The sequence below is a fragment of the Necator americanus genome, chromosome I (assembly GCF_031761385.1).
Source record: "Necator americanus strain Aroian chromosome I, whole genome shotgun sequence".
NCBI lineage: Eukaryota > Metazoa > Nematoda > Chromadorea > Rhabditida > Ancylostomatidae > Necator > Necator americanus.
This window is the reverse complement of record NC_087371.1, coordinates 12,081,588-12,134,340: the sequence shown is the minus strand read 5'-3', so window position 1 is coordinate 12,134,340 and position 52,753 is coordinate 12,081,588. Positions and strand designations below refer to the sequence as shown.

General features: G+C 38.9%; 5 protein-coding genes across 8 annotated transcripts; 1 reads left to right on the top strand and 4 right to left on the bottom strand.

Moving 5' to 3' along the window:
• Positions 1 to 1,604: 1,604 nt before the first annotated feature.
• On the bottom strand, positions 1,605 to 9,129 carry RB195_005237 (uncharacterized protein; the record flags this gene model as incomplete). Of its 2 annotated transcripts, none has more annotated exons than XM_064177603.1 (30): positions 1,605 to 1,763; positions 2,234 to 2,341; positions 2,556 to 2,657; positions 2,719 to 2,877; positions 2,949 to 3,056; positions 3,286 to 3,409; positions 3,671 to 3,851; positions 3,990 to 4,138; positions 4,196 to 4,328; positions 4,379 to 4,531; positions 4,788 to 4,896; positions 5,004 to 5,102; positions 5,195 to 5,368; positions 5,423 to 5,605; positions 5,880 to 6,017; positions 6,077 to 6,214; positions 6,284 to 6,364; positions 6,434 to 6,532; positions 6,604 to 6,727; positions 6,818 to 7,005; positions 7,068 to 7,133; positions 7,205 to 7,391; positions 7,588 to 7,719; positions 7,795 to 7,898; positions 7,956 to 8,047; positions 8,098 to 8,203; positions 8,284 to 8,411; positions 8,532 to 8,700; positions 8,822 to 8,879; positions 9,062 to 9,129. In XM_064177603.1, the coding sequence occupies 30 exons, from the start codon at positions 9,127 to 9,129 to the stop codon at positions 1,605 to 1,607; spliced, it is 3,819 nt and encodes a 1,272-aa protein (XP_064034728.1). The 2 variants fall into 2 exon arrangements, with proteins under 2 accessions (XP_064034728.1, XP_064034729.1); XM_064177604.1 differs by having other exon boundaries at positions 6,287 to 6,364.
• Positions 9,130 to 10,302: 1,173 nt separating this feature from the next.
• Positions 10,303 to 12,930, bottom strand: RB195_005236 (uncharacterized protein; the record flags this gene model as incomplete). The annotated part of the gene is made up of 9 exons (XM_064177602.1): positions 10,303 to 10,435; positions 10,491 to 10,634; positions 11,109 to 11,203; positions 11,287 to 11,342; positions 11,434 to 11,568; positions 11,773 to 11,842; positions 12,082 to 12,177; positions 12,572 to 12,733; positions 12,820 to 12,930. The coding sequence occupies 9 exons, from the start codon at positions 12,928 to 12,930 to the stop codon at positions 10,303 to 10,305; spliced, it is 1,002 nt and encodes a 333-aa protein (XP_064034727.1).
• Positions 12,931 to 14,849: 1,919 nt separating this feature from the next.
• Positions 14,850 to 23,060, bottom strand: RB195_005235 (uncharacterized protein; the record flags this gene model as incomplete). Its single annotated transcript, XM_064177601.1, has 32 exons — positions 14,850 to 15,022; positions 15,583 to 15,642; positions 15,772 to 15,889; positions 15,958 to 16,044; positions 16,368 to 16,446; positions 16,580 to 16,674; positions 16,732 to 16,840; positions 16,897 to 17,099; positions 17,422 to 17,560; positions 17,612 to 17,751; positions 17,826 to 17,967; positions 18,110 to 18,195; positions 18,252 to 18,383; positions 18,438 to 18,560; positions 18,886 to 18,954; positions 19,046 to 19,168; positions 19,245 to 19,346; positions 19,408 to 19,561; positions 19,612 to 19,739; positions 20,485 to 20,590; positions 20,735 to 20,835; positions 20,906 to 20,961; positions 21,037 to 21,154; positions 21,234 to 21,378; positions 21,508 to 21,592; positions 21,695 to 21,804; positions 21,946 to 22,035; positions 22,108 to 22,175; positions 22,288 to 22,383; positions 22,622 to 22,782; positions 22,854 to 22,935; positions 22,992 to 23,060. The coding sequence occupies 32 exons, from the start codon at positions 23,058 to 23,060 to the stop codon at positions 14,850 to 14,852; spliced, it is 3,549 nt and encodes a 1,182-aa protein (XP_064034726.1).
• Positions 23,061 to 23,654: 594 nt separating this feature from the next.
• On the bottom strand, positions 23,655 to 51,114 carry RB195_005233 (uncharacterized protein; the record flags this gene model as incomplete). Of its 3 annotated transcripts, XM_064177597.1 has the most annotated exons (7): positions 23,655 to 23,857; positions 24,196 to 24,283; positions 24,366 to 24,477; positions 28,102 to 28,203; positions 29,383 to 29,480; positions 50,892 to 51,026; positions 51,091 to 51,114. In XM_064177597.1, the coding sequence occupies 7 exons, from the start codon at positions 51,112 to 51,114 to the stop codon at positions 23,655 to 23,657; spliced, it is 762 nt and encodes a 253-aa protein (XP_064034722.1). The 3 variants fall into 3 exon arrangements, with proteins under 3 accessions (XP_064034722.1, XP_064034725.1, XP_064034723.1); XM_064177599.1 differs by lacking the exons at positions 50,892 to 51,026; positions 51,091 to 51,114 and having other exon boundaries at positions 29,383 to 29,486; XM_064177598.1 differs by lacking the exons at positions 23,655 to 23,857; positions 24,196 to 24,283; positions 24,366 to 24,477; positions 28,102 to 28,203; positions 29,383 to 29,480 and having other exon boundaries at positions 50,805 to 51,026.
• RB195_005234 (uncharacterized protein) lies at positions 41,665 to 41,901 on the top strand (the record flags this gene model as incomplete). Its single annotated transcript, XM_064177600.1, has 1 exon — positions 41,665 to 41,901. The coding sequence occupies one exon, from the start codon at positions 41,665 to 41,667 to the stop codon at positions 41,899 to 41,901; it is 237 nt and encodes a 78-aa protein (XP_064034724.1).
• Positions 51,115 to 52,753: the final 1,639 nt, after the last annotated feature.

Below are 52,753 nucleotides of genomic sequence, written 5' to 3'. Positions count from 1 at the left end.
TGTAGAATGCGGATTGTGAAAAAACCATTCCCCAGACCATTTCGGTTTTGTTGAAAGTGCTGGATGATATGACTTTGCTGTTCACTTTCAGTAGGCCTGTTTTGAGAATTTGACAAAGTCAAAGCATTAGTAGTTCCATCTTCTTATTTTCCTACATGTCGTGGGTCCCCGAAGTCCAAGGTTTAGGTTTTACGGCACCGACTGATTCAGCTATTCACTTTATGTGACCTGTCGATTGATGAACTATCACCTTCTCAAGTGATAAAGCCATTTGCACTTAAGAACGGTTTTCGTGCTCTTTGAGTCTTTTTTTGCACTCAAAAGAACAGTTCGATTTACGTAATTAAGCCTATGCACAAATTTTAATTATATGTTCACCAACTAGTTCGAACGTTAAGATCGTGGTTATCCACAATTTTGGCAAAAATAGAATATATACGACACTTCGATAGTGCCGAAACCCCTGGGGCTCCAAAATCGGCTTCGTCACTCAATCAGTATGAGACAGCTGACTTCTGCGACCTCATATGAGCCGTCCGCGAAAACAGAATTATGAGTGAAAGAGAAAGCACAAAAAATTTTTCTTATTTTTTAGAAAATAGTCGGGTCAGAACTATGCGAGTTATTGTTTTTTTTTTGAAATCAAATGGCCTATGACACACAAAATTTAGCAAGAAAAAAAAAACATTCGTCTTCCTTCATCGGTAATCAAGAAGTTATATTCTACTTAAGAAATATTCTTCTTAAAAACATCACCAGACGAATCTGAGGTGGTATGGATTTTAGGTGGAGTATTCGTATATCGTAGATTATGGAGGGAAGGGCGATCGTAGATTATGGAGGGAAGGGTGATACCGTCCATTTCTTCCGTAAAAAACGGCCCGGATGAAACGGCTTCGAGCGATCCGGCGCGCTATTTTCCACGACGAGTTCGATTGGAGTGCGCCAGCCTTGTGCACGCGCTGCATCTTTCGGACCGTTTTTTTACGGCAATAAGGAAGAAATGGAGGGAATCACCCCGCTCTCCATAATCTACTATCCCGTATAAGAATGCTTTACCTGAAATCCGTACCACCTCAGGTTCGTGGGGTGATGCCTTTAAGTAGATATTCTAAATAATTACAACGTGGAACTCAGGTAAAATTACATGTGGAACTCAGGTAACATCAGTGTTCGCACACATTCGCACGAAGATGAAATTGGACTAATTAATACTTTATATTATCACACCATCTTATTATGCACGTATAAATACAAGATAAAATACAAGGTAAACAAATTGCAAGGTAAATTCAATTTTCTTTGCACATTTGAGTATTAGCGATTAAGGATTAAAGGCGAGAATGGATCACAGTTGACAACAATCGATGGACCTATAAAATCTCCCGATTTAAAAATATGCATGTTGCACAACCTCGACTATTCTAGTGGAGAGACACAAGAAAGAATATACTTACTCATATTATAAAATACAATTTTTCATCTCGATAAAAGGAAATCTCTCAAGATCTCAGTTCTAAAGCAAGTGATAGTGATGTTGACTCTTTTTTTACTTACAAATTATCAATCCACGTATAACTTTTGATTTTCAGAGAGGCATGAGTCTACGCAGTCATCGTCGGCACATAGAGGGCATTTATAGCGTCACTAAGTCTGACTTTCTTCATATGCCTCATTGTGTCGTGAGCGAACACATGTTCTCGGTGTCGCAGCGGTCGTATGTGATCCTTGTGCGCTAGACGATACGCACGTGAGGCATTTATCTAAACGGAATATTTCTAACAGGTGGTTTCAGAAAATAAAGCCACAAAGATTTAAAATCAGAAAGTGACTCGGCTATATAACAGCGATGCAGTGACACATTATATGAAGAAAAAAGATTCACAAAGAAAGCTGAGGTTACAAATCCACAATGCTTGGTAATTCCAACAAATGCTTTCTCATTCAACTTTACATTTTTACACTACTACTTTTTACCATGAATTTCCTCATAATTCGATGAAAATGAAGGATTACACTTTATATTATAGGCTGCGATGCTACCAAACTGTTCAGTCATCAATTGAATTTTTTTTAGATGAGTAATTATCTCTTATATCAAATTTTTCAATAAACACTCAAAATTTCTCAAAGGAAGTTGAACGATTTATTTTCACCTCATAGACAAACCCAGAGCATTTTTAACACGCCGCAATCAAAAGAGTCCAGAAAAATGTGGACTGCAAACACATACCACAGTAAGCCGCACCAGCTCTGCTAATTCTTCTCCACCAACAAGTGCACCATCGTAGAGTGGTCCAAATTCAAGTGCACTTACAGTTTCCACTCTTACCCGATATGTCTGCAAAAGTCAATCTAATAACATTTAAAAAATGTCATAATAAAATAATATCAGAATATCAAATCTAGAAAGGGATGAAGAAGAATAACTGTACTATAGATTTGAAGTACACTGCAAGGTAATGTTCAATGATCCCCCTTTGGACCAAGTTTTACTTCTTTAGCACCATTAGTGAACTCTGAATATCATAAACAGGAGCAGCAGAAAACCATACCTTTTCATCAGCTTTTTCCAAAACGATCAATACATCACAGAATTTCGTCGCGATTGTTTCCCGTCGGTAAGGTTTAGAATTTTCCGACCATACTACATGAACCTAGAAAGTTTTTGTTTTGCTGAACCAAGAGACAAACATTTCCGACAAGTAAACAATTTACCTCGTCATTTCCTATATGTTTCCATTTCTGCGTAACATCTCCAGACAGATGGGTGCTAACATGGAAGATCAGTTCTGTATCGGGAGAAGCATAGTACGGTGCGTCTGTGTCACAAGGTAATCCACCTGGGTAGCCTTCATGGCCTCTTCCAATACAAACCTGAGCAGTGCATGTGCACGTTATAAAATTTTTGCATTTTTAAAACAATGATCAAAATGAAGTGCCGATACCTGCCAACCCAGCTCACTAACGAATCGATCGAAGCATGGAGAGGCTTTGGAGTTTGATAAAATGGACTGTTTATCCTCTTGGCCATCAGCCACGTAGATGACAGCCACCTAAATGTATAGGGAAATGTCCTGGAATAAGAACTTCTGACTAATACTTTTTGTATTCAGATGAATAACAAGTAAACGGAATTAAAACCAGAACAAAACTAACAAGTATCAGAAGACAGATGAAGCAAATGAAATGAATCATTCACAAGAAGTTCGAAAGATAAACAACCTGCCAAATGACAAATGGCTATAAAATGTCCCTACATAAAAAAAAAACAAATTGGCCGACCTTGTGCACTTCTCTAGCGCAGGTCTGATCGAGATGCTTGAGATCTCTGGAGAAATTTGACGGCACTTCTGCAACATTTGGCACGAAGCCAAGGCTGGCAGAAAACGATCGCCACTCGTGTAATCTAAACCGTAAACTATGTGATCGCGTGGTTACACGTGTAACAATATTTCGTACAAATCCTAAACAAAAGGGCACATTGGTGAAAATCCCTAAGATGATCTATGATCAAAAAGAGCAACTTAGTTGAGAAACAAGCAACCAAACAACAGCATCTGTAGACTTCCCATGCTGTTCAAATGCGAATGATGAAACAACAAGTTTATTTTTGGGAGGACTTTAAAAAAGGGGAAATGGAGGAGGCAGTGTAGAAAACATAACGTACCTAGATATAGTAGATTTGCCGTTCGAGGGAGGCACTGGTTTGAGAGGTTGTGGCTGCCGCCGGCTGCTTTCCAAAATGTTCATCCACTCAGGGGAGCATTTATTGGGAGTGGTGTTATTTGGACGGGGCAGTGAGTCAAAGGGATCGTCCATCGCTCCAAGGATACCCACCGATTCACGTCCTGGAAACAAACAGTAGGAATTACTCAAACATAAGAAGTCGCACAAGTAGGGTGATGTCAATTGGCCTTCCAAACAAGCTCAACACTGTTCCAGAATACGAGGAAAAGATACGAAAAAATGGAGCGAACAGTTCTTACCTAGTCGGCGACCTCGTTGCGCTTCCTTTTGCAGCCAGTTGTTCACATTACGGCATTCTTTGCGTTCCGATTTATGCGGCTCCAGGATCCAACAATGTCTTCCAACAACGGTTCGTGATGTGACTTCCAAGTGTTGATCTTTATTGACTCTAAAAGTGCTGCGATTTCTAGAAAGAGAAGAAACCAAAATAATTTTATTTTCTTACCCAATAATAGCGGTATTTCTTTGAATCAACACCTGTGTCTCATTGGGTTTAGAAGGCGTGGATTCTACTGAATTCCATTTGGAGACATTAAATCCAGGTAAAGGGAATTGCCCCTCCAAGGTGAGCAAAGCACCTAAATCGTGTTCCAAGGAATGAAGAGGAGTTATCAACGAAGAGGCACACCTTCAAGTAACTTCTGTTTGTCAGCCAAAAATGTTCTGGTGATTTGTGGTAGATCGCTTTTCAAAGAGTTAGCCAAAGCCATAGAAGCAATTGTCCACTGCACTTCTGTTCGAAGACGGTCATCCTTGAGAGTAGGAATAGTGCGAAGAATCACTACAAAATAAATTCAGTGTGAATACTTTATCAAACCCAGAATAATCTTAGCTACCTAAAGAATTTTTCTACAGGAGTATGAAACAACTAACTAACGAAATAACTATTTTAAAGCATTTAACATAAAAAAGAAGAAAAAGCACTCCAATAGTATAGATTCTAAAAGTGTGTTGTGGTGGCCATCAACAAATCAATGGGCGTCTGATTTTGAAACAAATACAAACCGAGTATCTCCAAATTTAAAGAAGAATTTAACCTTGTAGGGCCGCAGGATTTTTCGACACTTTAAAAAGTGACTCAAGGCACGAACACAGCATAGGCAGAAGACTTGGACCACAGCGATGAGCTTGCAAGACGTTGAACATCTGGAAGAAAAGAAGCTTGAACATAGAAAAGGGTGAGTGACGACGGTGACGTGAGTGCTAAACATCGAAGTAATGGATGTGCAGTCGAAAGATATGAAACTACCCACTTTGGTCAGCAAATCAGAGTCCCCACGTTGTATGATTAGCATACACAATGCGTTGACACAGAGTAAAGCATGCGTTAGAGAAATATCAGATGGAGCAAGCTGAAACACAACAACCTCATGAGACTCGTTGTTATGATGAATTTGAATCTACTTATCTAAAATTATGCTCATTTACGTGCAATGGAACCTGCCTGCTTCATTAGCAATTGCTCAGCCGGTGCATTTGACGTGCTCAGAAGCGCAAGAACCTTCAGCGAATGTGTATTTGGCGGATGCTGTGTGATCATGGTCGGCATTGCTTGGAGAAGATATTGCGACAGCACTGTTAGATGACGTGGTGACATTGAAGTAATATGTGGTAACACCTAAAACAGAATCCCTTATTCCATGAGATTGAGGCACCACTTGGCCGAGATTACCTGAGGATCACGAGCATTGATGAGACGGACGAAAGCGTGAAGAATATGCGCCTGTAGTATAGGCGACGGTTGCTTGCTGCAGTTCAGGATCGCACCGAGTGAGGCGATACAGTTTGGTAGGAGATTTACAGGAGTCTGGACTAGACGAGATGCAATCCAGTGCGCTAGTGGATCCAGATTAGCCTAAAGAGGTAACAGTGCATCGTACGGATGGAAAACATGAAAAAGAGATGTATTCTTATCAGCTATTCAGAATTCAGAGAGGTTCGAACATATCTTATCATTACCAATAAGAGGTAGCAGACCGAAAACAATGGATAAACATAAAAGAATGGAAAAAAAAGAACCAAGAAGAATAAATGACCATAAGCAAAAAAATTCGTGCACATTACGGTATTCGTTCAATAAACAGTTCAACAATTCCTATTCCGAACCATCAAAACTATTCTTCACTAACCGATATTAGATTTTGTACGGTGTTTGACAAGGTTTCCACAGCAATCAGTGCATTTGCTGAACTGATGCAGTGAGGACCCAAAATACACATGAAACGGCGCCAAACTTGCAACCATATTGAAGAATTTCCACTCCATGTCTTGAAAGCAGAGGATATCATGCAGAAACTAAAATCAATGCCGATCTCATTCCCACTACCTGAACGGCGCTGGTGATATCATCCCCATCCAGAAATGAACTATTGTCACCATTGGACTCAGTGTCAACCGAATTCTCTTCTCCACCCTCATTTTCAGAGGTAATCTCGTTTTTCTTAGCAGTTGTTGAGCTCTGGTTCTGAACTTTTTGAAATGTTTGAGCCATTAGGTCTTCCACACTCAAACAAGCAAAAAAAAACAGCCCCACAACTTTGTCCAAGTCCTCTTGGGAGAAAATATCAACGTGAGCTAGATGAAGAATTAAGGCACGTGTTACACTGTTGGAGATCTGAATAACATAAGTGTAAAAATTGCCACTTCATGTTTTCACTAAACCGAGGGAAAGTGGTAAACTTACCCGCGACCATTGTTGGGCCATTTGTATCCAAATTCCATGCAAAAACACGTTATGAACATCATCCCAGAGTTTGTCTTCAACATCAATTTGCCGAATAGCCTAGAAGGATTCAAATCGGTGCGTTACAAGAAAGAGAGAAAGGAGAAGAACTAGAAGAAACCGCAACAGACCTTTATCATGACAATATTAGAAAGTACTGTCATCGCAAAAGCTTGCGACATCTCTTGCGAATATTTATCTGAATGTGAGCAGACCCTAGCCGCTGACTGGCACAAGCGGTACATTAGTTCGGACCTTAAACATCAAAACTCTTGAAATAAGAGTGTGAAAAGCAAGCAACACGAGAAGAACATTTCAAGGTTTTGGTGAACCCATAGCACTCACCAGACCCTGATTGACAATGGTCTAGGGAGAGTAAGTCGATGTGATGCAAGGACACGACAAGCGCGTAGTATCGAATAGGATGTTGTGACCGCCGACTGGAGACGGTCGCCAGGTTGAAGCAAGTACGGGGATTGGAAAAACGACAGCAACATGTTGATCAGGAGCAACGATGACGTTTCCACTGGCACCTGCAATCACTTGAACTCTCTTGGTCAAGGAGTGGATCATCACAAATGAAATAAAATTTAACCTCATTGCTGGCCACAAACGGCGGAATTTCATACTGCAATAACCATGCCGATAATGTTGTCACCACCTACGTATAAAACATCTTACAAACATCATGCATGCACATATCTATGCCGGTTTCATGAAAATGTTACTCACTTTCTGTATGACATTACTGCACGGTAGCGGCAATGTCATGGCCTCCCTCATCAAACTTAAAGCTGTATTTGTTGCTTTATGTGAAGCGAAAAGTGCGTCACGGTACAGTAATACACCAGGATGCCATTGTGACGATGGCTGCTGTCGAACTGCTGCCAAATTGTTCACCCAACGAATCAGCCAATACCTAGATTGCTTGAATGATGGTAAGTCACGCACCTATGACTTCATCACATGGTAAAACTTATCGGATTTCGCAGTTGTTTCAAATTCTTCAATTCAACACGAAAATGCCCTTTTTAAAGTGAGGATTACAAGGTCACTGTTATCCTGTTTTTGTCGTTAAAAAAACGTTAAAGAGAGGAGGAAGAATGATTGAGCACCTGGCAATAACTATTGGATCAGCCGTGTCTAGCGCTTCTATAGTGTCATCTGCACCTTCCCAACCACCAAAAATGTCCACTCCGTTCGTGTCCAGGTCAGAGAAGCATTCTGCTATGTATAAATTGATAACTCTGAAATACAGTACATTTCCATATTTCGAATGGATTTCAAATCAGCAACGAGCACCAAAAAAAATTAAAACGTACCTGTCAATAATGAAACTAGCGCATTGAAATCGCTTCTTTTCGTCATTCCACTCGATTCTCGAAGTTTCCCGAGTGCAATATTCAAGGAACTTATCCAGATAAACCTAAAACATTATGTCAGAACTTAGCACCAAATTGTAGCCGTTGAGAGATAACCTCACCTGAAGCATTTGAGCTCTTTCTTTAGCATTTGACACAGGAGCCCCTGGTGTTGTAGGTGAACCCGAGCTTCGATCTGACCAATGGACAGTTCCTTGAAAAATAGAAGAAATTAAGGAAGCAGATGTATAGGTCTAAACTGACCAGCAGAATGGCAGTACTGTTGCAGCACAGCCTCTGTATTCTGGCCATCTCTCAATGGGAAATATGGCAAGAGGCATTGGAAGACACGATCAAGGTCTTCTGTAGCCTAAAGAGTTGGAATCTAATAAATTGATCGGTTAACAGGAAGAAATATCATTAAAAATAGGATAGAAATTTCGAACATACCTTCCCATAGACACTAAGGCTTTGGTAGAATATCAAAAATAATCTGATCGCGATTTTTCGAATGGCTAGCAAATTCCTCGGGTAGAGAGCCTTCTTCAAAAGAGCTTCGATTGCATGTCGCTGCCAACCTGCAGTTACAACACTATTCTTATGGAGACACAATGGTTGTTTACTATTCTATAAAGGAAGCAGATATCAGAAGGCTAGTCAACCACAAAACTGAATGAAGAGACCAAACCAAAACGAACCGTTTCCAACAAGTTCCGGAGCGTAGCATAGAATTTGTTCGAGAGTCCACAGACCGCTTTCTCCTTCTACTGCACCTTGAGGGTTGGCGACGATATCAGCCGACAAAAGTAACTCATCCACTAGGTGGAAGGTTTCAAAACTATGCTCTTCTATCAACTGACGCTTCTCCTAAAAAGTGCTTTTGAACTCACAAAACAGATTATTGGCGAACACCTAGAAAATGAAAGGATGTTATGAAGATAATATCACAATAACAATATGCACATACTTTTAATAGGAAACAACTTACATGAGTAGACAGTGAATCCAGGAGAATTTTAAGATGCTTCACTCTGCTGACACTATCTCTGAAATTATGTTGAATTAAATACAGTAACCTTTTCTAGAAATAAAGGAAACAAAATTAAAGTTTCGTTCCTACAAAAAAAAAACCGCCGCGCTAAGAACAGAACGAAACAGTAATGGACAGAAAGGCGAATTTCATGAACAAATCCAAAAATACGATCATAAAAGAGGAAGCAAGCATTACCTTGACATATCCGTGAACCGCTGCAAGCTCCCCATTAAATCTGACGCCTTCGCCTTCCTAGCGAACATATCCGGCTACTAATGGAGTTCCCACAAAGTGGAACTAATATGGAACTTAAATTAAGAATTGTTGTTTTTGCTCTTTAGAAATAAAGCATTCTTGGCCAAATATAAAAAAGAGAGACAATGTGAAACCGTAGAAGGAACTGCTGGCTAAGATAACCTTTTGAGAAAAGCGAAGGAAACACATAAAACATATTTATAGATATGAGAAATATACACAAATATCAGTAACACCAATGAGTGGATAAACGGATTACCTAGTTGTAATTTCGAAACAACAGTAATCTTTCCAACAGTTTACAGTACAAATGCTTACAGTTGGGCCAAAGCAACCTTAAAATTGGAACTATTGCGAAGGTGGTTGCGTTCGAAGTTCTGCATTGAGACCCTCACCCATCTCTGTAGTAAAGAGTCCCACCTCGAACACAACGTTTTACGCAACAGCATCGGGCTTCAGATCGTTTTGACCCGACTACAAATCACTCGAAAAAAGGAAAACCAGATCTGAATTAAAGGCATCACCCCAGGAATCTGAGGTGGTACGGATTTCAGGTGGAGTATTCGTATACGGGATAGTAGATTACAGAGAGGGGGGTGATTCCGTCCATTTCTTCCTAACTTCCGTAAAAAACGGCCCGGAAGATGCGGCGCGTGCACAAGGCTGGCGTGCTCCAATCGAACTTCTTCTAGAAAATAGCGCGCCGGAACGCCCGAAGCCGCATCTTCCGGGCCATTTTTTTACGGCAATTAGGAAGAAATGGACGGAGTCATTCCCCTCTTCATAATCTACTATCCCGTATTCGAATACTCCACCTGAAAATCCGCACCACCTCAGATTCGTGAGGTGATGCTTTAAACGAAAAAGCAATGAAACGCTGTAGATACTACTATCATTTTTCCCATTGCACATTTCCGTAAAATTCTGGTTCCACTTCTCCGTAGTAGCTAACCACTACTAAAGTATAACACAAAAATAACTGATCTTTAAAATCCACAGAATGAGGGAGTCAAAATGCCTCGTGAATTCTGTGGCGAGCCCACTGACAAAATATGGAGCAAAGAACAATTTTCAAAAGTTATCACAGCTTAGACAAAGAATACATGTTCAAGTAAAATGTCACTTATCAAACTAGAATTATAAAGCAATATCTTTCAAAAGTTCCTAATCTCAACCCTTTGCTACCTCATAGGAACATCAGACACACACAGTGCTGTTATAGGCTTTGTATGGCCATCGTATTTCATTACCATTTGGCTGGATTCCACATCCCAGAGTTTAACACGATTGTCGGATCCACCAGTGAAAAGCAATCTAAGAATGAAATGAAAAGAAATCAACAACACTAAGTCCTACAAATGTGTCGTACCGTGAATCGCACGTGAATGCTGAGTTCCAGTTCCAGTCACATCCAGCGTCTATGTTCGACTTCTGGGTACAGTCATGCGATTCCAGCACGTGGATGGTATTGTCAGCACCCGTCGTTACGAGGGTACGTCCATCGGGAGAATACCTGAACATATAAAAAAGGATAAAAAGTAATGTCTAAACACTGGCAGTTAGGAGTTCAAAATGTTGTTATAAAGATAGTATTATTTACAGTTAAGGTGCAACAACACCTACAAGAATCTGCAAAACAATCGATTTTTTTAATCATTGTCGGATAGTGATCGCGCAAGGAGGAGGAGGAGAGGGGGGTTCCAAGCAATACCAAGTGGTTGTGAGAAGTTTCTGATTTACTTGTAGTTCCACCTTAAAAACATCAGTAATGTCGTTGACTCCCATAATCCCAACGGGAGAAGACAACTCTATTGTTCCTGTGAGTCCCGAACACGTCCTCCATGTTCTTCTTCAATTTTAAGTAAGAAATTAAACGAATTACAGTCATAAATAACGTGAAAAATTGCTATTATCTAAGCATTAATACAATAGCGGATGTTTCAGACAAAGTTCGCTTCAAAGCCGTTGGAAAATAAAGGGCGCTCACTTGCAACTTAGTCCATAGGACTTATGAATAAGATGTTTTCCGCTGTCGTCAAGCCTCAACCTTGCAACGGTTTCGGTAGTTCTTTCTATGTAGTTCTGGAAAAGCTAAGAAACTGTCCAGGATATCGAAATTCCCCCTGGTGTCAGACCATGACTTGTATTTTAATATTGACACTCACCTGTTTCTGAGCCCATTCATCAGAACCGTTGCTGAGATCCCAGACTATCAGATATCCTATAATATATTTAAACTAGAACCATGGGAAAGGAAATGTAAGGAATCCACAAATGATGAATGTTCTTCTAGTAAAATGTAGAAAGCTTGCCTCTATTTGTTATACCCGCAAGCATGTTGGCTGATGGATGAATAGCGAGGTTCGTGACGAATTCCTGATAGGAAAGGGGTGGCATTGGGAGCTGTGTATGACCATCACGCCGTAAATCCCATACGTAGACCTGTCCTGAATAACTGAGGATTCACCACCCCACATCTCGATTTTCACAAAATTGGCAGACTTCCAATGGATCTTCCTTAACTTTTCCTTTAAAAAAGGAAACAGATAACCTAACTAACAACAACATAACATAACATGATAACATAAAATAATAGATAATTGTTTTCTGTTCCAAAGATGAAAAGTTTTCCAGCAACAAATATTATCAACCTGCTTGGTCAGCAATAAACAGCTCCACTTGATTTCCATGGATAACCACACTCGTCACTGGGTCGAGATTCTGAATAAAACCATCTTTCTAAGGAACCATTCTTGGAGAGGTGTTTGCAAGGAGTAATGAACACAAAGTTGCAAAAAAAGTAATAAATAAAAGGCATAGCAACGGAAGAGCAGGATGTAGTGTTCAGGTGAATATTGCAGGTGAGGGGTGAAAATAGAAGAGAATGAGACAGATAGCCAAAGCAATCATAAATAACAAAAAAGAAAACAAAGTAGCAAATACAAAGGCCGATGACATACATCAAATACTCTCTGACAGACTAGCTGATTTACTCTCATTTCGTACACTCGGCAGGAATGGTCTTCTCCTCCGGTGAACATCCACCTGCTTTGAGCCTGAATCAAGATTTGATAATATTTGTTATCTTCTGTGGAGATTGAAAACAAGCTAGGATTTTCCCCTCATATTTCAAGTCAAGTCTTCTTGCAATAACAAGAAAGAAGTTATCTAGCATTGCTCGGGGATTGTTTCATTGTTCCACGAGAAGATTAGTATTCTTGCTTAGTTCTTCATTAGTTCTGGGGAGACTCGAAGAAGATGAGAGTTTAGCAGTAAGCCAGGAGAAGAAAGTGTCTGTCCGTTGTAGGAGTATCCATCAATGAGAAAACCTCCCGCTGGGAACGAACAAGTTGGTGGTGCAATTTTTCATCGCTGGGAGCTACACAAGTGCGAACAGGTCCGTCTCAGTTCAGTTATGGAACAAGAAAACTGAATAGAAGTCAAATTCACTTCAAAACCAATAGCGGTGACATTTTTCATAATCTGCTCGAAGCACACAATAGGGTTGATATGATTTGGAGGTTTTAAGGTTGTCATATCATATATCCGAACTTTCTGGAAACCAGCAACGGCTAATTGATAACCGTTTGGAGTGAATGCCATAGCATTGACCTAAACAAAGAAGAGTAAAGAGCAATAAAACATCATTTGGTAGTTTTACAAAGACTAGTGGCGATGGTTCACTTTTCAAAAGTTACTTGCGAATCAGAATGAGGTATGGTTGTAACATGTCTTCCTGAGCCAACATCCCATATTCGCACTGTCATATCATAGGATGCAGAAGCCATTAGGCTGTGCACTTCCACCATTTCCGACTCCGAGGATTCCAGTTTCACTGATTTATCTTCTCGACGCGTGGTTCACTTCTAGAAGTTCACTTAACAATTCGGAATCTCAAAAGAACAATTCCTAATAAGAGTAAGAAATTGCATACAAATACAAATTCTATTCGAATAAGACACTATTTGACTCTCTCGTTAGTAATGATTTCCACAACTTCTGTACACCATCCTTTATGTCTATGTCGTTTTGTTTGCTGTTTTCCACCTATTTCAGCCATTCTTTCACAACGTGTTCTAGTTTTTTGAACTATATTTGTGAAAATATCTTTTTTTTTACCAAAGAAGGTTTTCAGACAGTACAAAGCAGGGCCAATCCGAATTAGAGAAACAGACCAATTGAAGCTAACAGTCATACGCAAAAAGTTTGATGGTAAATCAGGATACATAGTAGAGTCAAAACGAAATGAAACACGGTGCAGCTGTGTAAGCGGCTCCGTTCGAAGCGGCGGAACATAGGATCGAGTGAGGATCCTTGCTAGCACCATTCTTCGTTGCGGTTCGTGGTAGTCCCACCTCGACTCTAGCCACTTTCCTCACGCAAGTTCATCGTGCTTCACGTAGTTTATACCTTACCACATTTGCGCCGTTGAATCGCACTTCCCTCTTAGTTTGTAACTAGTTTTGTTCTAAAGGTTCACATGTGTAATTGTATCCTTGGAATCGCCTTGAAGCACATCGAAATCATCATCGAGTCTCAAATTGAAAAGCACTCGATAATAAAAATCAAATAATTATGAACTTGGCCTGCTCACTAACGAGTGCCCATAAGTACACAATGAATATCCCTGCCCTCTAAAAGAGGAGAGAGAGAGAGAGAGAGAGAGAGAGAGAGAGAGAGAGAGAGAGAGAGTCGAAAGCAGAGCACCAATGCCGGTATGTAGCAACTCTATTTACGGCGTCACTTCAGTGGTCAAGCGAGAAGGTGACAAGAAATACATTTCATATTAAAGACTAAACAAACTCTAGAAGTGCTGCTAAAAAAGTTCCTGACGGATAGAATATCTACTGCGCTTCGATAAAATCTAAATTAAATATCAAATCATCAGGTGGTTTCGATTTTTTTTTGTCGAATGGGAAAATATTGCGGCACTCTCATCAGCAACATTGAGCTTTGGATAGGAGAGTTTTTTGTATTTGAGAGTTCATAAAGTTCATCCTCAACACTGAAATCTGTATAAAAACGTGACGAAGACTTCTTTTTTTGAATAACATTGGATAAAAATATTCGGCGATTTAAACGACCTTCATCTGTGGTACTCGAAAACCTCAACATTTACTGCTGATGTATTTTGCATCGACGGTATTGTGTGATCACATTCGTTTAGACAGTAACCTATGATACGATCAGTTCAATGTACAAATAATCTTTCACGTAAAACATCTTAGAAGACAAAGTTGCGCGGATATGAGAAAACGAAAGCGAAGCACTCATGCCGATGTGTCGGGACCCTATTTACGGAATAATTTCAGTGGTCAAACGAGAAGGTGAAGTGGAATACATGTCATATTGTTACTATTGAATTAATCTTAACAAATGAATAAAGTAAACGAGATATCGCTGTTGTTAAGTGATTCCCCAATAGAAAGGGAAGTGAACCGGAAACCCATACGGCTTGTAAGAGCACAACATTGCACAGTGAATAAATAGAGTTAAGTGATGACGGGAACTGATGGGATAACGAGGTAAAAGAGAAATGAAGAAGAATTGTATGCACAACGTATCAATAAGAAATTCGGAAATAAACGCTTAAGTGCAAAACAATAAAGCGGCAGAAGCGTCAGAAAATATAACTAATTAATAATTAATCGCAACACAACAGCTCACAAACAATTACTTAGAATTTTATAAACAAGAAAAATTAGCTCATTTCACAACGAAATCAACTCTAGTTAATGCTGCCCGAATGGCTATTAGATGGCTGATGGCGGATTTTCGAAGACACACGAGAGATGGGATTCGATCCATGCGATGCCATCACTCGTTGTAGCAGACTAACCCACATGTTGCACTCTTCACGAGTTAAGGCCATCAACAACCATTCCCGAACAACACCGGTATCTGAAAAGGGAGTAAATTGCGTAAAAGAAAAAAAAACAATTGCTCACAAATAGCAAACAAAAAATGCATAAACATTTTCTTAGGCACGCAGAAATTTTGAGGAAATCGGATAGTTTAGTAGTCTAGTAGTAGAAGTATTAGGTCAACTTTGGCAGCGACATTTTGTTTGTGCATATAAATAACTTGGAAGATAGAATAAGCTGCAACTATGACAGTGCCCACACATAATGCGTATACTAGCATGACACTACTAAAAAGCTAAAGAGAAAATCGGAGTGTACCACAAGGTTCCGGCTAGAAATCTGTTAGATAAAAGCTAAGCGAACCATAGGACAACTGCATCAACAGATATTTCAAAGCCAGATGATTCTAAGATCTTCTAAAAATCAAATGAAAAAGCAAATTATACCTTCCTAGGAAAGGAGTAACATTCAAGTCATTTCTAGAAGTAAAGTAAAAGAAAGCTGAAGAGAATTAATCGGCTGAAAAGGGCTCCAAGAAATTTGACACATGCTTTGGAGCGATCTATTGAAATTAATCAAGAAGAAATGCCAACTTACATTTACAAGCGCTTAAATGCGGAGACGTTATGTGGTCTTTGTGGATCTTGAGCCGACAATCTATAAATAGGATGCGATAAAACTATGCTGCAAATATAAATGTAGAAGCAGAGCATGCATCATATTCTTGAAAAGAAAAATGATCCCATACAATGCTGAAATTAGTGTTATCAACGAAAAAAAACTCACTCTTGCATTCATAAGCAGGCGCTGGTCGCAATAATCCCGATAAATTTTTATGACAAATGTCACAGTAAGTGCTTACATGGAATGTCAATTCTTGGAAGTCATGATTTTTCCAAGATTCCTGTAAGAAGTAGTTTTTCAGAAGAATATTGTCATATAACGCCAATACAATGATGATCAAAATCTCACATCTTTCTGTGATACTGATGTCATGCTCAAGTCGTTCGTTGAGGCATTTCGACTTGTCGATCCGCTGTCACGGTCGTCAAACATTATCTAGAATGATGAAATATCGCAGTCTATCAAATTAAAAAATACAACTACACAGAAGAGGAGACAAAGAGAAAGAAGAAAGAAACACTCGAAAGTTGCGACCGCTCACAACGCAAGAGAAATTCGTAGGTGCACTATTGAAAAGACTGATTGAAAAGAAAAACTAGCTGCTTTGAAAGACACTTTCAGAGGAAAAAGTAGAGGTGGACTGGGTGCATTGTTCTGGTCATGCCTGTGTTCAACTCCAGGAAAACAAACGTCAGGAAACTACGTAGGTCATTTAAAAAGGAGAAAACTAAAATGAACTTGGAGAAAGGTAAAATCACATGGAATATCCTGCGAATCTGTTCAGCATCTGCTACACGAACATCAGCGGCTGTAACTAGACGAACGTGACACAACTGACTGAAAATTAAAATATTGAAAGGCCGCAAGAAAACAACTGTTAAGAATATGTAATAGAAGAAAGTACTTTACAACGGAAATTATAAAATTAGTTCTTAAATAAATAATCGAATGAACAAAGGAATGATCTTACCGAGTATCTATGGACATTACCGCTGCGGAATGAGGCTTTTCATCAGGGAAAAGTTGGAATGCAACGTGATTGAGAACTGCGTAGTATTGGACCCACTGAATAATGTGATTCTATAAACTGATGAAAAAAAAAACATTAGACATTAGACGCACCTTCAATTTCCTACTTCCCGCACTTCTTTTCTCCGGTTTCATGGATACCCAACCAGAGTGTGGTAGGTTGCGTATCGTATGTGGGATACTATCACGAGAGTCGACCGACCTACACGAAAGAACGTGATCTCAGATCAATTGCTAGCCAGTTGTCAGATCACTAACCTAGTGTCATCGATCGCACCATCACGTCGTCGTCTCACCTCATCCAACTCCTCTTTAAGTTCTCTCAATTCCATTCGCAGAGCATCGTTCTCACGTTGTTCATCTTCCAACTCTCTCGTCATATCCGTCATCATTCGTTCCCTATCGCTGTAAACTTCGTCTAGTCGGGCCAAAAGACGACGATTTTCCTGTTGTTGTTGAATCTAAAGTGAAGTCAGCAAGAGTTAACTGAACTAGTTTTTATACATTTAGCAACTTAGTTGAGGTTAGACCCCAAAAGTATACTCATATAGTGAATGATCAAAATGTAGAACGCAGTAGAAAAAGTTTCGGAAATAGAAGCTTCCAAGTAAGAATTAGCTACGAAAATCTATTCAGATCAGCAGCAAACAAGGCAAGGCCTTCAAAGTATAGAGCCCTTCGAAATATGTGTACATACACTTGCTGCAAAGTGCGCATTTTTCTAATCGAATTGATAAACAAGACAAAAAGGAAAGTTTGAAGAAGAAAGTATGAATAACTCACAATTTCTCTATCCTTCTTCAACAAATCTGATCTGGTTATGTGCTGTTTGCCACCTTTCTTGTCTACAACTCGTTTCGCCATCTCTTCCTCCAATTTCAGAATGACAGCTCTCTTGGACATCTTCTCGAGATCCAACTTTCTGAAGGTGCGAAGCATACTTCATGAATTTACACTCACAAATACGTCATACCTTCTGAGATCGGCAATCACAGTTTCTGCTTCCTCAATCTCAGCTGCTTTCTCGTTCAGGTGGTTCATTGATCGCGACAGCTCAAGTTCGGATTCGCGTTCGCTTAGAATAGCTATTTGCATGTCCTTAGCTTGTATCTCCTGAGAATACAAATTACTCTAAACTCAATGGTAGGACTTTGTTTCTTTCGATTATGACAGCCTTTAAGCCTTACTTTCTCATGTCTGGCTACCAGCTGCTTGACTTCCTCCTTGAGCATGGTCTTTTCTTTATCGAACTCACTTACGTTAGTTTCAGCAATCTGCCTAGCCAAGCGTTCATTTTCAGCAAGGTTCTTGTATTGATCGGCAACTTTCCTACAAGCCAAACATATGAAAATCATTCTGAATATTTTTAATAAAGTACACTAGAAAAAAACTAAAAAAAAACAAGAAGAAAATACAAAGGGAAAGTAATTACGTCAATGTTATAATGAGAAAAAAAACGAGATGAACATACTCCCACTCCAATACGGAATTTCTTAACATTTTCTCGCGGTCTTCAGCATGTTCTTGCGCCATTTTGATCTCACTTTGGTACAGCGTCTGGAAACAGCGTCACAATCGCAGAAATTCGTGCCAGGATCCAAAAGACAACTCACAATACACTGTTGATCTCTGCTCTGTTCCTCCTGACTGTTACTCAATCGATACTCAAGACTACAGTTTTCTTGTTTCAGCACTTCTAATCGTACCTCGTAGTCATGCAAATCCCTCTTCAGTTTGGTGTTTTCCTAAGCGAGCACATTTAATGAAAGGGTATCGACGAGGGTCGCAAAATGGGGTACCTCAATAAGATATCGTTCATTTGAGGAGCTTCCAGCAAGCTTTTTGGCAACGTTTGTGAGTTCTGTCTGAGTCTCGGCTTTTTTCTTCGTTTCTTGATACAGTTCACGTTTAAGCTGTTCCACCTAAATCACTATTTTCTAAGACAGTTAGGTAGCCGATTCTTAGAGATCACTACTGAGGGGAAACCAAAAAAGCAATATCAGTGAGTATCCACTAGGTAAAATAATTTGATCGAAAGCAGCAGTAGCGTTCTTACGTGTCTTAGGACCGTTACATACGCTGAAAATCTAATTAGGATTTTCTTCTTTCCAATGCTCTTTTATAACACTACTTATCATTTTATAACCTTATCACAAAGAAGTGATCAGGTTATAAAATGATAAGTGGTGTTCAAGCACTAAGCAAAGAGTAAGAGGGAAAACATATCCATAAGCCAACTCTTCATACCTGTTTCAACGTTTGTTCGAGTTTCTTTTCCATTTCCATCTCAGACTGCTTGGCAAGTGATAAAGACTCCTGAAAATACTTTCTTTCTAGGAAGAAGATATTGAAGACAGTTCTCCCTAGAAACACACCAATACTTGAGCCAAGTCAAAACAGATCTGACCTGAAAGATTCCATTTTCCTTTCTGTCCTCCAACGCCTTCTTAAGTTTCCTGGTAAGCTCATCTTCTTTCGAACTTTGATCGGTAATCTTTGACCTCAACGTCTCAATTTCTCGTTTCTGATCCTGCAATTGCGTTGTTAAGTTTTGTTAAAAAGTTAAATGGATAAAAAAATTTAGCCAAAATTGACTTCAAACAGACCCCAATAGTTAGAGATTGACGACGGGCTGCCTCCTTCTCCTCAGCAAGCTTATTCAGAACTTCTCGCGTTTCCACCTTAGCAGCTGCTTCATCTTCACGAGCCTGAACAAAAAACAGAGTTCTAAGGTGCATAGCAAGGATTATTATTGCCGCAAAAGCGAACCTTGGACAGCTTCTCCTCTAAACTTCTGACAACTTCCCTTTGAACCCTCAGCTCTTGTTCCATTCGACGATCATTTGCTGACTCGGTAAGTTGACGCACTCGCTCTTGCATTTGCATCATTTCAGATTCCGTAATGCGCATGCTTTCGGCACATCTAAATAGGCTATTAGTCTCTGCCAGAACTAAATCAAAGAAACTTCGTACCTTGCTACCTCTGCCTCTAATTTGCGGATCGTTTCTTCTTTCCTGCTCAACTCTTCAGCATGAGATCGCAATTTCTTCTCGGATTCTGAGGCCGCTGTTTTGGCTGCACTGAGTTTCCGTGTGACTTCCTGAAATGAGGAGAGTGTGAGGCAAAAATGATAAACGAGTGGCTGTATTAATCATTCAGTTTGTCATAGGCATCGACAGTAACGCTAACTGATCATTCATTTTACGCCCGAAAAAGTGGAAGTGGTTAACTCTACTGAGGTTACATACAATAGGTGCTTCTATACAAATTCTTTATACATACAATGACCCAACAGGTGCTTCTGAGGTGAACCAAGTATGCCTTAATTCCAAAATATGTGGAAATACAGGTCGATTTGAAACATCAACAGTTCACAAGTTCCTTCCGAAATTCTTTAAAAAAAGCCATAATTTTAGTTCTGCTTAAAAACTATCCAGACCTCAGTGCTAATCTGATTGACAACCTATACATTTGAAAAAGTAAATGCAGTGCATCTGTCGTAACGCGCACATTTCTTCTTCTTGAAACAGTCCCACTCCGTTCCCTACGCTGTCCTAACCAAATAACGTAGTGAATGACAAAGCAAGGATAGGCATGAAAATTATTCTGAATATTTTCAAGGACCCTAGAAACAAACAAAAGAAACAAGGAAATACAAAGGGAAAGTAATTACGTCAATGTTGTAATGGGTGCACTTGCTGTGCACTTGAGTGTAATCTCGTTATATATTATCTACTTGTGTTTTCTTTCTCGTATCATTCGTAACAACAACGATCTAAGTTTACTCAATCCGTAGAAGAAAAAATAACGAAAAAAGGATAAACCAGAAATACAATACGACGAACCTCATAATCACTTTCAGATACACCATTTGTCTTAGAAGACGTATTCGAAATAACACTGCTAGTGCTCGCAGAGGCAGCAGTAGCTTCTTGTATTTTCAAAATTGGACTGGAAATAAAGAACACATAAAGCTATTCAATCTTCGAGAAATTCAGGGAAAACGAAGTAAAGTTTAAAAAAAAAGGATGAAGGAAAATATTATTGAGACATTCACACTAACGTGAGTGTTGCAGAAACCTGAACACGGCTCACCTAAGCTCATTCGAATATGTAAAACCAATGAACGGCAACTGATTTCCTATGAAAGTTTTCGGCAACTGGAAAGACTCCTGCAGCGGTTTCGCCTCAATGTCCTACAAAAATCTTATTTTTTGTAGCCGAAAAGGAAAATTATGCAATTTAGCTATACATTCGAACTCTCACTTCAAAATGGGTTGTATCATCATCTCCCTTCAGTTCAGGAATAACAGGGGGAGTGGCTAGAAATACATACATAATAACATACACAGTTAGTAAGTACATTGAGAACTATTTTACTGCGGAATTATTTCTACCATTTCGTAGAGTTTCAAATGTCCACTCGTCGTTCTTGAAAAACGGATGTTCCCTTATTTGATCCACTGATTTTCCTAGCCGAACATCAGCCGAGGAGAGGAACTTTCGAATAAGATCCTAAAACAGCGCTTACAATGGCACAGCTACATATCGAATAATAAAAATAAGACGAAATAAATTATTTTAAAAAACATGCCTTCGCATGAGTCGAAATCGCTGGTTCATCGGGGAAGCGAAGGCTGTTTTTGTGGTCCATGATATTTGAGTACGTGGAAACAAGTGCCTCAGCAAAGAATGGCGTTTCGCCAATCAGCATTTCGTAAATGAAAACTCCAACAGCCCTAGAAATTAGAAAAATCTATAGAAGACGCATAACCAGATGTCGGTGAAATTAAGAATTAGCAATGCATCAACGTAAAGAGGAAAAAGTCAAAATTATCAACACAGAAGTTATTTCATAATAGACTTACCACCAATCTACCTCTGTGCCAAATTCAGCTTCCTTCCCTTGATTTTGCAGAATCTCAGGTGCGATGTAATCGGGAGTACCAACAGCTAAGAAACCACGTGATATCAAAATAAAAGGAAAAAGAGATAATGAACTGTAGACGCGTTAAAAAAAAATGTATAGAAATTTCTCTTCAAAAAATAACTTACCAGTCGAACACTTGATTACTCCGTTCTTATTCATTTTAACACACGTCCCAAAATCGGCAAGTTTAATATGACCACTTCGAGAGATCAACATGTTGTCTGGTTTAACATCTCTGAAAACAAGAATCAATACGAAAACTAAACTAACAAGAAGTGAAAAAGCTGAGCTATTCGCGGAGGAACCATATAATAATAGCACTACATATCGTAATAATACACTTTCTGCTGTGAGATTTGGAAAAAGTATTGAATACCTGTGTATATAGCCCATCGAATGTAGAGCAGCAAGCGCTTCTACAAGTTCGGCAGCATAGAAACGAGTCCATTTCTCTGGTACGTCGTATCTAAACAACTCAATTATTTATCTCAAATGAAACATCGAAGAACACCGAAAAGAAATACAGCGAAACCCTTACGTTGTCATGAGATTGACCAAGTCACCACCAGGCATGTACTCCATGACCATATAGAGATATCTTTGATCCTATAGAAAATGAATTAGAACATGAAATAAAATCAAGCGGAAGGATGGTGAAAGCTGCTTGTTAAGGAAAGAAAAATAATAAACAAACTGGAAAAAAGTGGAAATAACCCACTTGAAAGGCATAGTGAAGCCGAACAATCCAGTCGGAGTTCGCATGAGCCATTATGTCTCTCTCCTCCCAGAAAAAGGCAGAGTCTGAGCGCTTGATCTGAAAATCGAATGCGTTGTAACTAGAACAGATATGGTTATGTTTACCACTGATAGATTTCCTTTCAAAGTGAAGCTATGCAACAGCATAATGAGTCGAATACTCAAATAGTGATACTTTACATTTGGCTTCTGTATGCACAATGCATGCAGTAACCTTACATTCAAGATTGTGATTATAGAGTATTGTTTCCAAGCTGTTATGAGAAGAAAGCTGAATACAAAAAAAAAAACCACACCATGTCATCCTTGTTAAGTAACTTCATCGCGTAGACATTATTCGTTAACGTGTGCCGTACCAGCTGCACTTCTCCAAACGCGCCTCTACCAATCACCTTCAGTAACCGAAAATCTGAGCCTTTCAACCTTTGTTGCGATACTTGTTCTATAACTTGTTGATCTGGAAACAATCCTTCTTTCAAAACACATAACTTTGTTCAGCAAATAAACAAGCGAGGTATGGAAACATACATCTAGAAATAAAACTGTCTATGCTTTTAATACGCATTAAAGACGGAATTTTACAGTCAATAAGTAGAGCGGTGATGGCATCCTGGAATAGAAATTCCCATCATAACATAAAAGAACGAAATAGTGATAAACACTCACCAGTAAACTTTCAACGTTCAGTGGAGAGCGTGGGTCGAGCAGATGCCCGACCAATGCTGACTCCACCATACTCTATAACTAAAAATATATGCAGAAAACAACAGTTAGAAAGAATCTATTCAATAATTTAGTGATTCGTTCAAAATGTACGGTACTATCGGTTATTCGACCACAAAGATAAAAATACACTTTTGCACCTGAGATCACGTGTTCATTACATAATAATAGTAATAAAGAAAAAGTACGAAAAGCGCGGATTGAAAGCAATGAAATAAGCTTCTGAAGAACCGTGAACGATCACAACGGTGGTTGATAAAAGAAACGTAAAAATGAAAATGAAATAAGAAAAGTTATGACAAGGAAAATTTCTGAATAGTAACAAGAAGGGTGTTCTCCATTGTGGGTTTCTGCTCATATCTTACAATAAGTTCAGCAACAAACTAATATACGGGAATAAGAACCTAAGGGACGATTTATTGACTACTCCAAAACACAGGGGAACTTGTGACTACACATTTCTCTAAGAACATGAGATTCACCCAAATAAAAGCGAATGCCATTTCGAGACTGGATAGACAAGGAAACAATAGCGACGGACACTTACGACACTTACGAACTGGCATTTCAACAACGTAAATATATGTTATTCTAATGGATATGACATCATTCGGTTCGATTTTGCGTCAAATTCCGCAGGATCATCGATTGATGATCCGGGAATGGATCATCATTGCTGAGTAGTCCAGCGGAATAATATGTGAATTGGCTGTTTGATCGATCACTATGGTAGCGCTTCTGAAGTTTTCGTCGCATTTGATGCACCTTCACCGCGGCGCGGATGTCTCTCACTGTGAACAGCATTTCGCCTGGAATATTTAAGATGCAAAGTGTGTAGAGGTAAAATTATGAAAGTTCACTTTGCTTCGCAAGAAAAGACAACCCCACCAAGAAAAATATATTCGTTATAGTCGTACTAAAGAGAAGTGACTTAAGATTAAGTACCACATATTCGAATGCTTTTGTAATCGAAGAAATCGAGAACTGAATCTACTTCACTAACAAAAAGCGGTCATGAAAAGGTATTTAAGAATTCAATAAACACGTGGAAACTATAGAGAAAAGAGGTATAATAAACTGCACATAAATAAAACTTAAATACCACGGTTCAAAATAACAGTTCGCAAAACCGGTTAGCATCACATACCATCATCGTCTGAATCACTCTCCTCCAGCAAAATTTCCTGCAGCCATTCTCGCTCCTTCACGTTTTGGAAATTGAACAGCTTGGAAAGCTGTAACGTAAAAATTGGCAATAATGCTGTGGGACTGGGAACAATTCACAAATAGCTAACAATGTTCCTGACAAAATTTCACCTTATGTTTCCTTATTTCTTCAGTAGGGTAAATTCCTTTTGCTGAAAAAATACTTGGGCGCCTGTTGTTAGGACCACGTCCTTGGTGATGAACCAGAGTAGACCCTGGTATCCTAAAAACTAGAGCAATAATGCACGATCATCGGATCACCGCTTCTAGACCACGCCGTAGTAAATCACAGAATAGCAGCAAAATATTACATTACTTCTGCAAACTTGATAGAAACAGAGGTTCAGGTAGAGGTGAAAAATCGCAGTGAAACTGATAACAAAAGCCAAATTCTTTCATTGTTTCGCGGTTAGCTCAAGGCCACAGTACTCGCAACAGCTTGAGCGCTACAAGGCCACCAGTTGAACTGTGTGCGTTCAAATTCATAAACATGGAAATACTGTTGGAATCTGGTTTCTCTTTAGGAATTGAAAAAAACGATGGAAAAAGAAACGCAGATGGAAATTATTTACAGTGAAAACTGAATAAAGCCTATTTTGATTATGGAGAAAATAAACTATCGCTCCCAATGACTTCTGTAAATGTCCCAATGACATACCTTTAAACGACATGGTGATCAAAAAGTAGCGACATTTATAAGCAGGAACGTTAAGAAATAAATAATCAAAGCAGCAATTACACGACTATACAGTAACTGAATCCTAATAGACTTCTCTCCAATTCGGGCTTACTCATACGAACGGAGGTTGAATCCGTTCTGACGTAAAACGCAACTTTTTTTTTGGTTCAAAGAATGACAGTAAACAAGGCTAGCCGACGAGACGCGAACGACAGAAGAGGTAAAACTCGACGTGTAACGCGGTTAGAAAGACGCGCTGAAAAAAGAGAAATGGGTAAAAAAAGCACATCAATGCGAATTCAAAGCACTAAGCAGCCACAAGCCAGTGAACAGTGGGAAATGAACAGGAACGGTAGTGATAGAAGAGAAAGAAGAATGCTGAAGAGGAAGATTTTGACCAAAGTAAGACAGGACATCAAAATCAGATTGGACACTCAGATTAACACTATATAAACGATCTAAGTCTGAAAAGTTTTTTCTCATATTGATTAAGTGAATCCTATGTATCACATGTGTTCCATGCTGTCAAATTGGCCACAGTTGAGCAGTTATTTACTCCGCTTTCATTTATTAGCTAACATCAGTGATTCACCATCACTTTGGGGGGAAATGTAGGGTTGCTCTCTTAGTTGTCCGTCTAACCAACATTTGCTCTAAGAACCCCTAACAATGGTAATCTTTTAGCCTGAAAGTGTCTCATCCCTAGTGTAAATCACAAATGACCGCTGGTGCAGTTCCCGATTACGAATACAGCTTAAAATTTCTCCAATTTTCTGTTATTTCGGCGAGTATTTTTGCTTCTTACTGTTGCGTATCGACTGAATACTGCGTGAATGATTACTCGTATCCGCCATGGATAAGAAAAAAAATGATGAGAAATCTCCTTGAAATGTGAGAAAAAACTAAAAAAACTGACGTGAACAGTCATTCAGCGAACAGAGTCGTACAAGACCACATTAACAAGTTCACGTTACCAAGATTTTTGATTTCAACGAACCATAAAGCAGACGTCTCCCTCCAGAAAGGATCCCAATACTTTTTTTTCCCCTAATGACATCCGTACCTGTCTAATTTCTCTATAATGCAGCAGTGAGTGAACAATAAAGACAGGAATCCTTTACGGACGTGTTAATCAATATGACTGAGCATAGAGTGGCTCATAATTAATTGATTTGATAAGTGGGCTGCGAAGGATATTATTCTCAAAAGAACGCTCGGAAAAGTTGCGAGATAATAAGGAAGATGAGTCACCGTGAAGATGAAGTTCTACTTCAGCTTGCGAAAAATGACTCTCTGACCTCTCGCAAGCAGATTTATCCGGAAAGCGAGATTCACTGAAATACGATAGAAAATACGATAGAATGCATAACAATTTCAGAGTACAAGGAAGTAGACTACGTTTGGAAATTCAAAGATTTGCATGTACACATCCACGTGTGGACGAAACCGATCGGAATTTGCTGCGAAGCGAAAATCTACAGACCATCCATCATCCAGAGTGGCGCGATTATAAGACAGCTAAATTGACAAGCGACGTTCGCTCGCTCGGACGATCAGCTGTTTTCTATTTTCGGCTGCGCTTCAGACACATAAAGCCAAACTCAATTGGATATTGGTATCGAAATATACACTTAAAGGCAGCACCCCACGAATCTGAGGTGGTGCAGATTTCAGGTGGAGTATTCCTATAAGGGATAGTAGATTATGGAGAGGAGGGTGATTCCGTCCATTTCTTCCTAATTGCCGTAAAAAAACGGCCTGGAAGATGCGGCGCCGCACAAGGGTGGCACGCTCCAGTCGAACTCCTTGTAGAAAAAAGTGTGTCAGAACGCCCGAAACCGTATCTTCCGGGCGGTGTTTTTATGGCAATTAGGAAGAAATGGACGGAATCACTCTCCTCTCCATAATCTACTATGCCCTATATGAGTATTCCACCTGAAATCCGTACCACCTCAGATTCGTGGAGTGATGCCTTTAACAATTGCAGTATTGCTAGAAATTTATGCCTAATAGTCAGAATTGATAAATTTCATAATATTTCGACAAGTAGTTGATGACTTTGAGACAACTTAATGTGTGCTTTCTTCTCCAAAGTCTTTCTTCCAGAAAGTGTGAAAATCTGACCTACTGGAAAAGTAGATGTACCATTTTATAGTTAGAATTCGAGCATATGATGGAGAAAAGTTTCAAAGATTTTAGCCTAGTTTGGCACACATCTCTGCTCTGCCTCGACTATAAGAAAAGCGAATTCTGCATAATTAATAGTAAATTACCCTTTATTTCAGCACAGTTTAAACCATCCAGAAAACTGGGTGTTACAGACAAAGTGACGATGCCAACAACAGCAAAATCAATGACAATCACCAAATAGTTGCAGCAACGTGCATCTTTTACACTATGATCTCATCTATCTCAAGACTACTTTCCTTCTTGCGAAATGTGTAGAATTTCGCAAGAAATGTATTGAGAAACTAAATGAGCGAACTTGTTAACAGAGGACAATATTTTTCAAAAAGCAGTTGCTTCACTGATTGAACACAGTCGGCATAGGTTTGAAAAGGTTGGTTGCATTGCAATGAATTTCGAAAGAAAAAGATTAGAATATGCCTGTATGGCAAAGGGAAGAAACTGGAGATTTATTACGTGAAATGGAGTATTGGTCACCAAATAGGGAAAACTTAATTGCAGTATAAAAAAAAGGTAGTCATCTTCAGATATTTTTGTCACGGTGGCATAAAGATGAAATCTGAAGGAAAAAAAGGGATGAAAGTCTTGGTGGGCGGTGCTTTCATGCGATGGTGTTACAGTAATTGACAATTCTAATTTAACTGAGTTCTGAAATTCGCTCAAATCTTAAATACCGGGGAGAGTTCCTGTAATGTAAATTAGCAGATAGCAGATAAATCAACATTACGAAAGCAAAACAAAGAGAACGGAGAAAGGAACAAAATACTGGCACTGACCAAAAAATGAAAGTGTTCAATATGTGATACAAATTGAAAATAACACCAACATTCTAAGCTGACATTGTGGAAGGAAGGATGCCGATCAAGGAATCCCACATAATCATAGAGAAAAATTGACCTGTATTTTTTCTACTTCTAGACGTTTTCACAAAAGAAACTGATATTCCAAAGGTTGTAGCAAGCCGCAGAAGCTGTAACTTACTTGATAGGTTGAGCGAGTAACTTTTCAACTTGAGCTATGTACTTGGACAGATCTAATGCACGTTCCATTTTTTGTATACGGGCCGACAAAGCGGCTACATCTCTGAAAAGAGAAGGTCAGAAGTCGGAAAAATCCCAAATCTAGTAAAGGGTGGCCATTAAAACTTTAAGACGACAAAGAACATCAATAATTAATCAAAACAAAAGGAAAAACAGAAACTCCTGATCGTGATTTAGTCCGTCAAATATATATGAAGTAAAAATGAGAAGTAGCATGAAGCACAAGACAAAAAATACTATGCCAAAATAGTGCTAATAATTTGTAAAGCACTTTCCTATTGCAAACGGAAACGATTATTGGGAAGTTTTGAGTTAATGATATAGTTCTGGCTATGTTTTCCTAAAAGCAATATAACTACAAACCTAAATCTATGAGTGCAAGGTTCCCATCAAATAAATTGATGGTCTTGACGAATTTGGAGAATCATCATCGAGGAGGCAGATCCGTATTAGTCTTTGTGAAAGGTCACAGAGTTGTCGTATTTAACATAACATTCTTATGTGGTGCTAAAACCCACAGTGTATACGACGAAAAATATGTCTTATTTTTCTATACGTGTATGTATAAGCAGAGAAGTAGTTGATTATTAACCCGGAGACTTATATTTGTGGGGATAGCAATGCGAAGCCACCACTAAATCAAGAACTGACATATTTGACTTGCAACACTTTTCGTGAGACTGTTTTTGATATAAAGTAAATAAAGATAGTTAACAATTTCAGTGATTTCCGACTGATAATATTTCCACAGATGCAAGAGAGCAGAAAAATGCTTATTCGAACCCGTCGCCTCCTAAACAAGTGTAATTTGTAACTGGAGATGTAAATTTTCATAGTATTCAATCATCGTTTGGGATAAAATTTAAAAAAAAGATTAATTTAGACGAGAACATTGAGTTTTCTTTTGGGATGATTGAATGGGCATAGCAGGGCAAATGGCTGCAAAACTGCTAACGAAGTAGCGCAATGCAGTTGCAAGAGATTGAGAAACCAATAAAATAAAAAAAGATTAATTTAAACGGGAACAGCTGCACAAAATCACATTATATCTCTCAAATTTGCACTATTCACATAGAAAAATGATAGAAGCGCGGGAATTTTAAGAAAATACACTTTAATGATAACAAAAGCCATTACGAGCGTATAAAAATTGACTTCAAAGATTTCTAATTATGAAGAAGGAAGGCATCAATTCCCAGTTAAGTCAAATATTTACACATACCTTTTGTCGTACGTCCTAGCGACAATTCCCGAGCACGACGAAGATGACGATGGTAATGGATAGTCGTAAGGCCCTGGTTGTGACATAGCTTTCACCATCTGCATACGAAAAGTGTCACGTAGATCATTCAAAACAAAACTACGATCGACGCCATACAATATGTGCAAGCTACAAGACGAGACAAGATAACTAGACAAACATGGAATATCGGAAAGAAACACATCAGAATTCGTTCTCATTCAGCCAAAGCTTTCGAAAATAAGGATTACAAATCGACTATGGCACAATGTCAAGGAACGTGTTCCTCACGACGAAAAAAAGCAGGACTTATTCAAATGAAGAAAAAGAATATAACGGGAAAACTAGCAACCTAGAGATACCGATATCACGAAGACTTAGAAAATCCACAAAAATACAAGCAATAACGTACATAATAAACGTAAAGCGAAGCACAAAACGATACGACATCGGAGGACAACATCTTTAACGAAGAAATTGAGGAATGACTGATTTGGATGCGGTTCGCGACCAGCCGCGTGGTAAGCGGTTTTGGACGTGGTTGCAACTAACACATACAATTGGCGCTTAAATTTGAATTTATTACTGAAGATGTTTTCCTTTTTTGTGTTTTTGCTTCATTATGTTCTATGCAATCACCACATATGTGTGTTATACATGTTCGAAATTTGCGGACTATTTTGTGGACTATTTCACTCTTCTACACATGTGATTCTGATTTAATTTAGTATTTCCAAATTTTTCTCAGAGATAAGTTGCGAAATTCCTACTGGTACAGTTTCATGGAAACATTTTTCACTTTCAATAACAGTGGAAAGTGAAGCGCATTCAGTGACAAGGAAATATTGATTTTGAATCCCACGGAGAAGGGAACTGTTCTCGGTTCTCGGTTGTTCGTTCCCGCTAATTTCGAAGTGTAGTCTCTGAGGACTATCTATGTAACTCATAGAACTGGTTTGTTTTACTTTTTTTCAAAATTTACATCTTCTCGACTTTCTCCAGTTGAATCATCTCGTTTCTCTACTTGTTTGTGTTTTTTTTTCGCTCGTCTACTTATTTGTGTCCTCTAGTTACCGTGTTTGGTTTCTGAAGCTTTAATTGGGTTTCCGAAGGCTAGTGGCCAATGACGCTTCCCATGGCTTAGTATTGTTATTGTCGTGTAGTTCATGGCGGGTACAAAGTTAAAATCGATAGCAGTATTATGCCGCCAGAATCAGCTAATCTGTCAGATTGCATTTTTATCGCATTTCCTCTGAATGTGATTGGATTCACGGGTTTTATCATTATAATGATAATGATAACCTTCTACCTGATAGTACAGAGGCTTTTTTCCTATATGAACAAGAATCCTTTCATTTCAAAGCTACCAATTGAATTTTGATCAGATGAGACTCTTGAAATGAAATAAAAATAATCTTTTACTGTCTATCTTGCTGTAATGCATTGTCTATAAAAGCAAATTTAGTAAACGTTGTTGTCACGCGACCCGTATAGGCGCCGGAACCAGCGTCCACCCGGACGACCGCCGTGCGCGTTCGATTGGGGCGCAACATAGCTACTGGTGAATGGAGGGTTGCTTATGTTAGACAAAAAATAATTGTGAGTCGCTGAAGACTGATCGTGGTTGTTTCGGAAAGTTATTCTGCCTCCAGTTGTGACCTGCTGACGGGAATAGGCACGAAATTTGTGGACTATTCCTTTTTTCGGATAGTTTAACAACAAACTTTGCTTCACTCGCATTTGTTCTATGGCTAAAAACTTTGGGAGTATGTAACCACGGGTATTGTTAAAACGTTAACGCTAAAGCTCTGACAACAACTTTGTGTTTGAAACACACCCATTCGTGGTTTTTTTTCCTCTTCTTCACCGTTTTTTCCTATTAATCTTCTAATTTTGTTGAAGGCCTTTCTTTGTGTCTATTCCTTCACAATAGCGCTAGTAGCAGGAGTAAGACGCATTCTCGCTTTACTCCAAATACTGGGACCCTCTTCTTTTTGTGACTGAGTCCGATGATGCCTTTACTTTTGCTTGAAAGCCATTTAGTTAACTCTCAAGATGTATTTTTTTGTAAATCTCTTAACCTCGTGCATTTTAAGCGCATCTCGCTCTTAAACAAAGCATTGAAAAAACAGAAAAAGTTCTGAAGCAAGTTTAGGTTACTGGAACTGGGATAGGTGGTAATTTTTCAGCCAAAAAAGTTGTGCAAGGTAGAAAAAAGTAGATACAGTTGTTGTAATCATGAAATGTAGAAACAGATATCACCAGTTAGCTGCTTGCATTTACTGCTGCTGGGCAGTCATTTGCGGCGCTCGATTAGCCTTAGGCGCAAAGGAATTCAGAATGAAATCGACTTTCTGGCGACGGCAGACATCCGGCGGCGGTGTTGCAATGGAGTCCGTTGCAGTTTCTTCTGTTTTCTCGCTTGTTCGCATTTTTTTTATTGTTATTCTCGAATTTAAACTGCTTGTTTCTTAGTTTAATATATTCAATATTAATACTTTAATATATTTAATATATTCACTATGTCCTACTCAAGGAAGATTCGTCATTTGTTTCTTTGAAATAGTGTATTGATGATTTCAAATTAGAGGAAAATGCTTGAGAATTAGGGGGAGGGATTAATTTTTTGCTGTGATCCAGTCACAATCAAATCATAAGAGAACAAGAAACACCATACACACAAGATCAACAATCTTGATAAAGAAAATTCTCGATTGATTTGTTAATTCGACGTACAGAAAAATCAGTGGTAGACAGAAAGAATTCGAAACGCTTTTCTGGTATAAGTAAGGCAATGTCAACTGAATACGGTAAACTTAAAGATAATGCGAGCTAAATTAATAGTATTATGAGCTTAGCTGAGCTAAATTCCTGACAGCTGTTTCTTTAACCTTTCTCTTTAAAAGATAACATGGAAGAGTATCGGTGTAATCAAAAGAAGCTGTAGAAAAATTGTCCCTCTCAGCTTTCTGGAATATTCGTTGGAATATTTTTTTTTTGTATGCAGGACATTTCAAGTTTGGTGAGAATCGGGAGTGCTATTGAAATTTCGGCGAACGTAAATGCCATACGTATCGAATCATTATCTATTCTTGAATAAATGAAACATAACGAAATTTTACGATGAATATAATTTTGATGGTTTTGATGTTTTCTGAATAATAATGTGAATCTAATACTAGGGTGAAACCTATAGAATCGAGAATTTCATTAAAATTCGTTGTCGATTTCGCGCAATCGGTGCACTTTCTATTTTTTTTAAAAGAAACTATTCGAAGAAGAGGACAAGTAGTTCCATGCACAAAACCACTGTGTTTGCATACTTATGTAGAAGACAGCCTTTATTATACACTTGAACCTTAAGTAGAGGCAATTATCATGGTTATACATACGTTTGGGGCGGTTTCAGTTAAGTTTCGCAATAGGTGTGCGACTCAGCGGAGCTGAGAAACGCTGTTCCTCTCTGTCATTTATTGGGTTGTTTACATTTGTTGTTATCTCTTCATCCATGGATATTTTTCACCTTATTCCGTCATAAGAACGTTTTCCTCGTTCTGGCTTTCTCATCAGATGCTAAGTACTGCATAGTTGGTGTCGTTAAAGGAGAAGGTTGCACTTCGTGCACGATTTTATTGGCTCTGCAGTGAGTCATTTCGTATCGTGTCATCTCTGTTTATTTGCGGACTTTTTTTTTAGAATTTCCATGTTGGCTTAATGTGACGTGGCAGAAATGTGCCTATGCCCCATTGCAAGCTGACTGGAAATAGAGTATGCGACGTTCGAAAAATCTGGAAACGTTCCATAGAAAAATACAATTGATTTAAATAAAATGAATAAACATACTCACTAAGAGCGTTTGAGCAATAGAGAAACTTATAAAACGGTAATTTAGGCATGAGAATAAGTAGGAGTAAAAAAATAGAATAAAGCGAATTAAAAGCACAATGCTAAATTGCAGCTAGATTTCCATTTCATTGCTATGAAGGTTGTGGTATAGCACAACTGTGGTGAACAAATAGGTGAACAAGTAAGTCACTTTCTGACGAAAAAGAAAAGATAATACATACTTATACGGCATGATAGTTAAGGTGAAAATTCATGAAAAATGAATTGTAACTAAGAAATAATTGCCGTCGGACATGAATAATGATAGGATGTTGGGAGAGATGCATAAAGTTAGGGTTGGATTTTATCCGGCTTTATGGATTTTAATTTAAGAAATTTGAAACGGGAGATTTCATTGTAGATGTTGAGCTAGATTTTTGTTGAAAAATTAATTCGTCGAGAAATGATGAAGTACATCAAATGTGGTGAACATGTGGTGCTAAAGAAGGAAGACGAACATACGAAGACTTGGTGGAGGAGATAATAAGGGACAAGCCGAGTCTCTTCAAATCCGGTTTTGCGCCCGAAAATTCCAGTTCCCTGTAGAGTTGAGAAAAGTGTGATTTTTAGGAAACATTCCCAACAATCCATAGTTCTAGTCGTTTTGTTGACCAGTTTTTCTTTCGAAATTTCGTTGATTTCCGGAAACGTACAACTAATGTCAACTTTCCAAATGCTGCTCCTCTGAATTGTGGGTAAATCTCCTCAAGAAATGTCTTCATATACTTTTTTTAAGGTAAACAAATCACAGCGAGTTTGCAATTTGAGAGCTGCTTATTTTCTCACAATTAAATTCATTCCTGCCAAAGTTTTGCATAATACTATAAGAGAAGTGCGTGAAAATTAAAAATTTCTTCCTAGGGAAAATTTCATACTTCACTGTGACGATGAGGTTTTGCTGGCACAACAAATCTGATATCCACTGCATTCGTTTATCTAGCATCTAATAATGAACAACTGTCAACATTTTTGTTTTAGGCAGAATAGGTAACTAGTTAGGCCTTATAGTATTGTAATAGTGTAGTACTCTGTTAATATTGTTTCCAAAGAGTGCAGATCTTTTTTCTATGGCAATCTTTTTTAGAAGTGTTTTTTTGCAAAAACTTGCCCGTAGCATAAGTTCTTTTGATTTACTTTGTACTTCAGTCAACCTACTAGAAACAGGTATTGGTTTTTTTCTTTTACAAACCACATTAATTATTACCGAAGCGTAGGAAAAGTGGCTGAGGCGTAAAAAGAAGGAAAAAGCAACAACCCGTTATTGCTTATCTATTTCTATTCAGTTTTGTCTTTTCTTCTGCTGGTGTTGTGGAAGCGGAAAAGTTAAAGGCATCACCCCACGAATCTGAGGTGGTACGGATTTCAGGTGGAGTGTTCGTATACGGGATCGTAGATTATAAAGAGGGGTATGATTTCGTCCATTTCTTCCTAATTGCCGTAAAAAACGGCCCAGAAGATGCGGCTTCAGGCGTTTTGGCGCACTATTTTGCACAGGGAGTTCGACTGGAGCGCGCCAGCCTTGTGCGGCGCCGTATCTTCCGCGCCGTTTTTTACGGCAATTAGGAAGAAATGGACGGAATCATCCCCCTCTCCGTAGTCTCCCATCCCGTTTACGAATACTCCACCTGAAATCTGCACCACCTCAGATTCGTGGGGTGATGCCTTTAAATGGAGAGGGCTTAGTATGGTCATGGTGAACTTAGTGAAGTTAATATTTACATTTCCAGTAATAGACTGATTAAGCTTGGTTTTAAAAGCAAAAGTAAAAGTAAGGCAATACTTTTTTTTGCCGTTATCTTAGGTTTCTTTTTTCAAGCCTTAAAACATTAGGTTGTAATAAATATAGATGTAAATATAAACATAAATAAATAAATAAGTAATAATGCAATAAATAAACATGTGCACAGGACCAAGTGATGAGACTTTTTTTGCGAAATGAAGACAATGATGTGATAATGTAGTATTTAACTCTTAATATATAACAGAACAAAGTAGTGTAGTGGATAATGTCATGTCTCATTTAAGGATGTTGTTAACCTCTTAAATAATCCAGTTTTTTTTTCAATGCATACTCTAACGTCTGGGATGGGGGTTTTGAAGGAATGGCGTTGAAAGTCTGAAAGAAAGATATAAGGGGACCCAAGGAAATGAAAGAGATTTTGTTTTAGAGTTAATGAAAGTTTCGTTTTATGTTAATTTTGGAGAATAAAGGAAGTGTAAAATTATTATTATTGATTATTTATTGGACGATTCAACATGTAATATTCATGTAATTATTGTTATGAACAAATATGATGCATGTCTAAAAACCAGTAAAGAGAGAGATGTGTCTGTTTTCTGTGGAGTATTTCGGTATATAAGGAGAATAGCAAGCAGCGCGGTGCGGAATCGAGCGACGAGGTTAGGGTGTTTCCGGGCGGGCCGTTCGCTTACGCACTGGTCGTCATCCATCGCGTGAACGGGTTCTTTTGTAAGCAATATACTTGTGTGATGCAACAAAAAACATGCATGAAGGAATTTAGGTGACAAGTAAAGATTTTTTCTAAGGAGTTTCCAGAAAGGAAAACAGAACTTATCCGTTAGCCAATTGGTTACCCTCTTTAGCGCTTATGGCGTATAATATGAACGTCATAGAGTACACTTTTTGTACAGGCGCACACCACTTAAGAGGTTAAAAGGATACTGGTAATGATCTTGTCTTTGATCTACTGTAAACTCCACATACAGGACTACGTGATCTATTTCTTACAAATTAAATACTAAATCATCTATCGTTTGTGTCCTTTTCGATTCTTGCTAGTGAATAAGAGCGGAATGAAAGTGTTTCGAATTTGTTTATGCTTCTGGTTTCTTTTCGATTGCGTGATGTATACAAATGCCCTTGTTTCGATGTAGAAACTAAACGTACGCTGAAGAATTCCAGTTTCATTTTGTTTGGATTTAATGGAGAAATCATGTAAACCTCATCATCAGCGTTTAGGACCTGTATCTTCTCAGAATAGTTTCGGCTTGGGGAGATTTTTTTTGACTTTTTTTCTGACAATTTAGATAAATTTCAAAAGGAGTGCTGAAAAGGGTAAAGACGTTGAGATGAAAGAAGGTGAAGTAACTAGGGAAACCTTTCCAATGCATCCGATGAGTTCGTGACAGAATTTTGCATGGCATCCGATTGTCGTTTGTTGTTATTTCCCTTGCAATGCGTTCATAAAACTTGTTAGTTCGAGGATGGCCTGATTTTTGACTCTTAACCCGTCAGCTGAAGTTTTCAGGAAGCGACAACAATTTCTTTTGCGCCACTCAGTAGCTTGTCAAGTATACTTGGCATCGTTTTGTATTCGTATCGCGTCGGCGCACGTTTCGCATAAAAATATAGGAATGAGATCGATGTCTTTTAATATTAGCTTGTTTCTGGGGCACTCTCTTGAGGGAGGATCGAAAACCTTTGAATATCAGCTCTGAACCAAAGCTTAGTTTCCTTACGACATGGGTTGTGGAAGACACAGGTTGTGTAGCAATGGACTGGCGCGAATTAACGATATTGGTGACTGGAATAATTAGCAAAGAGACCTGTCACGGAATGCGTACAGCTTAATCGCGGCAATTACACGGTTTTGCGATGTCTCATACCAACCGTATTATACATTGAATCATCCGAGGCAACACTGTGCTACGATATTTCCTAGTATTTTCACATCCTTGTACCGGATAGAGCATCCACCGCTAGTAGCTTCAGAAAAACTAGAAATTGTGAAGGGAATTGCTCGAGTAATGTATCCGGTTTTGTTCCAGGCAATTTTATCATTTTTGTCTTGCTAGCATTAAAAGCATCACCTCACGAATCTGATTAGATTATTGGTACGGATTTCAGGTGGAGTATTTGTGTATGGGATAGTAGATTATGGAGAGGAGGGTGATTCCGTCCATTTGTTCCCAATTGCCGTAAAAAACGGCCCGGAGGAAGCGACGCCGCACCAGGCTGGCGCGCTCCAGTCGAACTCCTTGTAGAAAATAGTGAGCCAGAACGCCCGAAGCCGTACCTTCCGGGCCGTTTTTTACGTCAATTAGGAAGAAATGGACGGAATCATCCTCTCTCCATAATCTCCTACCTCGAATACGAATACTCCACCTGAAATCCGTGCCTCCTCAGATTCGTGGAGTGATGCCTTTAACTGGGTGTTTCATATTTGTGCAGTAGAATGTTATAAAAGAATGGACAAAGAGAAAATAAGAGTAAAAACGCAAAGATAAAGATAGGTGGTAGAAAGCAAATGTCGTAGGAAATGCTTGGTGAATGCGCTAGTGGCTAGGACAAAATCCTGAAATGAAATTCTGCTCTCGTTGTCATTTGATTGTGGTTATTTACGCCTCTAATATTCAAATGTGTAGAAATCAATTGGAAATTTGATTCGAGCTGTACATTTCCCCAGTGGTTCTAGGAAATGCATGAAGGATGAGAGTTAACACATTTCTGGATATGACAGAATAGATATGCTGTAGTGAAAATGTGGATCGTGATCCTCATTCGAAACGGCATTCAAGACATATTCATGAAAGAGTGGTAGGAGAATGTAGATGACATCTTAACAATAAATGGTAATATTAACAGTACAGTGAGTTATTCCAAGATCTAGATGATATCGAAATCTAAGAGAGAATTTCCTAAGAAAGGGAGAAGAGAGAAGAGTTGTACGGAAATGTTTGATTGTGATCCAGTTTTGACGGCGGTCATTTTGTTTGGCTAGTAATATGTAATGTTAAACTAAACAAAAAATGTACCAAAGAAATCGAACGAGTTGGGCAACCACTAACAATATTCGTTTATTTGATTAAATAACCGAAATCATAGGTTTGTAAATCAAGTTGAATGTCGATAAAATCAAAACGTTTTTCGTTTTCTTTAACTAGTTTTCATCTAACTTTAATTATTTTCGTAATTCGAGCAGTGAATGTACAAGAAAAGGAATTAATTTGTCTTTATTCTCTCCAAATACGTTCAAACCATTCAAATTAACCGCGAGAACTGAACACCGCATATCAACAGCTAAGATTGGAATTTTGAAGAACATTCTTCGGTAATGCTCACTCCTTTTGTGTACGCAATGGAGATCTTAAGATTTAGATTGCATATGTTACCTAGGATTCGAAAACTATTCGTTTTATAACCGAATTTTTCCATTTATTTTGTGGCTATGACAATAAATGGTCAATACAAATATCTTTTTCTCTCGTACTTGTGTATCTACCTATTTGTCTAATAACTTATTCAAATGCATAATCATAAATACAGTAAAAGAGGAAGAAACAACTGTAGAAGATAACGGACGGGAAGCAGCAGAAACTAGACAGCAAATAATAGATTCTGCCATCTTTAATTTCTTGCTAGGACCTATTTGCATATCAATGTTGCACACAGTTAGTCAAGTCCTTTGTATTTCTCACGAAATCGGATTCGAGAACAAAAATTCGGATGATGATTATTACCCAAACTATATGAATTCTTAACAAGTTTTTGATTGTTTTTGTTACATATCTCCTTTATTTGTTTCAGAAAACTTTGGAAAAGAAGCAGCTTTCGAAAATGCTCAAAAGTTTCAAATTTAGGCCTCCAGTAGTTCGGTTGTTAAATGTTTTACGAAAATTTTGTTATTTTTTATCAGCTCAATTTAGTAACTAATAATCAGTTTTTTTTCATTCTAGTTTTTTTTTTTTGGAGAGCTGAATATGAGACAATTATATATCCAAAATGGTAACTAAAATATTAATTTTATTTCCTGTAGATCGAAAGGTAACTTCCAACTTGCGCAAGTTCCTCCGTAGAACGTTTTTCCTTGCATTTTTCACTTGTAGAGTAAAGAACTGTTCATAATAGTTTTCTTTTGTCTTTTTCACTTTTTTAATTGAAAAACAGCCTTCACACTACCAATATTTTTCTGCGAATAGAAAACTGAAACTAGAACAAAATTCTATTTATTCAAACTGAGTTAATACCTAAGATCAAAATTTGTTAGTCAAGTATAGTGTCCTAAGGGATGTGTAGTAATCTTTATGTTCGGCTAAGAACGTAGTCGACAGATCAGTTTTATGAGTAGAGAGACATTAACAACGCGTAGATCAAAGGAGTATCAGTGCGCTAGGAAATGCTAGGAATGTGTTGTTTTGAAGAGGAGTTCGTTGCTGAGCGTAGGAGCTGGGAGCGAACGGCGCGAGGTGTCTTTAGAAATCGGATTACGGGCGGTGCGATAATGACTCGCAGCAGTGTGTGCGCGCGTCCGTGCGTCGCTCAGCCCATACGGAGAGAACACGAAGAATTTACAGCGTATCTTAGGAAAGCGAAATGAGTCTCTGACACCAGTGCGCCGCACGGATCCCCGTTCCTTACGACATCGTGACGACGAGGCCCGCGGCGAACATCGATCCAGGAAATCGCTAGTATTGATTGGAAGAATCGGATAGTGAGAGGAGAAGAAAGCAAAGTGCTATCAATTTGTTGAAATAAGGGTCCGATAATTTAGAAAGCGATGGACGGTCGTCTCACATTTGATCATGATCGGTGATTCATCGAGAGGATTCATTTGTTCCCATTTATGCCCAAACTAACTACTGTGAAATCCATGAACTCGTAAAATTGTCGTTACTGTAATGTGGAGGCAAAAGTTGGTGAAAACCAGAAATAATGCGTTCGAAACAGTAACGAATGCAGTGCTCGAGAAATCTGTTTCCTTAGAAAAGCTGCGCAAAAGATGGGTATTGATCGACGTGAATAACATTCTGAACGGGTAGGAGAAATGCTGAATACGTATGTTGAAATATAATAGTTGATATTTATTCAAATAAGCTAGTAAAATTAAATTAATATATTTGATACTTGATTTTTAATAGTAAAACTAATAAGATGAATTTTTTTATTTTAGGTTTGTCCGTGGTAGTATATTTTTTTTTGAAATTTGATTGCAATTTCAATTCCTTTAATTCTTTGCGATTTGCGAAATCTCGATTATCAGCCCTTCTTGACTAGTTAGTTAGACTACGCAGTTTTTCGATATTCGGTTCATTTGAAATACAATATTTCGTTTACCATGGTTTGCGAAGTGCACTGCGCACGTAACATATTTACCGTTTAATTCTTATTTTTTTTTAAATCATAGCTAGGTGTTTTTTTAGTGTTAGAATTGGTTCTTAGTATAAGGATAAGGTGTTTCGGGTTAATCAAATCGCTTGGGATGAATAGTAAAAGTGAGGCTTTTTTTGCAGAAAAATTATTGTGAAGAATTTCCTGTGATTACGAATTTGCATGATTGTAAAGATGTGGAAAAATCTGTCTAAGTCTTGAAGATTTACAGGTGTGTTTTTGTTTTTGTCCTCATCGACGAATCTTTTTTTTCACATTTTTTTTCGATGGAAACATGACGAACTCATAAAAAGTGTGTAGGATGTTCGAACTGGAGAATATCGATTGAAAGGAGTGAAAGAACATTTACTGAGAAAAAAGCGTGGGTGTTTGTCCCTACACTGTTAAAGCGCCTTCAAGTGAGTGATAATTTCTAATTTTTTAGTCTTGGAATTATTCAAACGAGAAGGAAAGTTTACTTTTTTATAGAGGAACGTCAGAAGTTTTAATACAACGGTCTTGAAGCGAAGTTGCGAAATATTTCAAAATTACTTCAGGATAGTTTGCCGGCAGTTTTTCTCCTAAAATTTTCACACGGTTCAAAAAAAATATGTGGAAGCTTGAGTTTGAAAAAAAGTATTTTTTGGTATAATATTAAAATTTACACAAACTTCTCAAGTTTTATTTTTTAAAGCTGAAACCACACTTGAAACGAAGTAAAAAAAAAGGAACAGGAAGGAGGACCAAGAAGGAAGTAGCAGTAATAGAATGAGGATAAACAAAAAATTTTGTGGAAAAGCGAGCGCCACGCAAGATTTTTGTGGAAGACTGAGTTTTTTACTTTTCAGTGTATATAAAAAGAGGACCAAATTTCGACGCGGTTTGCTTTCGTAAAAAATCGTAAAATGTTTTTGATGTAACTTGAGAGTCAACTTTCCATATCATATCATATATTTATCAGAGATTATATATTTATGTATTTATTTGTTATATATTACATATATATAAAGTTAATTTGCTGGAGGGACTATTGACGTTAAATCTTTGTTCTAACATACGGTTGTCTTCGGGAACCAGAAATATAGGTGGAGTGATGGACCGGAATTTGTCGAAGAAGGCAACATGTTTGCTTTAGCGTTATCGATTAAAATTGAAAGTGGAGTTTCACCGAAAAATCTTCAAGAAAGGCGTCTTCATTAGTTGCTAGGCGATGAGTTTGACCTCGATTCGCATCTCACATAGCTCGAAGATTAATCGAAAATGACGTCGAGATGTGGAACAAGGGAAAAAAGGAAACAGATGGGATGCGTGCCAACGCGACGTTGGCGCCGTACGGCGTCGTAGTGGCTGATGCTGAGTCAGTGCAGCGTGCACCGTTTGTCGCCGCCGATGAATCCACGACATCGTCCTTGAACCATTTCGCATTCGCTGCCGCGCCATGCGATGCGAAGCGAATCGTCGTTGTTTATCGTCGACGCCAAGTCTCGCGCGACCTTATCGTAATGTGAAGGCGGTGCCGATGAAGTCGTTATTAGCTGTTGCAAATATCGTGTGACTCTACCTGTGTAGCTCTGGACGTATCTTCTGTGAGTTGCACGCACTGAAGGTCTCAGGATGACTACTGAAGCACCCACAGTAGCCATTGCGTCTCTTAATTAAGAGGACTGGACCTCGCTTAGGCTCCCTTTTGTCAATGTGAACGACGTTATGTCGATACGGATATAATTTTATATGAAATCTTCTACTTTTAGTGCTTGCTGAAAATGGCATGAGGTAGCAGTACACTTTGTTACTCAGTCACTCTTGAATCCTATTCGCAAACCTTAGTCAGGTGTTGGGAAATAATCCTAGGCTACACCTAGTTCCCCATTCTCTGAAAGGATATGTGTGATCACTCTGCTGTTATCTCATTCGATTTTGCCGATTTTTCGATTTCGAATAACTATGATTTTTCATGTTTTTGCCAAACATCCCGATGTTCTTTGTTTAAGAAACTATTTCGGCGCATTTCTTCATCAACTTGGCTGTTTGTTTGTATCCCGAGTCCTGGAAATAATTTTGGAACCGTGTAAGATCTCGGGTTAAGTGAAGCCGGCGCTAACTTTATTCTGTTTATGTCTTATATCTGACGCTGATCTCATTGTGATGTCCTGGTAGTTCTTGCTCTTCAAGAATTTTCTTCTGGTGCCCATTCCTAGGATAACTCATGCTCCATCTCAGTAAAGCGTTTGAGGATTCTTATGTGCTCCAATGTTCTACTACTTTTTTCATGCTTTGCTTTCCAAGTGACGATCTTTTTTTTCAACCATTAACTTTTATTATTTCCCTTTTAATCATCTCTTTCCATAAAAGGGTACTCAAGGTCTAAATAAACTTAACCTTGAGTTGAGTGATCTCGCGTATTCACGTGGCCTGACTCGACAACTTTTTTGAAACCTTCTTCTCCTAGCGCAGTAGCGCAGTTTCGAGTTTATTTCTTTGTTTTTTTTCTCTCAGAAGAAAAAATGATAGCAGAAAAAATAGGAACACAATTTGTATAAGGGGAACCCATCCGAACAGAACTTGCTTGATTAGGAAACAGTTTTGAATAGGTTTTTTTTAAAAAATAAGTTGGAACTTAGGAAAAGTACAGGAAAATCTCTTAGTTTAAGCATATGCTGTTTAGTTGATTCTTAGAGATAGTAATAAATTTGATGGTTCTTAAAATAGCCGAAGAAATACAGGAGAACATGCTATATTGCTGGAAGTTGGAAAAGTAAATTAATCATCCTTTGTACTATTCTATATTATGCACGATTAAGTGGCCTGCTTCGCGGTTCTTTGTATCATTCCAGGATTACTCACCTCTGAAAATGTGCGTTTGAATTTCCTATAGGAAACGTTTCTAAAACCAGAAAACTGGTGAGCATAAATTCCATGGCGACGAGACTTCCCGCAAAGGAATGTAAGAGGCTTCTTTGTGGGACTCCACCGCCCTACACACATTCGGAAATCTTTAGTTAGTTAGTTAGTTTTAGAACATGGAATCACTTCTTAACTTTTTCAAAGTGGAAATGATTTAATTAAGAATCCTTCTCAGATCTAGTGCTATGAAGAATTTGATGATGACTGGCTCAACTGTAGTGTTGTAAGATTGTGGAAGTTTTTTGAATTCGTCGAGGATTTCATGAAATTCGTCACACTTAGTTCATTTTGCAATCAAGATACATAGATCTTCTTTTTCATGTTGGCACCACCTTACTCTGGCACAATAATGTCATTAAAACAAGTAATCGCTGCTAGACTGACCCGTGGCTGTTTGCATTCAAGGAACAAGACGTTTTAGTTTCTTTATCGGAACTTTCCTTTTTCGTAGGTGTTTATTTTTGTTTCCATGTCTGTCTTGATTCTATTTTTGTTATGAGCACGGTTCTTCAACGCTCTAACGAATTTTTATTTCGTTGATTCCACTTTCAATTGTGAAATTGTGCCAGACTTTCCAGTCCTCGCGCTTAGTGGTCGGAGGCCTTTATTGCCCCACCTGGCGCTATTCCCTTTCCGGCGCTCATCTCAAAAAGCGATTAACCCGCCGTTTGCGTTGCTGTTCTCTAGTACAGTCTATCTGCGTATGTATTTGGTGCGATCGTCCTCGATAAACTTTCGCTCGTACTCAAAGCGCCAGTATTTACCTTGTTTCTCGTAGCGCTGAGATGATGTTTATGCCACGAGAGGTTGTGGCCGCTTTTTTTGAATGTGGCGCTTGATGCGCGTCAACAAAGATCGGCGCCTTTTCTCTGTCTTTTTTAACACGTCGTCCCCTCTATACCGTTCAATCTCCACTCAAATACGATCGAGTGCGCGACTGAGTGCTGTTTCACTCCTGCGATGGACTTTAGTCTTCTCATTTTTCCCCTACCTCCGCAAAAATCATTGGATCCTACCACTACTAATCAGGAAAATTATTGGAAAGCAAGAATGTCTCCTATTATAAGAGAGAAATCTACGTGAATTTGTTCCTTCACATAGAAGCTTGTAAAGAGATCTTGATCTTTAGATCTTTAGTAGAATGCCCACAGTTAAATATACTTCAGATGATCTTTCGCTGTGCACCATCGAACTAACTATTCTTAACGATTAGATTAGTGGTCGTTCAGTCATAGAGGAGTAGCTTTGCGAGTTTCTTTGTTGTACTGTTCTTTCTTGCTACTACATTATCCCCTTTTATTTCTTATCCCCTTCTTCGAACTAATTCTGCTCATCTTGTTGCAATGGTCTGCTTTTTTCAAAAACTGATTAACATCGTAAGGTACTAATTGATAAGTGATATTAAGTAGCATTTATCTGGTAAATAAGAAATATGAATAATGTGACCATCGCCATTTGCCTCGTTTTTGTTAACCTTTTGTCGCCGTGCGGGCGAGTCAAAACGACATGAAGCATGGTTGAGTTACCTAAGCGGCCGCGTTCGAAGCGGTGCGGTGGAGCGTGACGATCGAGGTAGGGCCCTTGCTAGCACAGTTCGAAGATTAGTCGAAAAGGAGTGCTTTAATTTGTTTTAATTCGCGGTGGTCCCACTTCAACTCCAACTGCTTTCTCCGCAGCGCCTTTCGAGCGCAGCCGCTTACGCAACTGCACCGTGCTTCATTTCTTTTTGACTCTACTATACTTTAAATCCACCGTCGCCGTAGCGGCGACACGCTTGTGTAGTTTACTTTAGCTTTTCCAGAAGAAAATAACATAAAATTCGTTCGTTCCTGCGATTGCTTGATTCCAGTATATACAGTATTCCATGTGCTTGATTAAACTAGAGTCCAAAGTGTTGAAACATCTCTATGGCGAGCTGACAGCTGAACCAAAACGGCGCAGAGATGCGTCCATTTCTATGGTGTGCATAGATGTGATAGTCGGAGCCGGTGCTCCGACCCCCTTCACTTTTAAACGGTTGGCGAAATTACCCCTTCACTTCTCGACGGCTGGCGAAAGGACCCCCCTCACTTGAGCTGCACCCCATGAGCTAAACCCCCTTCACCCGAGGAGGGTCCGGCTTCTCCCTATCTCACCTATGATGGTATGAGAGATCTACGCAGATCAGTATGCTAAACAGAATTGCTAACACGTTTTCAAATTTTATGCTCTAGCTCACGTTTCCTTTCCAATCTATCCGCTACCGTTGATTGTTATTGTTTTCAATGATATTCTACGTGTTCCACGTATATCGTAGTCGCTCGCCGTGTGAGATGCGATCAAAATGAACCCCGTTACGAACAATGGAACACACCTTTTGCTTTCGTACTCGTTTTAGATCGGCACACTATTGAATTTGTCTCTTATGAAGCTAAATTCATCTCTAGATGTTGTTGACGAAACATAGTAATATTCTATTTCTTGTTCAAGACATTCGCTTGCTTTGATGCTTAGCATATGTGCACAACTTTAAAAAATTCAAAAAATCTCACGTTTTCTTGTTTAGGATCATTGTAAGGAAGGAGTAAGCATCTTTCTAGGTTAGTTACACTTAATTTAGAAATGGAAAAACTTCACTTATATGTGAGATGGAAGTCTGGTACTCTCAGAACTCTTAGCTGCGTCATATTTTCGTCCCAGGTTGATTTGAGAGCGAAATTTCTAGATCACTTCAGAGTTCTTTTCATTTTATCCGGGATCAGCCATTGTTTCATGAAAGATGTTTTAGGTGTTCATAAAAGTGGGAAAAAAAGGACAATTCAGAGAATTGAGGATTTTTTTTCCGAGTACTAGGCTGCTTACAGCAAAGGAAACCCTGTCTATGAAGTTTACAAAAAGTGAAAGTTCTAGTGCCTCAAAATTCCTCGCTTGATAAAGGTTTGCACTGAGATGAGATAAGGATGATCCTACTATTTCATGGGATACAATTCACCAAGCGAAATGAGACAGAAGTGGACCTTTACTCTCGTTGATGGATGGCCACATTTTTACTTATTCAATTTGATAAATCAATCCTACCACTAGTTTGATAACCAGTCTTACCACAAGTTGTTATATCTCGATACGACTAATCCCCGATTATGGAGATTCTTCCACACTCCAGACCCTTAGGTGTTCGCTCTATCGTTGATAGATGACCGTCTTACGAAATGGTCGCATAGATAGAGAAGGGCCTTGTTCTTCTCTCAGGAAATTAAACACGAATGGTCGACTGCGTAGCGCCAACGCGTCAGAAACCTTGCCATTAATTGGTCTCGTATATAAGGAGGACGAGACACGGTCGTTGGTCCCGCCTCGAGGATTTCTCATTTCGCTTTCTTTCTCGCAGCACATTTGATTCACCATCCAGACTATACAAGTTTCTGATTTGTAAACTGTGTTCTAGCGCACAAATCTAACACACTTCCTGTTGATCTCAACAAAAATCCGAACATCAACAATCAACCAGTTGATGAGATTTGATGTAGGAAACATGAAGTCTCGTCTCGGTTTAGGAGAATGAAAAAGCGCGTCAACAAGATAGAGGTAGTCAACAAGAGCACGGCACTCACATCCTCTCTGTTATCAGTTTATTTGAGAAACTAGTAGAAGAGGAATTAGAGAAATTGTTGGAATTGTTAACTACTCATGAATCTGGTTTACGAAGGGAGTCTAATCACATTTTGTTTCGACTTCGACTTCAGTAAAAGATCTCATTACACTATCTCATTCGTTTCTTACAGTGACGGATACGCAGTACTGGCTCTATTCACTCATTCAAATTCGCCTAAGAAGCTGCTCGTCTCCGTCACTATAACGCCCACGTCTGGTTGGCGAATCATGCAATTTCCAGTGTATGTGTAGTCCTGCGGCTAGCTTATCTTCAATTTCATGTTATGTGTTGTCTCAGCTGTTTTTCCATTAATCGTGGGCGGTACAGTGGAGAAAGGATGTGTTTTCTGATTGGATGGCGTTCTCCACTGTGTATTTCATGCACTCTGTTAGTTAGGCTGAGCTTGCAATTAATAGTGAATGGATCCCTTCAAATTCTTTGAATTTCAATTTTTCTTCGATCCTATTCTTATTTGTTTCTTCTACTTGACATAGAATATTGCTAATGTGCCTCGAAAGTTCCCCCTTGTAACTGATAGCTTCCTTTTTATCCGTTTGGCCATCGTAATAAGTTGAACTCACTAGGAGTAGGATGTCTTGCGGTGCACTCACATCGACTCAAATCCCTAGGGTTTCTCGCACTCTAAGATCCCTATCCTGATAGAGGGTAAAGGAAACTAACGCCTAAGTCCATTACCTTTTTTAGATTACTAACGTTTTTCCTGCGGAAGAGAATGAGGAACGATCAATCACCTAAGTTGCGTCACATCGTGTCTTCACTTAATGATTAATTTTCCTCGTCGAATTTACCTTGCGGAAAACTATCAGCGCTCAGTAGTTTGACCGATTAATATGGCTGCAGGATGCCTCTGACTACAAGTATTCGTGCATACTTAGGTATAAATAACTTAACAAACTTTTAATTTAGTAATATGAGAAGAATATCAAGGAACTCTTTGAGGAATTTTAATACTCTTCATATGATCTCCAAGTCCTCTTTTATTGAACCCTTTGTATTGTGAACCGAATTTCTTGTTTTGCCGGTGAGGTCTGGATGAAACTTTATTTATGGCCCGACGTCAATCTCGTCTCTCTTGAGGTTTACCTCGAAACGGTTGTTGAAACGTTAGGCCATAAATAAACTTTCACCGAAATCTCGCTGACAAATCAAGATAACATAGATCCAATTCTTCTTGTATTTATTTCAGCGGTATTTGGATTTGTGTTTAGGGGAGTGTGTTTGTTTTTTTACTTTCATTTGTGGAACGATTTACGAGTTACAAATTATGATCAATTTTGGAGTTCTGAGTGGTGTTCTCACCTCTTCTGACCCACTTTTCGTAGGTTCCATACAGGAAAAGGTGCTTGCCACGAATTCGATGATTTTTTAATGGCCCTATTCTACTTTTTTTCTGTTTTTAAAAGAAAACCACTTCATCTTCCTTTCTTTTCTTGTCGTAAGAAGGATTACGCTCTTTCACCATTGGTCATTCGTGATTCTCTTTAGAAAAGATCCCAATTCTTCCCATGTTGGATTGCATAATAGCGTGCTGCATTCAGAAAATGTCAATAGATCGGGCGGTCGCGCAAATGTGATGAGGTGGCATTGGCCTATTTCACAATGCACCCTAGAGACATAATGCAGCTCTGTCAAAAAAAAGAAGAAAAATGATTTATGGTGCAGTTTGGCGTAAGTGGGATCCGTTCGTGCAAAGCAGTGTGGCTCTCAGCTGCGTTTTTGAGCGCACGAGATTTTTTCCGTGACCGAACACGTTTTTTGTGACCGCACGCGACTTAGGAGGTATTTTTTAGTCGTGTTTTAATTGCGTATATTTCACTGCTCTGGACGAGCTCACAAAGTTCAGTTCAAAAGTGAAGCTGGACGAGGGTCCCACAGCGCACATGCGCACAGTAAGTTCACCTAGTGTGGACACGCGAGAACTGTCTGCAATAGAGGTATGACGAGTTTTTGATCGGGTTTATATAGTCGGGTCAAAACGACATGAATCACGAGTGTAGTTGCGGTCCATTTGGGTACGCGCTCGAAGCGGCGCGGTGGAGGCAGCACCTGGAAACAAGGTGGGACCGTCGCAAACTGCGGCGATAAGCGGTGCCAGAAAGGGTTTCACCACGCTCCTAGTCGCTACACGCCACCGAAGCGCCTCGAAGGAAGCCGTGTACGCAATTGCGTACGTGCTTCATATCGTTTTGACGCTACTGGATGTGTCCTATTTTGAAATCTACCGTCATGGGATAGTCGAATAATTTTGAGCTGGAAGACCAACGTGGCGATGGTTCTAAGGGCAGGTGGTTTGCGAAGGGTGTTTTTGAGACTTCCTAGGTTTCGTCAAGCTTATTAAGCAATGATAGGATCAGACAAGCTAGGGTGTTTGATTGTCGACCTTCCACAGTCCGATAGAAAACAGCCGAAGACCTGTTTATGGCTAATGCGATCACTTAGGGTTTGGCATGTGCGCCGAATTGTTCGTTAAGCGCTTTTTTCTATTGTTGTTCTTTTTTTCTGTTTGAGAGATCAGTACACGCCTTATACATTATTTTTTTACGAGAGGTTCGACTCCCGTGTAATCATCACTTTTTGTTGACGCGGAAAAAATTAGAACCGGTTTGTAAGTTGAGTAGGCTAGCGTGAGAAAAAATTTCGTCTGAGAGACCACCTACTTCACCGCCTGACCTCTTCACTGTGAAAAACTAGACTCCTCTAGTTGTTTAGTGCTCTCCGCTCTTCAAACGCAGCTGTCATGTGTTATTTTAGTTTGCCTCGTTTAAGACTACATACTTAATTCTTCCAGAAATTTCACGAATATATCAGGCCAATTTGCTTGTCTTAGCAGAACGTCCGTAATTTGTTGCTATCATTGCACGGTAACTAGTTTGAGCAAAAGTTTTACAATTCCGCTATGTGTTTTTTTTGGGAAAGTGGAATGCGGGAGAGGATCGTAGTTTGATGGGAAGTGGATCGTCTGTCCTCCTTTTTCACTAACAACTGCACATTCATATACTAGTGGTTTAATGAGCTGTTGGTGATCTGTTGAGCTATCGTGACTCTGGATTTTCCTAACTACAATATACTGTTGAGGTTTGGATTGCATTACGCTGAAGATTCATGAACGCTGTATATTGAATGTAAAGTTAGTGCGTCACTTTTTTGATTGACGTAATCATCCATAAATTATGCTTTTGGATGCAATGAATAATTCTACTGCATTCTATGTTCTCATCTCATGTTCGGTTTCTAGATAGAGTATCATTGATGGGCAGTCCAAATCTTTGCGTATGTATCCTTTCGTGTTCCTCTTACGACGGAAATGCTATCAGTCAAGGAAAAAATTACGATTCAATATTGTATTATTGTTGTAAAATTTATGGGCATTCTCGGGAATTATATTGCGAGCCTCTCTAGAATGTGTAATTTGTACATTTTATTTTATTTTTGTTTCAGTTTCGAAGTAATCATTTGATTTTCAGGAGAAAAGTTTAAAAAAAAAACTTGTAAAAAATTACAAATGATAGAATTTCCATCCCTCCAGTTGTTAGACGTATTTATTTGCTTATCTTTCGGGAATAATTACTTTGACATTACATATGTCAGACAACTTTTTACATTCATTCTTTTATGGCTCTTTTATCTGCTTATCAGCAGCAATGCACTTAATCTCATTCCACGTGTCTAAATGTGAAGGAAAACGCCAGAGTTTTCATGGGGATTTTCCCCGTTTTTCTTGGATCTACTTTCACTATTCACTGAAAATTTAATAGAACACTGCAATTTCCTGTTTTTAAAGTACGCAGAAACGTTTATAATGGCACTTTTTCTCCTATATGTTTGCCTAAAAGTGGAAAGCACGTCCTAGTGCCTTTAAGCACTTTCTGTCGCTTGTTTCGCTTTGTTCGTCGAGTAACCGATTCGTAATAAGTCACTTATGCTAACCATAACCTCACCAACCTCGCCGTCGAGCTGTGGTTCGAGCCGAGGGTTCACCTTCACCCATGACTCCTCTCTGTAGAACCTCGATTTACCAGTGATTGAACCGTGTGTAGTGCTTTGCGTTAGACTTGTGAGATTGCTTGTGGACGATTTCTGAAGATCTTTTTTCTCGTGTTAACCTTATGCGTGGAAAGAAAAAGGTGAAGAGAGAAATCACCTTGTTTTTCCTTCTGAACACCATGCACCGCTACCGTTACCTAGAACGTTAGTAAGACGAATGAGACTTCACTGCATTTTCTTTTGAGTCCATATCTTGTTTTTTTTTTCCTGTAAAAGCCAGTGTTATGATGTTTATGTGAGATTTTGGTCGGAAAAACTTTAAATGTTGGTTTTTGGTTTCACACATTTGTTATGATTACAGTGTGTAGAATCATTATTTATTGACCATTGATCTGAATTGCTTGAGCTGTAGCCTGAGGTTGTTGTCGATCTTTATTAGCAACTAACCATCCGACATTCTCTAGAGTTTGGAGAACCAAACTCAGAAATTACTTATCCTTTCACTTTAGCGCGTTATAAGCCTACCAGAAATGTTCACATATTGATCACTGTTCCTTCTTTAATTTTTGGTCGAATTTTCTTTCGTCTGTGAACAACACTTGGGAATTTCGTTTTTACAAAAGAGAAAGTCATGATTTTTTTGCATTTTGTTCATATTTACATTCTCGGCATTTTATTGTTTCGCTCAAATACGATCACCTTTGTGCCTCAGCCTCCTTGTAAACAAGTTGTAGAAGGTAGATCAAAGTTGAACTGCTGGAGTGGCAGCCACAGACGCGATAGTCGGGACCGGTGCCCATTTCTTCCTTCACTTTTTGACGTTTGGCGAAAGGACCGCCTTCACTTTCGGACGATTGGCGAAGGGATCCTCATCACTGCAGCTGCATTCCATGAGCTGGAGCCTTTTAAGCTGAGGAGGGTCCACCTCCTCGCCCCTATGATGGCTACAATCTCATCAGGAATGCTCTACTGCAGTTCTTGAAAACTAGAGGACTGAGGGTTGTTGTGATACACCTCAGCCCTGAAGGTTCCTTACAAACGAGATCGTAAACTGACAGATTAGGTGATCTGGGTGGCCAGGAAGATCAGAGTGACCTCTGCTAACAACTCTTTCAGGAATGAAGATTGTGTGAAGGTGATCTATGATTCGGCGGGGTTAGGCACTCGTCCGGGCCACTTTCGTTTGGGACATGTGCTACCGTACAAGCAGAGTATTAGCGAACTATCTCCTTTCCTTTGATGTGTTTCCTTGTAACCTAGAACTCTCTTCGTAGGTGCTGAAATCTTACTCATTTTTTGGAACAAATGAGGCGATTTCATAGTAACGATAGTAATTTTGAGATATTATTTCAATATGATATTATTTTTCATAGCAGATGGAGTGCAGTGTGGACTAGAACGTTTCATAGTGAATCAATTGTAATGTTACTTCGGTAGAGAAGCGACTAAAATTGAATTCCACGCGCTTTCCTACACGTTTACTTTGAATTATATGACATATGAGCACTAGCATATTGTGATATTTTATGATGATATAAAAATAGCTCGTCAGGAATTGTGATCTTGTCGGTGGAAATTTCCCCGAACTTTCGCAACGTGTTAAATGTTGTCTTTGCACGTGTATGCGATCCTCATCGCATAAAATAGGAATGTTTACTATAGGGGATATTTTTAAAATAGAGATGAAATAGAATTTTTTTTAAATAGTTGTTCGGTGATTGTCATGAAACTTTCTTGGAAATAGACAGATTAATGAAATGATGACAAATTGGTGACAAGCCAATATGGGATGAATACCCGAGTTGACTCAAGTGAATGAG